A 72,089-nucleotide genomic window follows, 5' to 3' on the forward strand; every position below is an offset into this window, starting at 1 on the left:
TCCAGGGCTGCAAGTCAGCACATGGTCCCCATCAGAGCTCACTGGCATGAGGAGTCACAGCAGCCTTACCTGCATGGCCTGGCAGATGCCTCTGACTCCCAAGGGTTCCAGCAGAGTAAGGGCAAAAGGCAAAAAAGGCCACAGAGCTGGTGGATCTGAGGGTAATTGTTAATTAATGACCTGCACACAACTCTCAGTGCAGATAATACTAGTACCAAAATCCTGCAATGGGAAGGGTTCTATAAATCAATGTGCTTCTAATTGGAAGCTTCTCCTTTCTTAACCTGTGTAAAACTTTCAATCACAAAAAGCAACACACTTGTGTGAAAGATAATTGTGTTTTTATTTTTCTAAGCTCGCACTTGTGGAACATAATAAATGACCTGATATAATGACAACTTTGCAAAAGAAGAATCCCCCTCTCCCCAACATCTGGACAGCAATATATAAATATTTACAATGAAAAAAATTAGGAAAGTGAAGAGAATGAAGTCAACATTAGCCAAGTCAGTTTGTTTCTACATCTCTGATTTTGAATATTAAGTATTCAAGCTTAACCAACATTTTCCTTCAGTACTGAGGCTTTAACCTCATTTTTAGATCTTATGTGCAACAGATACATTCCTGACTCTGCTTTTATAGTTTGCTCCTGTACAGTAACCATAGAACTTCCCCACTAAATTTTTATTCCAGGTTTTTAACTTTGAAAACAACAAAAAAATTAAATATAACTTTATGTCTCCTGATACAAAGTTTCTCACACAGTCAAACACATCACAACACTGAAAATCAGCATAATGAAATGCTGTATAGCTTCTTAACAAGGACAAGAGGTCTGGGTCCAGATCTGTTGGCTTTAACAAAAGCTCTCTTCAAATAGAACAAGTACATATAGAAAAAATAACCTTCTTATTTTCTTATTAAAAAAAGGAAATGGTGCTTTCTATAAACAAAAGAACATGTGATTTCTTTGACACAGATATAAGTTACAGTGGAAAAAGCTCAGAAAGCTCCAAATGAAACTGGCGTTTATTTAAAAGGATGGTTTAACAAGTTGATTGGATGAGGTTCAATCAGCCCACACAGTCTGGTAATTCTAGAAACATCAGTGTAAAAAACCCTGCTTTTTTTGCTTTCTGCTATCCAGTGTCACACAACCACTGTGTGAGAACATGTTGCCTGCAGCAATGGAGACACCGATCCCACAGTCTGGCTGCACTATGTCACCACTGGTGGCCGTGGCCAGCAAGAGGTGCCACTGGCCGCCGTGCCCCTCGGCAGCTGTGTCACATGTGAGAGCTCCGCCTGCCCCGCGTGCCCAGCGACACTCGCAGCCGCGGCTCTCTAGCCTTGTAGTGCTCGTTGAAGTCCAGCCTGAAGCTCAGGAACCGAAGGCTCTCATCAGAACTGGTTGTCAACAGGACCAAGAACTGCTGGACGATTCCCTGAAGAGGAAAGAAAAACCCACGAGACAGTTAAAAAAACCATCCCTGGTGTGTTTTGAACAGGAATATCAGGTGGTGCACAGATCTGGTAAACAGGCAGACAGAATCTGGGAAAAGGCAAGCACAAGGGTTCATATTCAACAGTTATGGTGGATTAATTCTTTCTGCAAAAACCCAGAGCTTTATTTTTTGTTTTCAAATATCTGCTATGCATGCCAGAGTCTCCAGTGCAAACAGCTTGGTCTTTTACAGTGTGCTCCCCACTCCCTGTGCCCCGCTGGCACACTCCATCTGTCTGAAGGCTCCCAGGCTGCAGAGCAGCTGCCTTTGTGTGCCACTGCCTCAGGACAGCATTCAAGATCCAACCTGTGCCAACAGGAGACCTCACCTTGAGTCCGTGTTGCAGGCTCAATGCCATTCAGGCCAGCATTAGGTCACTGCTAGCTTCAAACATACCCATTTGATGTGGGTTGTACAGCAGCACGGGGCACCCCAGAACAGCAAAGCTTGTGCCCAGGAGAGCAGTCAGTGCTGCACACCCAACTAGACTGAGCATTTGGAGCTATTTGAGGGGGGATTTGCACTTGGCATGTGGGAGGTACACTTCTGCATCCCATCTTCCCATTCAGCTCTAGCCATGCCACTGCAGGAGCCCCGCAGGACAGAGGAAAGGAGAGGACTTTGGGAGGATGGGGAAGACCCATTTGAAGAGCTCATTCCTAATCTCCAGTAAATGGTAACATGAACATGCCCATAACTAGAGCACTCCATTTCTTCCAAAGGTGACCAAAGCTGGCCAGGGAAATCCTGTTTGGAAATCTATAATAGGGCTCAGAATGAACACAGTCCAAGCAGGCAAAACCTACACTGCCAACTTGTAGCAATCTTGCAGAGCACATAAACCACAATTTATTTACAACCTACGCTTAAAGACCTAGGCTCATTTTTCTGGGGAATGGTAGCTTTAGCATCAGATATAACAAATAAAGACAAAGCCAGAATAAATTACTTACAGAAGATAGCCTGAATATGCTCCCTCAAACATCTTATCCACTGCCCCCCCTCCCAGTGAGCTTAAAATTAAGTGTCAGGCCCTTAAAAAGAAACTTTCTGCAGTCTTTAATAGCAATGACTTACAGAGATGTGAGGAAAAAAACGAAATGCAGAAGGAATTCTTTCTTTTCCCCCCTCAGACTACAGCAAAAGATTACTTTCGCTACTGGAGGAAGAAGACAACTTACATGAAAAGACTCTTCTCCTTTGTCTGGGGAATGTAAATGATCACAAAACCTTTGACTACTAAGCAACAGTGAACACAGGCTTATAAGTAGAGAGGGAAAAAACAAAGACTTGGCTCCACAAACTGCACACACATGAATACAGAAGTTACATCTACTCAGTATTTGAAATTCATTTCTACACAAAGCTCAGCATATTTTAGAAAAATATAATTTAAGAGCCACCTGGTAAAAGTGAGTGAGTATTCGCAGCTGTGAGCACATTTTAGGTATTGAGTCTTGAAATTCTTTCTTCCTCTTGTTCTCTTCTTCCTCTTCTGATGCAGTTACACCCCACTTGCCCTACACAGAAACCAAACAAGTTAAGAGGTGAAGCATCACATGATTCAAGTTGCTAACTGGGCCACCTTCTGCCCAGCTACATCAGATTTATAAAAACCAACCATTGCCATAGAAAGACAAACACAGAGCCTCCAATATGGAAACTATCAGCCCCTCTTGGTGGTTGTGCAGCACATAAAGTAATAAATATTAGCAAGGCAAGTCTCACACCAACAGTGCATGTCAGTCTCGCAGCAAGGAGGCAGACATGGAGCTACGGCATTTTTTGCAAAAGGGTTCCATTTACTTAATCTAAAAGAGCCCTAAATTTCTCATCCTCCAAAGTCCACTAGATAAACCAACTCAGATTTTGGGGAAGACAGAAATCAAAAACACCACTTAGCCATTTTGCTTGAACTCACCAGCAACTTCTGATGACTTTTACATCTGTTCCAACTACATTTTTCATTTTTACTGTGGTGTGGAAAACTGTGTAACATTTTAGATACCTCTACAGGATATCTAAAATCCTCCATATACCAAAAACCTCAATCTGTTTTCACATTCTAGAAATATCCTTATTGTACCTCAAGCTCACGCTGTTTTTTCCTCTCTTCAAATTGCAACCTCAGCTGCAGCTCCTCCAGAGCAGCTCTGTACATTGCATCTTGGGCATTCTGGAGCTCAATGATCTGGTCAAAAACTGCTCGAAGCTGGTTGAGAAGTACCTGTGAGACAGGTAACAAAATAATTAAACAGCTGTACAGCACAAGAGTTTTAACTTACTACTCTTCTCCAGAAAAGGAGCAAAGAAAAAAGTAAAAGAAAAAATAAGTAAAAGAAAAAATTCTTTTTTACACAGCTGAAGAGACATTTCTGCAAAGCCCTAAGTCAGTTGTTCCATGATCACACAGCTTTCAGGATGAAAAAGAACTGGCCCACACTATAGCAAGTTTTATTATCAACACATGTCACTTGTTGATAATGGGCAGTAGGTACTGAACCTACCATTATAAAATCTTATATCAGAGGAATAAAACTTACTTTTCCCTTCCCTTTGCTCCTACAATGTTAAAGAAGGTCGTTCCTGACATATATGCCAAGATCATGAAGTTACAATTACATGCAAAGGAGTCGACTTACCCTGGAATCACTATCCAGCAGGCACCGAGCTATGATTGTGTCCAAAAAAACTTCATGAGCTGCAATGATGTGATCCAAGTCCTGTGCTTGTTGGACCTTGTTCCAGAGTTCATCCCATGAACATTCAAGCACCTGTAGCAATGATACAGGATTGGGCTGATTCAATTTGCTAGATGACAAGCTCTTTGAAATATAAGATATGCAACACATACAGAATATTGCAAGTGCTTCATTTTCTAAGTAACTAACTGGGTGGGGAAAGTATACCTCAAATGTAATGTAATACTGCATTTGATGAATGAAATGGACCATTTCTGATGCCAAAACGTGACACTGATGCAGCACGCCAGAAAGCTCTGCAAAAAAATCCAAAGAGATGGCATGTTAAAGACTGCAAGGACAAGCACAGCCAACAAATCAGCTTGGTAAACTCTTTTCACCATATTGAATACTTCATAATACAGCCACTAATCTTAGATGGCAGCAGCAGTAACCTTCTGAGGACAGGTGCCCTCTCCCACTCCACAAAAGTTCTTAATTATAAAACAATAAATTTGTAAGTATTACTATGCCATAAAGAAGTGTAACTTTCAATAGTTATTTTTTACTGAAAAGCATGTAGATAGATTAAAAAAAAAAAATTCAAGAGTGAGCCAGTACAGATGCTCACAAATATGGCTATATTCTCTAGCTGAGAAATAGGATCAAAAAGTCCTGGTCCATAAAACATACACCAGAGCCACTACATTTCACTATTCACTACATTTCCTATTTCTTCTCAAATATCTTTCTCTTCTTAGCCTCTTCTGTTCTTAGCTAAACAAAAGGAAGGGAATAAGTGAAGTGAACTAGTAAATAGGGAATAAGTGATGTGAACTAGTAAATTCAGACCTGTGCATGCATGAGACTTAATAGTGAACAGACAGCATAAAAAAGAGGGAGGCATGGGGTACAAATAAGAAGGCATCAAGGAAGATGAATACAAAGGGATGGAAGAGTTGCAGTCTCAAAACCAGGCCAGCATAAAGATACTTACATTAGTGCAACTTTTCAGGACAGGGATCAAGGATTAAGTAAAACAACAGATAGGAAACTTCTATTTACAATTATATTATTTCACCTTCATCCTTCCCACCATCATCTACCATTAAACAGCCAGTCAAGAGGAGCACCAAAGTGCAAAGTTAATCTCAACATCATTCATCAGGCACTATTTTCCCCTCTTAACACACAGTTTAAATTAAGATGCAGTCATCTGTATCCATTTTAGAAGCATGTCATCCATCTGGACACCTCTCACCTGGCATACTTTTCAAAAGCTTTGCATTGCACATGTGCCCTTTCCATATATCAGTAAGAATATACTCCATTCTCTTTGCTCTCCAAAGGAAATTAAATACTCTTAGATAGTGGCTCATGCACTCACGTGTAAATACCTACAAAACAAAAAAAATATCAGTACAAATTAAAAGACATACCATATGTCCTGAGGTACCAAGAACCTCTTCACAGTTCATTTTATCTGATCCATGCAGTTTATTGAAAAATACTGTAAAAAAAAAGTTTCTGGGAAATCCCAGAGCTTTTGGAAAGATCCTCCCTTGAGGACTGAACAGGGCACAGCTGGAAGTGTAAGAAGGGGTGAACAAAACAAAGCCTAAACCTATTTTGAAACTGCATAAGAAAATTCCTTCTGCTGGTCAGACTCACAGTTTGTCCTGCTTAAAAAAAAAAAAAAAGTTCTTTACACGTTCTTTATAGAGGCTAAATACATTCAGATAAACAATGCAACTATCAAATGCCATTTAGACAGCATAAATAAGTTCTCCAAAAATACATTCTTCAGTTCCTTTCAAATTTTCCCAAATTAATATCTACAGACTAGTAATTATCAAAGAATAGGAGCACTCAATTTATTAAGTACTTGCTAAAAACTGTGCTGGAACAAATGAATTACTGATTTTCAGTAATGATTATTTTAAATGCAGCTTTTCAGCACTCACACTAACTGGTACGAATTGAGATTTTTGCTTAACTGTTGATACAGTGGGTACATCCTAGATGCAAAAAAAAAAAAAAATCTGATTTCACCCTCCAGAACAAAAAAGGCTACTTCAATAAAAAAACCTTAGCAATTTAATTCAGCACCCAAAACACATTCAGAGCCAGCAGTGTATGACATTACCGTTGCTATTGGCCCATCAACATGATAGTCCAAGCTGAAGACATCCCATCCAGTGTCCCCAGGAGATACCTGTATTAAACAGACATGGTACTGTCAGTGTATAATCAGAGCATACTAAAGCTGAAGACGAGCACTACTTGCGTACTCTTCCATTCTGAAGGGCCTATGAGCAAACAAGCATCCACATCAACAAGAGATACAGTAGCTTCTTGTTGAAAGCAGCAGATTAGGCAAAAATTTATCAAGCCGTTTGATACAAGGGTGAGACTGATCTCACACAAACATTAATGTTTGGAATGTCAGTGTTTCTTCACTGAACCTAGTAAAGGAAAATAACAGTATGGACAAATTTCTTTGGCATCTGAAATAGATTTATTTCAGATATTACAGTTCATCACTGAAGTCTCACCTCAGGGACTGAAGCTTTCAAATTAATTCAAGTTTCTAACCACAGGCCTCTTCCATGAAATGTGCTTTCATTGCTTCTTATTTTTTAACTAGAGGTAAGAAGGAGGCACACACCCCAACCTGCCCCTTCCTGCCCCAATTCTTGTAAGAGCAACCACATTAAGAGCTGTTTGGAGAACCTCAAACCAGCATCAATTTCTCTTAGGCCCCAAATACTCAGCCTTGTATTGTCAATGGCTGTAAATCCACATCTTGAAAAACAAATGCAGAGAAGGCAAAAAGAAGATGACTTATTAAATGACCTTTATATTACTCAAAGTAAACTTCAGTGGAAAGGAAGGAGGGAAATGTATTCACATATGAAAATTTTGTTTCATACAGATGTCTGCATATATACACACAAACAAAGGCATCTTTCAGATCAGAGTCACCATGATGCAACAGACCTCCAGAAGTCGAACATCCAATCGCTTGAGAATCTCAGGATTATCAAACTGGGCATTCGTGGCCCTCACCGCCGTTTCCAGGATTCCAGTTAGATTATGCTGATATAAGGTTGTGGCTGGTCGTGCAAGCTCTGGCCTGGTGGTTATGAAACAGTCATAGCACATCACTGAAATACTCTGCAGCAGCAATTCAGTAGTAACTGCAGCACACAGCAAAACCCTTTCTAACTGACATTCAAAACTATTACTCTTTCAGACTTAATCATGAAGAAAATCGGTGAGCAAAATATTTGCACAGAGTATGAGCAGAATATGTCTATTCATATGCAGCTACACTCCTGAATATTAGCATAAGGAGCAACTTAATCCTCATTTAATGTCAGTAATTTGAAGTTATCAGGATTGCTAGTTTAGCTAGTCTGTAATTTTGAGTTGCATTCATATCTTAAATGAGGCAGATTACATCATTAGTACATCAAACCAATAATTTCACTTCAGATTGGAGAAACTTACTGATAGCCATCTCATGGGCTCAGAAGTGCTGGCAGGAACAAAGAAACCCACCCCCTCTATGTTACTTCAACTTTCCAAAGAGTTGCAACATGCAACTCTTGTAATACCTCTCTATCCCTCAGCATCAGTACTGGAAAGCTGCTCACTCCTGCCTCAAATCTAATTCTAACTCCACAAATCAACTTCACTCAGCTTCACATTAAAACGTGTGGTCATATACTGTTGATTTTGATTTACAAACAAGTTAATGAAAGCTTTATTACAAAGTCTGCCATCGAGATCAAAGAAAAGCTTTGCAAGCCAATGCTTCTGATTGAAGAAGTTTCATCAGTAGCACCAGCATGTAAAAGTGAACCTGCAAACACTCTTTAAAAACTGGATTCAGTAGCTGTGGGTGCACCTGAGTCCTTGAAACAGAAGCCGGTGAGGAACCAAATAGATTTTTAAAATTGCATTGAAGGATTTTGACACAATGTTTTAGACCAAACACCTCCAAAATTCAGAGGCCTAGTAATTCCAGCCAAGCAATCGGTAGCATCAAGAGCAGAATATTTCTGCTTAAACTTGCTGACAAGACCAAGAGAAGTGCCAACATCCTCGAGGCTGTCATAGGGCCAAAATAAAGAAATCTGTATTACTACAACTTTTCAAGACTTTGTCAAATAGTACTGTATATACTGCTTATCAAAAAGGAAGAACAAGTTTTAATCCTCAAGGATTTTAATTCTCAAAGAAATTAAAACCAAAATAGAATTTAAAAGTTATTACTCAAAGATTTAATTGAACAAGGTACTTAGAGGGTCGTCTTCAAAAAGCAAAACAGTTTCTGGGCTGATCATGTACAGAATCATCAGAAAATCAACATAATTACCCTTCCTATTGTCTTACTTGAGCAAGTCCATTAAATGCCTGATGAAGTCTCCTTGACCAAGTAACAAGTAGCGCCTCATGGCCTGCATGTGTTCCAGCAAATTGTATTTCTTATTGAGAACATCCAGCAGGTATTTGCTGGTTTCAAAATAAGCTGCATCAATTTTCTCTTGAAATGCATTTTCCAGATCTGTGAACAAATCAGCAGCTAAAAGAAAATAAAAATTAAAATTAAATTAGTAGTTTTCAAAAACTGAAGCAAACAAGCTTTGGACTTGAAATACAAAAACAGAAAAGCTGCCATTTCTTCTGATCCACTGTGCTATACATTTGCCATAGCCAAAGTGAAAGCAAGTCTAAAGCAGCCTACACTTCAACGATATTACTTTTAATCTGTGCCCAGATTGTACTTGCCAATAGAAGCTCATGCTATGTATATAAAAAGTTGGGGATTTTCAAGCTTGCTGAAATACTGTAGTTTACAAATCAAATAATTTATCGAGTTCTAAAAGGCCAGAATGAGGAAAAACCTTTGATGGGCAGAATCTATATCAGAAGGCACTTCTAAGGGTGCAGGGAAAAAATAAATCAAAGAATCAGACAGTTAAAACACTCAACAGAAGAGAGTTTCAATAGATAAGAGAATGAGAGAAAAGGGAATATACTAGAGTTACCTGGGTGACAGCCAGCAACCTGACATATTCTCTTCCAGAAAGCAGGAAGCAGTAGAAAGTAGCAGGAAGCTTATTTCCCTGTTTTCTACAACTACAAGCTCATCAAGAAATGGACTCCAGTAAAACTGTTATGAGATAGCAAGAACTGTGGCCTCTTCAGACAACATGGAGCAACACTCCAAATCCTGGATTGCCAACTACCATAGGATTCATACTTTCTTCAGCATTAAAGGATATCCTCCCACTTAAACTACTCAATTAATAAAATGCTTATGAATAGAAGAAATAACCAGTGGCTCTAATAAAGAAGTCACTCTTTAAGAAGGGAAGCCTAAATGTCTGGTTCACTGACATTCCTGGAAGTTTCCAAACTATCATTCAGTAACCACTGAAACTCTCGATAAGACACAAAAAGTGCAAGAGATGTCAAAGAGATGACACTTTTATAATACATTGCTGTGTTTAAAATCCCTAGACTAGAGAAATACTACTTAGTCAAGTAACACACATCAACCTTAGGGATGTGAGAATTAATACAGAATTAATTGCAGTAAGTGCAACTGTCTTTCCTCAAGATGCTGCGTGCCTTACAGGCAAAACAAGAGAGGGAACAAGCCAAGCCAGAAAGAGTCAGTAGCTGATCTCTTCAGCCCCTAGACACAGAGGCTGGGCCTAGCACTGGATCAAGGCACAAGCAAAGCCAGCGGCAACTCCCTGGCTTGTCTATGGCCAGCCCACCATGTCAGGCACGTTGGTCCAGTCTCCACTCAGGCAGGCGTATGTGTCTAAGCAGTAGCTCTGAGATACACAGACCAGTCTCAATTTCCTACTGTCTCAAGCAGAAGTAGCAAGCAGCCTTTCCCCTCTCCTTAGTACTGATCCTCTTGCCTTGAAAGAAATGACCTGGCCACAGTCCTTCACCTCAGACTGGAAAGTCAAGCTAACATCTGTAGCTGTAATGCACCACCTCTGCACACACACACAGCCCCCAGCACAGGCAAAATGCAGCATTCCTGTCTGACATGCAAAACTGCTAAAAAGGTTATTTACATCAACAAACACAAGGCCTAGGCACAAATTTTGAAAACTGTGCAAAATGATCTCAGAACACTGAAAAGCCAGAAATGGATAAAGAAAGATTAAAAGCAGACTAAAATCACTGACAGGCAGGTCCATGAGCTGCTACTGAATATAGTGTCACTCCTGATCCAGAAGTCCCCAAACTGCAGACAGCTACATGTCAGAGCTGAGGCCACTTAATTGGCCTTTTTTACTGTTCCTCTCTCCCAAATGCTGCAATTCCCTGCCAGGCAAGATGATCAACTTCTACAGTTACGTCAAACTTCTGGTTGTCATGTTCAGACAGTTTTCCACACCACAATTATTTCAGCATCAAAAGTAAACTAGGGAAAGATGATAGTTAAGGTTCCAAAGCAAATGAAAGAAATAAATAATACAGCCAAACCCATGAAATGTTCAGATTCAAAATGAGAAAAAGCATCTAGAACTCAGGCTGGCTTCCTAGCTTTCCATGACCTTAATAATAAGTAATTATCTAAAGGGACTTTCAGGATACTGTTAGATGTCACAAGCAAGCACAAAAGGAAGCATTTCCAACATCCCTGACATAGAATGTTCTTTCAGGATTAAATGGGTAAAACGTCCTAAACACAAATGCAGCTTCATGCAGAATTAAAGCAATGCAATACCATGAGGTATTTAGGCTGGCAACCGTAAGCTCAGCATGCCTTCAGCACACTGCAGATAGAGTAACATATTTCTAAAACTACACTTCTGTCTCCAACAGTTATTCTCAGCACTTAAGATAATGTAGGTCTGCTTTGAAGCTCTCATCCCCCACATAATAGGAAACATGTATTTGTGCTGATCTTCCATTCAATCAAGGAGAGAGAGAAACCAGTGCAAATTTAAAGAAATATTGGAAAAGCATGGTCATAAATCCTGTATAAAGTGGTGAAGGTAGTGCAGCCAAATAATGTTTTTTTTTCCTTTTTTCCAGGAGTAGCTGGCAAGATAATTGTTCAAATGCATTTACAGCCCTTATTCACTTAACCCTGACCCCTTTCTGCACTTTAGGCTTATCTTTCACTAAGCAAGCACTGAACATGGTACAAAAATCACATTATTAGAAGACATATTCTTCCAGACATGAATGGGATTTTAATCACTAGAACATTTTTCATGAAGGTACTCATGCCAGAAGTCCACACTATGAAGAGTTAATATTAAAACTAATCCCAGGTTATTTGGAAGTGAAAAAAAAACCAACAACAAATCTAAACCAAACAACCCCACATACACAAGCTTTAAAGTTATATATAAGTAATATTATGTTATAAAACGTTAAGAAGTATGTTCTTTGAAAACAGGAATTTGACAGAAAAATATTTAGATTAGCATCAGAAAATTTATCCCAGTGAGCTATATCTCAACAGTCAGACTTTGTATCTTTGGTATATTAACCAAGTTATCAAAAGAAGTTACAGTAGCAAAATACTACTTGCACCAGAACGCAGCAATTTGTTCTTTCTCTGAGATGTAGCAGCATCCTACATATTCTTTGCTTAGTATTTCAACATAAAGTCTCCTTGGTTTAGATGTTTACTATTTGCTAACTTTCATCATAACAATGTTGAATTCATTGCAACAAATATGCCACCAAAAAATAACCACAAATGGTACAGAAATTCTCATTCATTAAAACTGAGATTTATTCTAAATAAAACAAAATAATCTGAAGGAATTTAGCAGTTAAGTTTTGGTTCCATGTTCAGCAACTGGCAATCCCTTTTTAAGTAATCTTCAAAAAGAATTTTACAAACCTTCCACATACTTATTTTTGACATATTGATATAGCACATTTACAGAAAGGCTAGAAAGGCTTCTGTTCTGTTTTTACTGCTTATTCTATTATTTACAACTAACTGAGTATTTTTATTTTTCAACCACAAAATTAGCTCAGTGTTATGGAATTGTATGATGGAGTATATTTGATGAGAAGTCAAACATACTAAATTCTTATTGCAGCACTCAAGAATATCCCTGCTCCCACCCCAGCCGACGCAGCTAAAGGCAAACTCTTTTTTTGAATGGTTTCATTCACAAATTCAGTACATTAACAATCATCCAGCAAACCTATCAAAATAAGAAAATTATACACATGCATCAACATACATATTTTGTAAAAAACAAGTATCCATTAAATTATCTATACTTTAGGGCAGATAGGATTTTTGTACTCCTTTCCATCCTACCATCCAGCTTACAGTCTAAACCACATATAATAGGGGAGGTCAGTTCAAAGGGGAGATACTGAACAATATTAATACTGTACCATCTTTTGAAGACTCTGTAGATTTTGCGACAGCAATCATCTTTGTGGATGGAGTTTGATCATGACAAACTTGATGCAAGAAGTTTATGGATTTTCCTATTAAAAGAACCTGAACAAAACAGGATTTTTTAAAAAGTGATTTGCTTAGAAGAAAAAAAAAAAAAAAAAACCAAACAAAGAAGCCATCCTCAACCACGAGGACAACATGGCATCTTGTCATCTTTCTGTGCTCTTAGTTTCACAATCCCTACCACAGCAATCCAGAATAGCAATGGTAATATGAAAAAGTTTTAAATACAAACTTCTTTTCCCTCTGCTTGAGATCTCCTCAAAGTTTAACAGTTAGAGAATAGAAAGGAAAAACAGTCCTATAGCCTTCCTCACCAAACAATTCTAAAATTCCTGAGAAGATAATTTTTTGTTAAATTATGCCTCCATTTTCTCAATAGAAATCTAAGTAGCAGCACAGGGCAAAAAATCATCAGAAGATGAACTTCTGGATTCATACCTTTTTTGATTGCTCCATTGTAATAAAAGACGGGATCATTGATTTCCTCAAAGTGTATTTGTCATGCCACAACCGATCAGTTTTAACTGTAGGATCTGAAGCTACAAAAAACTGAAGATTTAAATAAATGTTTAAAGCAAAAGATTAATGTAAGATTCACCTATTATTCCTCCTATTTTAACAGATGCAAAGGAAAAAAAAAACACAAGAAAAGCAAAAACCCCAGAAAATTTTGCAATTGATACGGTGATCAAATATTAGTCTCTCAAATCCACACAAGAGAATCCCCTCATTTGTAAAAAACTAAAATTACTTTATTAGTTTTGTTGAAGTGAAGTTTAGATGGATTATGTCCTCATCTTGTCCAAAAATATACCCATTTTCTGGACACAAACTTTTTTCACTGCCTCCAAATACCATTTTCCCCAAGAATGGCCGACTGTCTTTATTCAAAACTATTTATCATATGAAAATTATAGTTTTCGGTACAACACATCCAACAATTATTTCCAATATTATCAACACTCTTCCAGTGCACATGCAGAGGTTAGAGCTAACAAACTACATAAAATCCCCAAAAGACAAAACCTCATATCTGGGGAGCAGCTGGGGGAAAAAAGAGTATTTTACACTCCTAAAAAAAAAAAATTCATATACATTTTACACAATTCTGACCTTAAAGATCAGCTGTCACTGTCACTCACTTAAATTTTGACCAAAATAAGGACTTTCCAAGAAAACAGATAGCATATTTGACTCTTGAGTAAAATTACTCAGATTTGTCTCAGAAGTGCTCAACTAAGATTGTACTGATAGGAGATAGGAAAGCATTGAGAGATTTAGAAAAGCATACAAAATATTTCCAAGAAGAAAAAGGACAATTACTGGAACTTGATGTTACAGAAGTCACAACAAATAACTTCGCAGAGTTTCTATTCTGGAACTATAAACCTCTTCTACCCAGTTCGACAGACTGAACTTATTTATTGAGGATAACAGTATGCAGACAGAAAAATATTCTGAGCTTCATTCCAAATACAAGGCTTGCATTCTGAACAGTTACAAAGAACTCTGCATATATTTCTGTTGTTACAGTAAGCAAGAAGAGATATAGAGGAGTTGTTTTGTCTTCAGAAACAAGGACCTACTGTCAGTACACCATTCTGACTCTACAGACCAGACCCAGCATATGATTAGTTGAAGACAATACATTGCAACGTGCAGATACCAAATTCATGAAGAATTCATGAAGAGAGTGGTATTTCAGGTTGTCATTGTATGTATTGCTTACTCATGTTACACATTTTCATCACACTCCACTTTTCAAATTCTCCTCTAAGCTTTCCACAGATTATCACACCACAATGCAAAAAGATGAAGTATTTACTGTAGCATATACATTACCTCATGGTATGTATCCTCCAGCTCTCCATCATAAATCCAGCGGTAAAGGAAGTTCAGTACAGGATGGGATACTAGGCCAAGAATGTGCTGAACCAGAGATCTCATGTAGGGATCTCCTGTTTTAGTATAGGCATGAACTGCTGAGGCTAGTTCACCACCTTTTCTCCCTGTGAGAAGAAAGGGAGAGGAACAGAAACATTTGAAGGAAAACTGTATGCACCCCATTTAAATTTAGCAGCCACTGATTTTAGCTACCCATGTGTCACATTGACCTTGCTAAACAGCAATTCTAAAATGTAGAAAAAGTACATTTTTTTATTGCTAACAGGGAATTCCTAGTTTTTATGAATTATGAATTATTAATCTCACTAAAGCATTAAGCAGAGCTCTCTGTCTACTTTATGGCAGCTTAGAGGAATGAAAAATTCAAGGCATCAGATCACACACAGAAGTTGCTGTTACACTTCCAGAGAAGCATTAAAAGGAGCCTTAGAATGTTTTCCTTCTCTCCTGTACGTCACACTCTCAGATATTCTGTGTGCATACATGAACATAAACACAGTTTTCATGTTTCTTGTTTATAGTTGCCCTCATAGCCCCATTAGGGAATATCTCCTATCGTCTTGCAATTGAAAAGTAAGAGGCTGTCAAAAAAAAAAAGTTAAAAAATAGATTGAATATTTGATTTTTCTGCTATGCTCCACAGCTTACCGCTTCCTTGCGGCAGAGGCCATGGAACTCAAAATTTTCATGAATGTCTGAAAAGTAAAGCCCATTAAAAAAAAATTTGCTACCAATTCCAATAATAAGGATAAAGCAAGTAATGTAGGCTTTTGGCTACAGATGCTTCTTCTAAAGAGAAAACCTAAAGGGCTACAATCTCATAAATCTAAAGTACCATCAGGGAGAAGCATCAGCTGCTGGTCAGCTTAGTCAGCCACTGGCCAAAGTTCTGGTAAATTCCAACATGACTCTCCCCAGCATCTTCTTGTGGATTGCCACCAAAATCACAATAGTTACAAATTTGCAAAGTTTTGTTGTTTCACATGAGTTTGACGACATGTTACTAATGACTCCTCTATGCCATCAAATATAGAGAAATTGTATAATACTCATACATAATGAAGAAACTAAGTCAACCATTTCATAACATATTAGTAGGGCTTTTTCAGTGTACCATTCTCTGAAATACTATTAAGTAACTGAAAATAGCATAAAAAGTGCGTGCTTAAAATTGAATTTTTGAGCACATTCTAGTTTTAAAAAGAAGTCTGAATGTGTCAACACAGCACTATAATTTGTTATGCTTTTTTTAAACTAAAAGAGGGAGAATCTGAACTACCTACTTGAAATTTCCAAAAAAAGTCCAAACAAGCACTAATATTATTGATACCCATCTCTAGCATGCACAATAACTCAAAGTTATACAACATCCCCAGAAATATTACATTAATGTTCAACAGACCTTGACAGTGATCAACAAGTGCTGCGAGGGTCTTTAACCTTATTTTGGGGTCGTATGTCCAAACTAGAAGACGACGAAGTGTTAAACTGCTCTCAAGTCCCAAATTGACACCCTGATCATCTTCCAGTTGTAACTGATGAAGTTAGAAACAGAAAGACATGTCAAAGAACTGAGGCAGAACTCAGGCTTCATAATTTGTTCTGAAGTCAGATTTTTACTAATACACTTGAAATACCTAGTGTTAGCTATTCTCTCATCAAATCACTGGGCCAAAAACTGAAAGTCAATTTTAATGGAAACAGACTTAAGCACAGGTGAAAGAACAGAGACAAGCATAAGCACAATGAGGTAGACAAAGCACAAATACCATGACAGCTAAAGACAGCAAGGTAATAGTCCTGAAAAGAGAGAAGAGCAAAGGAAGAGAGAAGAGATCCTGAAAGACAGCCTCAAGAAAAAGTAAAGAAAAACATCTAAAGGACAGGCAGGCTGTGGGAGGTAAACTTTTTATTACTGCACATGCAGCTCATTTTAGTTCAATATGTGACTAATTCTGTTCAATGCCTTCCTCCAGAAGCCATCAGAACTTAAGTTACCCTTATAGTGAGACTAAGGAATTGCTACATTGAAAGAAAAACATCAAACATTAAAAGCTACAATAAGAAAACTCTATCATAATGTGACTACCATGAATCTTCCAACACCATGGAAAATAAAAGCTAAGTATTTGCATCCAAGGTGCAAATGCAAGTCTTATACAAGTCAAATGTAATAAGCAGGACGAGAACACAACTTAAGAATACAGAAGCAAGTTCCTGGAGCAGTACAAGTAGGCAGTCTCAAAGAAAAGATTCTGTTTCTGGTATATTAGAACCAACCCACTCTGTGCTTTCCCATCTAGCACTTTTTTTTCAGCCAAATGCAACATACTAGTTAAATTTAAGACTAGTGTCATCCACAGTAAGTTCAGCCTCAGAGCCAGTTAAATTCATTTGCTTCCAAGTGCTCCTGGGTCCATGTCTGGGATTTTTCTTTGGTGTTTTTGGAAATCAGCAATGATAAGAGAGATACATGAGCCACCCTTTGACTTTAGGGAAGACATGGTACATCTTCATCATGGAACTGCATTTTTAAATGGGCTGACAATGTGAAAACAACCTGCAAGAAAAAGACCGGAGACACTTATAGAATAGTAGACAGTATGCTCAGGATTACTCATTCTAGGGCAGAAACATGCTCAGGAGAAGCTCTGAACACATAATAGAATGTTATAAAGAGAGTACAGAACCCTTTGACAAGATTCTTGCTGTTCTATGCCCCTACTGCTCTCTAGAACTGCAGTTAACAACTCCTAAGCTGGCAGCCTGTACAATCTGCTGAACCAAAGAATGTCACATACACTCAGTTTCAAGTAAATTTTCTACATGCTTTCAAGAAGCTCAAAGGTGCAGGTTTTTTGTCCATTCTGCAGTGTGACCTTCAAGCCCTTTTGCCTTTCAAGCCACAAAAGTCTTTGGGAAGGAAGGTTGCCAGAAGCTTCTGAAAATCCAAACATAACCTGACTCTGGGAACCCTTTCAGTTAGGTGCTGAGGGACCTAGATTCCCCAGAAAATTCAGTCTGCTGCTGCAGAAAAGCATTGCCAAAACTGCATTGACTGTTCCCTATGAAAATGCGTTTAATCAACATGCTCAATGCACTCGTGAACTCCAACAATGAAGATGAATCTGGCAAGGAGCATGAAGAGCAACAATAAGAACAGCAAGAAAAGTAAGACTGGGAAAAATGTGTGCCCAGCTACTGAATGATGCTACATGAGGGGTGACACAAAAAATGGAAAATGCTGAGATACTTAATGCCTTTTTTGCCTTGGTATTTCAGCAAGATTTGCTGCTGGGGATACCACACAGCAAGATAAGAAGAGAAATCTGGAAAAAGGAAGACTGAGTTCAGAATGATCAGGCTAGGGCACACCAAACAAATGGGATATGCTTAAGTCTATGGGACCTGATGGGATGCACCAACAAGTGTTGAGGGGAGTCAGCCAATGTCACTGCAATATCACTCTCCTTTATTTCTGTAACACAGCAATTAGAGGCGGTTTCTGACAACCCTGAGAAAGCAAATGTCATGCCTCTCTTCAGGAGAAGCCATAAAACTACACACCAGTGAGACTCACTTCATCCCTTGGGATAGCAAGTAACACTGGAAAACCATTTCCAAGCTTATGGAGGACAAAAAACTTTCTCAGGAAAAAAAGACCAGGGGAAGGAGAAGGAAATAGGAACATTTTTGGTGATGGAGTCTGTCTTCCCAAGCAAGTGTTAAGTGTCCTGAGGCCCTGTTTGCCAGGAGCAGCTGGACATCTGCCTGCTGAAGGAAAGAAGTGAAAGAATTCCCTAATTTGCTTTGCTTGCACGCACAGCTTTTGCTTCCCCTTCTAAACTCACTAACTTGATTGGCTTGTCTTTTTGTCTTCCTTCTATTTTCTCCCCGTTCCTCAAGGGACAGAGGGGAGCAAGAGGCTGGGTGGGTGCCTGGCTGCTGCCCAGGGTCAACCCACCACAAAGGCAAATGCAGTTTGAAAATAAATAACCCCAGAACTTTTGCTTTCTTCATAAAGGCTTTCACTCCCATCCTACACATCTCTTCTTCTGCAAGGTTTGGCAGGGCAGGAAAGGTAGACAAAACTGCACCTCAAAGTAGTCAAATATTTTCATGGTCAAGAAGTTTTAGAAGTTAAAAAAAAAAAAAAATCAAAGCATCAGCAAACCAAGAGAGAAAACACACTTTGGACAGAGCAAGAAGTAATTACAAAAGGAATAACTGGATAATAGCCAGGAAAAACAAGCAAAAAGTATATATAACAAGCATTCCAAAAGTCAAGAACATTCAAGAACTGTGAGTTAAAGGAACAGATGCTTTGAAAACATTAACAAAAGCCTATGACAAACTATAAAGATTTTATTGAAGTTAGAATTTTAAAAGGCAGTATAATTTAGCTTTCGGTCAGTTCTCAGAATAAATTTTTCACCATTACAAGTAATGAACCCCTTGAAAACCCCTTTTAAAAAAGGCAAGTAGAAGAATGTTTATTCTATTTTAGAGACAGCATCTAGATGCACATATCTACAAACATTTGTGGAAAAACAGCAAGATTATCAGCACTGACTTGGTCTATATGTTACAGGAAAATAGTAAAACATTGAAACATCTGCAGAACAGATGTCTTTACTCTCAGAAAACAAAGGGACAAGAAAAATGTACAAACGGGCCCACATGGAAAGAAGTTGGAACAGTTATTACTGGCTGCTAAATCATGTACTGCTGGAAATATAGACTGTTTTTTTCTCCACTCAAGGATGTGTGACATTGGTTGGGATTTGAATGATAAAGATATTATACAAGGTGAAACTGACAAAAAGTATGCAAAACAGGGACAGAGACTTAGAAATACACACTGTATTCTTTGCTTATGTAATACATCAAATAACAGTGAATTCTTAAGAGAAAAATATTCAAGGGCACATACATTTAAAGAGTAAGAAATGTACAGAGAATTGTGTTCACTGTCAACAGAAACTGCTGTACATCCTTTACATTCTACCAGAATAGGTAGGTATTATCCTTTTAGGAGATATTTAGATAACATAGAACAAAATAGTGATGTTAAATACATACCAATTCACTTACCTGAGAATGTAAAACTGACAGAAGTCGGTAGTATTCTTTAAGTTCCTGATGTAAGGCTGCACAAAAACTCTGTAAGAGAAAGAGAAGGGAAAAAAAAGAAAAGGAAAAGTAATCAGGAGAAATCTTTCTGATTTAATGCTATCACCACACTTCCAACCTAGTCAGAAATTTCCTGAAGTGAATCTTTCTATAAGTTTCAGTATAAGAGCCAATTCTTAGAGAAACAGTCAAAGTATAAGTGCTTCCATAGGAGCTGCATATACCTTTTCCATGAATTTATACACATTATCAAGTGACCTTGTTTCTTGCTACCTTAACTCTATCAACATATTAAACTATGACAAGTGTAACTCCTCAAGTAGATCATTTCAGTAATGGCAACACTAATTGGCACAGGGATGTACAAATTATAACATGATCCATTTGAAGATTTTTTTTTTTAATAATCATGTAAGATGCAGTATGCAGTGAAGTAACAGAGTTTAAATTTCAGGAAGGCCTCTAACAACAGAACACAAAAGTTAGGCAACTCTCATTATATCTACAGTATAGACTGTATGACATGAACAAGAAAACACAATGCTCAAAAAAATTCTCCCAGTAAGTGCTGCCAGATCAAGTACTCTAAAATTTTGACCTTTTCTCAATTCAGTTATATATGATTCTTCAATTGACATGGATTTGGGAATAAGTGAAAAAAACTTTAAAACCCCCCAAAACGTGCCCAAAGTTTTTTATTTGTTTGGTTTCTTGGAAGAATACTCTCAGGCACACACATTAATTCTTCAGAACTTTCTAACCAATTCTCAGCTAATGAATTTGATATCTATTTTGATGGATTTTTTTAAATGGGAAATCTCCCAGGATTTTCTCTTCAAGACCTTTTAAAATTACAGTCAAAAGACTTTGGAAAAGGGAAAACTTCATAGAAAGAACTCAAGAACTTAAAATATTTATTCACTAGAGTATGTAAAAGGCAGAAATAATTTCTAGAAGCACAAAGAGAAAATAAATCTTCTTTCCTGCTAAGCAGCTAAGAAGCCTAGAAAAAAGAGTCATTAATCTTGCCATTGTATCTTTTTTAAGGAAAGGAGGTTCCTTTCTTCAACTCAATATTGTAAATTGCAAAGAAATTTGACATTCATTTTATTCCAGAGGATACTGAAGGGCAAAAAGAAATCCCTTTATGTGTAACTCCACTTTTCATTTCTTCTCACTTGCTTCTCCAGGAAATTTTTGAACCTATTAAAGTGACACTTGCCAAGATAGAAGGCAGAACAGAGCCTCTAAGAAAACAATCAAAGGCATTGTTCTGCCCAAAAAGAAGAACAGTAATCACTGACTTTAATGATTTAGTAGCCAAAAGGATGTAGACTCCAACTGGTCACAAATTTTTCAGAGAAGCTTTACAAATTAAAATTTACATCCATTACCAATTCCTGTATCACAAACCACAGACATTTGCTTCCCAGAGTGTTACAGAAAAACTGGACATTACCCTAGAATTCTGATTTGGTCTGCTGCAAAAGAGAATTTAGGAAGGAAACAGAATGCTTGTTCAAGAGAAAAAAATTAAAATGCTCATTAACTCAAGTGGATCTAAATGGGCAAAATGCCAAAGTATAAGCTAAAATATAGTTAACTGCCAATTATTCTTTTTATTTTCTGAAGACAAAGTACAACTTAGATATTAACCAGCAAAAGGAGGAAAATATACAGAGTAATATATTGTTATATCTCTTCTTCTAATGTCAATACCTGACATTTTGTGTGGTAAAACCAGTCACCAGAGTCATAATAAAAGAGGTGACAGACACCTTATTCTACATCTGGTTTAAACAAGGGTTTACACAATCATCCTTTTAGAACATTAAGTGAAAGATGTTTTATATCAATATACACTGTTGTGCTAAATGTCTTAATGCAGTGTGCAGCACCTGAAATCCTCAGCTATAAAAGCTATGACGAGCATGAAGGCATACTCTTTGTGCCCAGATACTGACAGCAAGAGCAGAATGTAAGTTTTTATTTGTACACTTATGTCCTAGAAATATACACAAGTGCTTGCCTCAAGCAAAATTAGCAGCATTAGAGCTATGCAGATTCAGGTAACTTAACTGCACAGCCTTCTGCACAGCACCTGAAACCTGCATAGAGAAGCCAAGATACTGCACATTTAAATTCACTGAAGAATTAAAGTTCTTCCCTTTCTCTCCCTTTAAGCTTGAAGATTAAAGCCAGAGACAGTAAAAATAATCACAAGCAGAAAGCTGCTAAAGAATAAAACTTCACCCAGATATAAGGGGGAGAGTCCAAAGAAAATGCATACACAGTAGCACTGCCATATAAAACATGGAAATCATCATCGGATCAGTAGAAAAGTAATTATTTATATGTAACTAGAAGGGTTACTTAGAATAATAGACAGAATGGAACAGAATAAAACATTAGAAAAGTAGGAAGCACTACAGTGTCTCTACTGACCTCTTAAGAAAAATTAGATTGAAGGGAGAAGCACTTCAATTTCTTGGCAGATTAGGAAGGATGTTATGGCTAGAGGCAAGGACAACATTTCTGTCGACTCAGAAGGGATAATATCCAGTTTTACAGAGGGAGCAAGTGAGAGGAAACGGGAATGTCTTAGCAGTAAATGTGGTTTTGAGTATTACAGCAGCAGTGAAGTTACTGTAGACTATAAATCATGATGATGAAACCTATGAAAACAAAAATTAATATTCTTTTGATGCTGTATTCAAAAGAAAGGGCAGAAGATAATGGACTACTTGCATTTTATGTAAGCTAGTGCAGTACTAACACAGGAACATCAACAATAGCTAACAAAAATGTCTCCTGCACAGGTCATTAACAACTGAATTTGTGATTAATTACCTTAGGGATGACATCATCCCATTTAAGAAATGTTTTTGTTTATGAACATCCATGAATAATTTTTAAATATTGGATTTTTTTTTAATGGAGATTAAGAAAAGGAATTTATGAGCGTTTCCAGCTACAAATTACAGGGGCAAATCTCTAAGACCAGAAAGGGCAAATGCCTTTTCCTTGCCTTCTGACTATGACTCATATCAAATGCAGCATCCACAAAAGGAGTAAATCAAATGATGAATGATTTAAGCTCCGAAGTTTATGCATCTTTCTAGCATTGCATTTTCTCAGTAGTTTCTTAGCCAAACAGCAAATATTGTAGTTAGACTGTTTTATCTAGGTGACTCACCTGTCCCACCAGTCCAAATGCACGATCCAAACTCCTCTGGTCTGTATATTTTCTTATTTTGTTATGTAGCCATCCCAACTCTGCAAGTCTACTTGTAGTATCTCGGAGAGATTTGGACAAGCTCACCTATAAAGTTAACAGAAACAAGTCTGCAATTAAGTCAAATCTGCCACACCAATACTGGTTTCATCACAAAGGTCCCTCTTTCTCATACAGAAACAATTCATTTAAATTCTACAGTACAGATACTGCAAAAGAGCAGGTAACCACGTAATTAGCATATTTATACACACATGCCTTGAAAATGCAGCAGCAACAAACTACTGGCAACTTTGAGACCTTCTCTTTTGGAAATCTTAATGTAACAGTATTCATACACTCTTTTTACAATAGGCAATTATGGCAATAACAAAATGGTCTTCAGAAAAAAGGAAGAAATCTGCATTTTCATGTTGCAATATCGGACTCTATCCTATCCTGACAATCAGCAAGACTGAAAATATGAGACTGTAGCAGAGGTGTCAATGACTGAAACTAATGAAAAAGCTTTGACAAAATAATTAGTAATTGCTACATGTTAAAGAAACCTTCAAAAGAAAATAAATGACCCAATGCCTGACTAGGCATCGGGAACACAAACTTGTGGAACCCAATTTCTAATATTAAGTCCAGATTTTATAAGTTATTTAATCATATGTCCTTCTGAACTCTTTTAGCCTGTTTCTGGTTTTCTTCTAGTATCTCACTCACCTTGCAAGCCTGCCTTAGTCCCAATACCCTATTTAGCTACCACTACTATTTTCATCTGAATCAGCACATTTGTTCCTCTAAATTACCAACAGATAAGACACTTCCTACTGGAGATTTTCTTCTTCCACATTTCACCATATTAGTCAAGAACACTATAATCAAGAATTCAAAATTTCATTGAGTAAAAAACTCCAAACAATCTGATAACACAGACCTCAAGACAGAGACTGACTTCTGCCCACAGCAACTGGGCCTATCCCACCTCTACAGACAATTTTAACTTTGACAGCCAGCTGGAACAGTTGAAACCAAAGCAAGGAATTGTTCCAAGAAGTTAAGCTGCCAAAGAACTAGAAATCAATCCCTTTCATTAAACCTTTTAGTTAACAGTACAGGCATTCTCCAAGATAACAATTAGTGTCAGAGTGTGTTATCCACACCAGTGTGGGCTTGAAACAGGCTGCAGCATTTGGTTGTAAGACCACAGTTCAGTCCCTAGCCCTCTTGTTTCCCCACAGAGGTACAGCTTTAACTTCTTCAACAACTTCTGTAGGGTAAATTCCAGCCCAAACAAGCATAATTGGACACAGAAACCTTGCCCACAGCTAAAACCAAAGAGATGACATAAGAACTACTTAAAATTCTGCAAGTAGAGAGTACTCGGCAAACACTGAGCACAACACACATCCACTGGTATTAAATGAGGAACAAGTGAAATTGGCTTGGTGTTATTACATTTGTATGTCTTAGATCAAGTCAGAAGCTGCTATCTTATACAGTGCTGAATGTCACAACCAGACCTAATATTAACACTAAGATTAGGAAACATTTCAGCAAGAATAGCACCTTAGAAAGTGTGTTTCTTTCTGGAAAAAAAAACCCCAACAACCCAGACTGTGTACATTGAGACTATCATCTGAGGGAGAACTACACTCTTTGACTACTATTTTGCCTAATGTGCAGTCAATACAGATAGAGGAGGTATGATCTTGGTCCTCCTTGCTTGTCAAAAGTTCCAGCTGCAGCTCTGGTGGGTCAGATAATCTCAACTTCACCGGGTCTGGTAGCTCAGACCAAGTACAAGTAAGGAAGAATGGAAGATGACTGACTTTACAAAAATAACTGAAGACAGTTCTCAGGCAACGATTATTCAGCTGGCCTGTGGTCAGTAATTAAATTCCCTGAATTACAAGTTCCAAGTAAAACAGCTTCTGACCTCAAACCAGCCTATTGGATATGAAAGCTACACAGAAAACCAATGAAACCCCCTGCCAATTTTGTAATCACTGACTAAGTTTTCTTCACATTCCTCTCAAAAAATATATTATGCTACCCTTCTTTTTCCATATATAAACTCATATCTGAATATAATTTATTCAGTGAAGGTACTGAGGAATTACAAACTTTGCATCATCTACAGGTGGATATTTATTAAGAATCTGTTAATTAATAAGATTTAACAGGACTTAAGTTTTTCCATTTATCCCTCCATTAGGCAGCTGTAAATGTCATTATAAAGTAATGGTGAACAACGTTTCACTTTTTGCTACTATCATGAAGGAAAAAAGGAAATTAGCTCAGGTATCAACATTAAGAAGTGTCCACCATGCTCTTGGCACATGAAATGGCCCAAAAGTAATTTCCCCACCATTTAAAGACTATGTAATATTGTCATAGTAGAAAGTTTTTCATCTAAGTAGAAGTTGCAAGTGTTGTCTTTCCATCTGAACAAGAATATGAAAACCAATTAGCAGACACTGAACTCTGAAGCTGTACTGTCTAAATACTGAATCTGAAGATGCTAAAGCAACTAGCACCATATTTTGATCTTTGGTCAGCTGACCCAATCACACTCTTGGGGTTTTTCTGAATTGCAGATAGGCATTAACATCTCACCACCTTGAAGCAAAGTCTCTCAGGCATCTCTTCTATTTTTTGTCCCCTATTAGATGTCTTCATTCCAATTCACATCTAACCTTTCTTCAGTTCTACTACCAGTCCTTTCTTTTCTAGGTCATCTGCATCTGATCACTTATAACTGCAATCAGGCCCATAACATCAAGTGGCTAGCATCCATTCCATATCTCAAGCTGTTAAATTTAATTTAATAATAATGCAATAAAATGCCTGCATCTGCTTTATGCTAATTCTTATACACTGGAGAGGAGAAATGTTGACAGAAGTCCTCAAAGCCATAACTTACAAGTCCCTCTACTTGATTAAGAGCTGGGAGGCTATTCACATCTTGTGAAATGCTACATTTTCTTTCTGGCATCTAATCTACCCAATTGATTTTCAACTACTGCTGTTGAAAAAACTCTGTTTCATTAAAAAGAACCCCCAAAAACAACACAAACAAAACCAGCACAAAACAAAACAGCTGGTAGAGGGAATATAGACATGTAATAATGTATTAACATGTAATAATATTTTAACATTTTTACATGTTTCTCACAGCTATTTTTCTTCTATATACTTCTCTGCTCACATATGAAATACAAGTCACCATACAGTACCTTTCCCTCCACTTTATAGCAATTTTCAGAATTGCACATTTTGATGTTTTTGCCATCTATTCCCTGGAAGACATATAAAACATCTCTTACAAGATTTGCTTCCGTTATTTCAACAGAACCTAGAAAAGAAAAAAACCAAAAACAGAACAAGTATTTAGATTTGTTGAGACAATAAGTTTTGATTACAACTTTGAAGAGCTATTTAGATGCATAGCCAAAAAAACCCAAAACTATAAAAACTATGCTGTGATTGTAACTGGTAAAGAAATATTTTAGGTCCTCTTAGTCTGACAGGAAAGCCCAAGATTGCCTTTACCTGCCTTTAATGCTACCTGTGGTTCTCTCAGAGCAGTCAGCTTGTATGGCACAGGGCATGTCCTCTTTTAAATGACACATTGGCCCGTTCCTAAACTTGTTATCTCTTCTGATACACCAGTGCAAGTTCTGAGGCAAGCACCACAGTAATTTTATCTTTCTTTAAACCAACAGTTGAAGTTGTTAAATAGACTTACAGAGTAACCTCTTCTACATTCACCTAGAAAAAGAACAGTTAATCCAGAAGGAAGAACTGCTTGTTTCATAATGGCTTTCAATTACATATGCCAATGCTCAGTGAGAAAACTGATCAAATCAGACTGCATAACAGCCATGGAGCTAGAAAATATTTAAGTGTAAAGTTTGCTTCTGGTTCTTATATCTAGTCAGAGGTTAGATTGTGTTAGAAAGGTAAGGTATTTATAAATTTAAAGGAAACATAAGATCAAAAAAGGCATTGTGTAGGCCATTGAAACTATCCCCACCTTTTCTGGGCAAACTGTCACCACTTGCTTTTGTAAATTCATTTAGGATTTCACGAATTAAACAATTTTAACAACAACTAACCAGAAACTGAGATGCTACAACATGCTTCTCCCAATTTAGACAGTACTCTTACTCTTGTCAGTTTGCCTCCCCAACAATCCACTTTCCCAGAAAAAAACCAAGAAAAATTAAATTCTACTCTTATATCAGTATAAGTAGTCTTCACTTAAGATACCATTTAAAATTCAGTCTCCCCCCATAACAATAAGATGTGCATGACTGTAGGTTGTCCTTCTTAGGAACATGTAGTGAAACAGTGAAAGATTCAAGTGCACATTTCTTTAAGTGATAAATAATATGACAAGTATTAACACCAGCCACACAATGTGCCTTTTTATACTGTGTGTGGATGTAACAGTAAGAAAACTTCAAAATAAGAGCAAGCAACTTTAGGAGAAAAAAATTAATTACAGGAATTTAATATTCATAGAAATGTATCATCTTGACAATAGACTGCTATATTCTGAATGCAGTCCTACTTCTATTTCTACACCAGCAAGTGACTACATTTAAGACAACTGTCAGTCCTTATACCCATCCCACACAGGAACCAAAGACACAGCTGCTGGCTGACTCAACAGAAGAAGTATTGCTTTTTATAGCAATCAGTATAATAAATTAAGAGGCAGTCCTAGATTTTATGTTTTTCTATTTCTTTTTCCTATGCTTTTTCCCACTCCTTTTTCTACTTTTTCTTTTTTTCTATTTTTGTATATATTAAATCTATCACATATATAAAACACATATTTACATTACATAGATATATACACACACATCTTGCATATAACAATCTTGTTAATTAGGTTCTAAATGCCAAATATTGCCCTCAGATACACCAGAACAACTTTGATCTATACGCCACAGCTTTGTCCACTGCTACTCAAATATGCAGAGGCTGGCAAACAGGCTATATTTTAGTTCCTTAATATCCACACTTACTTGTATGGAAGTTAAAAATAAACAAAAACAAAACACCACAAACAAAAGTCTGCATCTCATCTTCCTTTGTCAGAGAATAACGGTGCCATGGGATGACAACATCTGCCATGAGCTCACTTATTCAGAACTTACTTCCTTTTACAGTAAGAGTTGCCACAGAGATCACCTGTTAAAGAATTACTCCTTAGTTGCACTTGTGTAAATTCAGACTAGATCTAGACATCAGCTTCAAGTTTACAGGCACTTAATCATGGACATAAATCAGCAATATTAGGAATTCGGGAAGAAATTCTTTACTGTGAGGGCTGATGAGGCACCGGAACAGGTTGTCCAGAGAAGCTGTAGTATTTGTATTTGTAAATACACATCCCTGGAAGTGTTCAAGGATAGGCTGGATGGCTCTCTGAGAAACCTGGTCTAATGGAAGGTTTTCCTGCCCATAGCAGGAGAGTTGGAACAAGATGATCTTTAAGGTTCCCTCGAACTCAAACCATTCTGTGATTTCATGAGTTTATATTTATATTTTTTTAATTTTATTGACAATATTTTATGTCACTTGTTCTAAATACAACCACTGTAAACAGTATGCTAATCTAGAAAAGAAACAGGTTTAAGAGCTCTATATTCTAGTTCACATTTCCAAGTTCTGAAAGACACAGAACCACAAACAGATGAGTATTTCAACAAGTTATGTTTACTGAGCTCTCTTTCTGACTCTAAAAACAGTATCATCTTCTGATCATCAAAAGAATGATCATTGCTCACAGGTCACAATCACTTAGCTATGACAAACACTGGAATGAACTCAAGTCTTTTAAGGGGACCAGATCACAATCCAACTAACCAGTGCAAAACAAATTTAACAACCAGCCAAAGAGACTGTGGCCAAATACACTAGTCTTGCATATTTGCTTCTATCCTTCTATTAAGCACATTCTAGAAAAAGACTCTTCAAAAAACCAACATGCTATGATTCCAAAATAATTTAAAAGATAATGGAGGATGTAACAACCATAAAAAACATTATCGTCAACAAATACATCTTTGCTCACCACTTGTATCCCCTTCTCGCCTAGACCTTGGCACACCACGAGAGACAGCATTTGAAAAGCCTTTTGAGGTAGTGCTTTGTAAGGAAGGCTGGCTTGCAGTTAAAGTCCATGCAAGACGTGAACCTAGCTGCTGACGGAGGCAATCTCCAACACCCGGAGCTTGATAGGATTGTCTAAAAGGATAAAAGGAAGAAACACCTTTAAAAACTTTCATTCTATACCCATTACATGGTGTGGAGTAATGCAAATTTTGAAAGATGCCCCAAGTTTTTTGTAGATGTTTTGTAGGAGGGAGGGGGGGGTAGTGGTTTAATAAAGGAACCTTAAAAAAGGGTAGAGTACACAAAAGCAATTTATTTTTTTCTGCAAGCCTACACTTGCAAAAAAGCCCCCAACCTGTAGAAAAGGGAAGCGTAAGTTTGACATACATGATTTCCTAGCAAAGATTAACTTTGATGAAATGTGTAAGTATACTGAAATAGGTTAAAAGTGAAGGTACTATAAAAATCATAAACATAATCATTATAGAAAAACCTAAACATTTAAGTTTTGTTATTAGCTGAAGTGTAACTACACATGTCAAAGAACTACAGGAAAATAGCAAAATAGAAGAAAGTTCACTTTCCAGCTACTCTACTCTTTCAGATAGTTTGTATCAAGTGCCTGAAGATGTAACCAAGGAGGTACTATCCAGGCAAGTTCCCATTTCACTTCCTTTCAAGCTTGTCAACTCTTTTCACAAAGAAAGTCTTAGCCATGAGAAAAATGTCACATTGGCCAAGCTCCAGTTATCCGGGACCTCCCTGGTTAGCCAGGAGTGATTAAACGATGCACAGCATCTTGGAGAGCTCTTCCAACAGCTCCCTCATCACTCTAGGACAAATCCCATCCAGTCCCACACACTTGTGAACATCCAAGTGGGTCAGCAGGTCAGTAACTTCTCCCTCCTAGACTACAGTGGGTCCATTTTGCTCCCTTTCCACATCTACCAGCTCAGGAGGCCACCTATCCTGAGAACAATTGGTCTCACTGCTGAAGACTGAGCTCTGCTGTGTTTAGCATTAATAAGGCCTGAGAACACAACACTGAATTTTGGCTGTTCAGAAGAATGTAAGTCTAGAAAAAAGAAAAACAGGTACAAAGAGATGTTCAGGAGGAATTAAGCTCACAAAAAGCTTTAATTTGGGTAGTTCAGCTCACAGACTACAGGACTAAAGAGCACAGTGAAATTGCAATAAATGGAACAGTATGAGCAGGTCAGCACAAGGGATATGCAAGAAAGAGGGTAGGTTCTGCTGATATTTTTAAGCAAGCAGATCTAAGAAATAACCTCACTGACATATCTTTCCATATTGTATCAGGATTATACAATGATTGAGGCTAGAAGTGACCTCTGGAGATCACCTCCTACAAGCCTTCTGATCAAAGCAGATCAAGTAGACAAGGTTAGCTGGTACATTGCTCAAGTCATATTTTTAATATTTTCAAGGATGGAGACTACACAACCTCTCTGGGCAACCCCTTTCAGTGTTTCACAATATGCCCCCACCCTCAAACACACATCCCCATCTTAATGCTAAAAGGTTTTTTTTTTCCCCTTTTGATTAACTGTGATTCACAACTCACATATTTTGCCAATTACCACTAGTTCTTTCCCTGACCCAAAACAGTCTAGCTCAGTCTTCTTGTGCCCCTTGTCATACCATTACATAGGCAAGATCCCAAGACTTTTCTTCTCCAGGCTGAACAACTCCAGGTCTCACTCAGCTTCGAAGCCCTCACATGTCAGATGCTTCAACCCCTCAATGGTTTTGGGCTTCCTTCTCCAGACTCCTCCTTCCAGCCTGCCTAGATCTTTTCTTTGTACTATAACTGGACCCAGTGTTTCAGATATGTCCTCATCAGTACTGAGCAGTGAAAAGTTTTATTTGCGTCACCCTCCTGGTGATGTCCTTCATAACACAACCCAGGAGGCTCTTAGCCTTCTTCACCACACATTCCACACTCATGTTCAACTTGGTGTCTACCAGGAATCGCAGGACATTTTCTGCAAAGCTGCTTTGCAACCAGTCAGCATGCAGTATGTACTGGTGCATGGATTTATTCCTTCCCTGGCACAGAACTTTGAACTTCAGCAGGCTCCTGTAAGCCTGTTTCTGGAGCCCACTGAGCCCCCTCTGAGAAGCAGGTTAATGACCTCCTTTAACAACCACTCCTACCAGCTTTGTACCATGTGCAAAGTTGCCAAAGATTCACTCTGCCATCAGGTGGGATGAAGGATGCATCTTCTGGTTAAACCATTAGGGACCGGGTTCCAACTGCACTTTGTGCAACTCATTATAATCCTTTTGAGTCTAGCAGGTTCAGTTCACCTCACCTAGCCCATATTTTATTAAGTCTGTTAATAAGGCTGTCACAGGTAGATTTAAAAGTCTTAGATTGAAATAAGCAACAATTACTGCTTTCCCCTTGTTCATCAAGTCAGTCGTCTCATCATAGAAGGCTGTAAGATTGGTCAAGCATGCCTTTCTGAACTCTAGTGCTGACTACTCCTAGTTCCCCCTTCTTGTCCATCACATGTCTGGGCATGCTTTCCAGAGAAGCAAAGACTTTCCCCAAGCGTCTCAGTGTCCTGAGCTGACTTTACCAGCACAAAGGCAAAGCAAGCACCAAGTACCTCAACTTTTTCTGTATCTGTCACCTAAGTCCAGGCCCTTTGAACAAGGGGCCATGTTTTCTCTAGCCTTCCTTCACTGCTTATGTAGTTGCAGAAATATCTGCTGTTTCCCTTCATGGACCTTGACAGATGAAGGAAGCTCTAGGTCAGTTTAGGATTTCATTGCAGTCATTCTGCACCTGGCTGCTCCTTTGCACCTGGCCCTGCTTTCATCTTTTGTACACTTTTTTATATCTGAGTTTTGTCAGAAACAACTTGTTTCTCCATGCAGGCCTCCTGCCACTTTTAACTCCTCCTTGCCCATTTATTTCTTAAGCTTGCAGGAGGTGATCCTTGAATATCAACCAGCATTCTAGTCCAGCATTGAACCAGATGATCATTGTAGCTCTCTTCAAACAGAATTATCCTACTCTGTTCTTTCCTTAATCCCTCTTTCCTCCAGGGCAGCCTCTCAGGAGATCTTTCCAAGAACATCCCAGAAGAGCCCCAAGTCTCCTACCCTAAAGTCTAGGGATGAAATACTGCTTTTTACCATGCTTCCACTTCCAAAATCCTGAACTTATCACTACTGCAGCACTTGTATTTGTAAAGCCTATTAATAACAATAAAATCAGGTTCTGTCAGCACTAATTCCGTAATATGAATATAATAACTCATGTCAAATACACTCTACTAAAAAAATATGTCTTCAACTCAAAAAAAAAAAAAGCTTTGGTCCTTTCTGAAAATGCAGCTTGTGATTTCGTGTTTGTTTCACAACTCTTGGGGGTGGGAAGGAAAATCAGGAGACAAGAAAATAGTGATTATAAATGGACACATTTGGACAGCCATTTATGGCTTCATATGGTCATATGCCAGCACCTGATATTCTGAACTGTTCAGCTCACAAACTCTGTTTCTCTGCACCTAAAGTGGAATTCCCAATGGCATACAAAAGCAGAGGGTGGAGGAAAGAAAACAGGCAAGTCTTCTCCAAACCCATCTGTAAGGTGAAATTTACCCTGGAATGAGTGACTGTGGAGTTGGAGTTGGCCCATTTAGGGCATATAGGCTGATGCTGCTGATCCCACTGCTCCCCATGCTGCAGGAACTCTGGGCAGACTGAGCACTGCGGTCTTGGTAATTCAATGGAAGGGTCTGAGGCCTGGCATAGTAATAAGGGGTTGAGTGAGCATCCCGTGGCAATGCTTGAGCAAAAAGCGTGGCATAACTTGACACCTGAAAAGAAAAGGATTTGAAAAGGGAGAAATAATTTAAAAAAAAAGTGTAAATTGCTTTAAGCCACAACTTCAGTTAATAGGAGTGTAATATCAAGAACACAAGAAATATCTGAAGACCATGTTCATGCAAAGAAAAATTTGCTGATGCAATTATCATGACAAAAAAGTGCCTTACAGTGAGCAGCAGTATTTTAGCAATACAATTTCTTTTTGCCTGCAAATCATCATTAGCAATAGCTGCAAAAAGCACTTCGGTGTCAGCAGTGCTGCAACTGCAATTTGCTTTCCCTACTCCATTTAAAATTCACTGTCACATGAGAAGACATCACACCACCAAGCAGACTCACAACTTCAGTTGCACGTGTTTGGACAGCTCATATTTTTACATTTATGTAATGTAAGAAAACTACACCAAATATTACAGATACTTAACAAGTGTTTTCTTCCTTTCAGCCTCACACACAGATATCATCAAAATAACCTTGAGGTATTGGTTAAGTCTGGATAAGGATTCTTGAAGACATCTAAAATAAGCGACACACATTTACTATTTCTCAGAAGCAACAAAAGCCTCCTCACCTACCTTGTTAGACTGTTTACGTGGATCTTCACTAAGGCTAAGCAGGAGGTAGAGTATTGACCATTTGTTTTTCAAAATGCCCTTCAAAGAAAGATGAAGACAAACATAAATAAGTTCAACTCTTGATAAGAACAAAATTCTTCTTAATTATCCAACTTCCTAATACATATGCATATAAATAAACTTTCAAGATCAATAAGACTAACTCAGAGCCACATTCTTGAATAAACTGGGAATGTACAGTGCAGCCTCTGTATTGCTGATTTTATGACTTTTTTCCACTGTGTTCAAATCATGAATTCTCACCTGCTCTGAGATCAGCAAGCAGGCTCAATTTGAAATTCATAGCTACTAAGAATGAGGTTTATACAGAGTTGACTGTTACAAGCATTCCCACACACTATCACCACTTAAAACATCTCAGATGCAGCCATTAATTTAACCTAAATGTGAAAAAGAAACACTCTTTTTGAAGTTTTAAGCAAGGAACAGTCTTTTCTCCTTTTTCCCCTCCACTCTCCTTTACAGGGAGTGAGAGTTTTGATTTCTATTACTTTAAAAGCCATTTAACAGAGCTACCAAAATTTTAATAACTGAAGATAGAGACACTGTTAATATGAAACTCGAGGAATACACAATATAGTCTTTAGCAAACAGACACACGCAGACTTTTAGAATAAGATGTCTGCAGTTTTAGATCTCAGCAGAAAGCTGCCCAACATCAGCTAAAGCCCAAGCTACAGAGTACTTTTAAAATGAAAGCAAGTACTAAAATGCTTTCTTTTAAATATGTAGATTCCTAGATATGTTACCCCATAGTTTTGTGACACTAACACTCGCACCTGAATTTACCAGGGGCTTAGAACCTTACAATGGATTTTAAGCTGAGTCAAAGAAACTTATACAAATTCCCAGACAATACTGATCAGCCTATGATCTGCAATACTGAGCAATGTTGAATATAAAGCAAACTTGAGTCCTATCAAGATTCAACACAGACTCCATCCCTGATGAAGCAACATAATTTACCAAAGCTCTACATTTTTATATAGAAGGAGACATTCTATATTATGTAGAGCACAATTCTATTATCTTCTGCTTTGATCCCAAGAACAAGCAAGAGGTACTGAATCTGCTGCAAGTAACTAAGACAGTAACTGATAAACAAATGGTGAGAAGGAGCAGCAACTGCTTCTTCTACTGGCCAGGACAGAATAAATTCAAGTGCTCCAAGAAGCATGGTTTGCTCAACTGGCAGGCTGCCACAAAAATAAGCACTGACCTCCTTTCCTGTTTGGAGTAATAGATGAAACAAAGTTAAAACAGATTCACACAGCATTTTTTCCCCTCCCAACTGCTTTCAAAAGAAACCTTGGAAGAGCCTCATTGATTCAGAAAACATATATGCTTTTAAGCCCTTCCCTATGCTCATAGGAGAAATAAATGATTGTACACCATTAATAATAAACCTAACAGCAGATTGACTAATATTTGGTTGTGTAAATTTTAAAGAAGTCATTATACTATTTCACATACACAAGATGCTAGCAGAGGAAAAACAAAGGTTAGAAGAACCTTAAATGCTTGAGGAGGCAGTAAAATACCAGGAGATAGCTTGCATTACATTCAGAAGAATAAGCAAACATATAACACACGCAAGGCATTTTGTTCCAAAGATTAGTCATCATGCTCTGCATCACTTTGCTTGCCAAATGGCAATGCAGTACATAAGCTACAGACACATGTTACCACAAAGTCGGTATTAAGAGCTGTCTGCAAATCAGCGCTCTGCTGTACAAACCAGTGCAATTAATACACAAACCCACAGGATACCAAGGACAGCTTACCCAGTAACAAGCACCAAACACTAACAAAGTAAAGGGTAAATCAAGAATGGAAGAGGGGAGGAGGAAAACCAAGTTCTAACTAGTCATACTCCTCACAGAATACCTTTTTTGTAATCTTAATGTTAGCATTATAATGTTATACTCAAGTTTTCCATACACTAACATCTTTTGTCAGAATATTGGCATGCAGTGTTCTTTGATTAACACTGGTGTTAGAGCCATCCAAGTCAGCAAACCCTTAACCCTCATCGTTAAAAGTCCTGGAGCACTTAAAAATTCAGATGCATGAGAATATTAGATTAGAAAAATCAATACACTGCAAGGCATTTCTGTAAAATAAATGAGAAAATTCATCCGTTTTACATATAAAGTGATCCCTTTATTTTTATAGAGTTCCCTTCTTCATATGAAGTACCTCTTCATAGAACTTGAATTAAATACTAAAAATATAGCTAGGGTTGAGAGGCATCTCTAGAAGCTGTCTGGTCCAAACCCCCTGTTTAAAGCCAGGTCATCTGCAGCAGGTTGCCCATGACTGTGTCCAGTCAGGTTTTGACTTGTCTCTAAGGGTGAAGACTCCACAACTTTCCTAGGCAAGCTGTTTGAATATTTAACCATCCTCCCAGAAAAAACATTGTTCGTGACCTGAGCACTCTCCAAAACAACTCTAACATCAGAAGGATGCTTGTGAGTGCTTTCATTTTCTTTACTCCTTACACATTTATTAAACTACCTGTGAACCGAGTTTTCTGTAGAGTTCTGAAAACAAAGCAGCATCTGCTTCCCTTCTTTGTCGCACAACTATTAAAAAAAAAAAAAAGTAGATTAAAAATTTGAAAGAAGTGTAATAGTCATGTCTTAATATATACTTGTGGCAAATTATAAAATCTAACCAAGAAAGCTTCATGATGCTGGACTGTCTCATTGTATTTACTTAAACACTGTTTTCATCTTATCTGCATTCCAGCCCTGAGAATTCTTGCAATGCAAGTGATTCAATGTAAGTACCTGCTTTTCTTAATTCAATCAAAATATACATTTTTTGTTCTGGTAAAGTCTAGTCTTGCCATTCAGTAGATTTAGGGACCTAAGGAACTGAAGACACAACTGAAAGCAGATAATAATTAAAGAATATTATAAAAACTACATGTAATTGCTGCAAGACTAGAGTGCAATTGTTTCTATTTTAGGCAATAAAATCAAGGAAAAAAGTAGTAATGCCATTTGCTGCAAGTCAGGCAGAATTCCAGGGTCACACAACTTTCATGTATTACAAAAATAATAGTCTCAAATCAATGCCAGTTACAGAAGTACCTTCTCAGAGAAGACACATCTTCCAACTAAGATTTCTTAAAAAGCTATGTTGCATCAGAAAGAGCCATGTTAAAAGAAAACCAAGGCAATAAAGACATCTGAAGATGTCTGTAAGTATTAGATGTCATTAAGTATTAGAAATGTTAATTAACATCAAATGTCACTGGTAAGTACACTTTGCCAAGTAAGTCATTACTTGTGCAGTATCTCCAAAATAAATGTAAAGTTGGAAGGACATATATCCAGCTGAAGTTGGGGAGGAAGATGAGGGAGACAGTGCTGTGCTGTCTACAAAGTAGCCAAAGCATGGCAGAAAGCATGTATTGTAGATTTCAGTGTTTTGGAGCTGTAGCTAGAGGAATTCTAATGGGCTTATTTGTCTATCAGCAAGTCACGGAAGTTCTGCATTAGCAAAAAATACACATGGACCTTAAACCAGTTATAACCACTGATGTCAGTTATCCTAATTCAATCTCTGAATATTCAAAGCTCAAATATGAAGCTTTAATATCATTAGCACAATTCAAATAATTGTTTCTGGACATGCTACTGTGCAGCAGAATTTACTGAAAGCAATATCTGGCTTTTCAAGAAGAATTCATCACATCCCCTTTGGATACACACAGTGCAACACTTGACTCAGAGCAGCAGAGAGCACAATGGAATGGAAATGCAACATCCCTTACAAAGTCATGGTCTGTGATTTTGTTTTTAAGAAGGTGGTCACAGAAAACTTGTAAAGAAACTGAAGGCAAGTCAGGTAAGTCACAAACCATTCCATCAATTCCCAGGATACTCATTTGGCAAGTTTCACACAGGTGCTCATGAAGTTAATTGTGCCAATGTGCAATATTCCTGAAGTGCGCATCTCAAAAATATCAGTCTTTTACTCTTCTAAGAATAACTATGAATTCATAATTGTCAAGTACTATTAAGGTGAATGGAGTGCAGTATTCATTGCTCTTTGCCTTCATAGCGGTTAAGATACAAAGCTGCAAAGAAAGTTTAAGCTGAGTATTCAGAAAAGTCTGAGCTGTGAACACAAATAGCCACTCAGGAATATTTACTAGGAAATTAATGGCATTTACATCATGAGATTTTCAGTAAGAAAGCATTAATAATAGATTAGATAACTATCTGAGAGGCAGAGTTGTCCCCTTTTCAGAGAAATAACCTGATTAACTTCAAAAAGAATTTTGTGTTTCTAAGAAAGGAACAAGATGCACTTACGTTCTTTCTTGATTTTCTCCGCTACAAGAAATTCATCACGCTCAACAGTGGGAGCAAAATTGCTTCCAATAACTCTCACTGCATACTGAAACTGTTGGGCTGCATCAGCTGAAAGAAAAAGACAATTCTCTCAGTTAAGTAGAATGTTACAGTTCTATTAAAACTAATTTTAAAAAAAGACATGAGATTACATTGCTATGTCTGAAAGCAGCAAAAATGTACCTGACTTAGATCTGATAATGTGCTGCAATTCTTAGGCGCACTTCTAACCAGAGGGCAGTAAAGTCCAGTTTAGCATAGCATTAATGTGATATTTCAAACACACTCACCTGTATACACTCCACAAATAACTGCATCAAAATTTGTGAATAAGCCCTTCCTATTCTGAGCTGAAAGAGACACTTAGGTCTACCAGTTACTAGAGAGCATTTGCACACTTAACTGCCCCTGCCCCTCCCCTCTGCATGGCCAGAAATGCTGTGGGACTTGCCACACAGTCACACAGTTCAGCTCACACACCACAACAATACACTCATGTTCACCACCTACTCGTGGATCTTCACTCAGATATCCACAACAGTGGTTTTACCGGTTTGCATCTCGGTTTTAGATTTGGTTTTGTTTAAAACAGTTTGAATGGTTTCACCCTTTGGTTCAAAGCCAGCTCAGAGATATCAGCATCACATCCCAATGAATAATGTGTACACTAACACAGAGGTCACAAATCAGTGACCTCCTTCCACTGCTTCTTCCTAATGCAATAATTCTGTTTTTCATCTTGTTGTCGAACAGCTCCACTGTTGTCGAAAGAACCACTATAAGAAGAGACATTTTAAGTGTTTATCATCTCTTAAATTAACTAATATTTGCAATTGGAAAAAAAAATCGCCTTGGAGACACTAGGAGTCAAATACTGATTAAATGCATTAAAATCTTCAAAAATTTATGGAAAGAAGTTTGAAATTCGAAAATCACAATGTGCTAGATTGTGTTTGAATGCTCTACATTCTTCTTGAATGTCCATTTTACACTGTCTTGTACTATTAATGTCATCCACTGGTCCAACTCCACCAGAATACAACTGTAGAACAGCAAGCATTAACCAATTCACATAAAGAAATACCTAACACTATCAGAAAAACAGTCTGCTCAGACAAAATCATTAATATTTAACAGTATTTGACAATACTGGCCTACAGAAGGAGCAAGAGTATTGTTCTATTGTCAGAGAAGAAAATGCCACTATTACTGTAAGGTCACAAATCGCTATGACAAATGCCTCCTCTACTGTTAGACTAAGCAACCTTTCAATTGCAATAAGGTTTTAAAATACAAATATAAAAATTTAATAGTCCAGCTACCTATGAACTAGGTGTGAAGAGCTCAGTACGAGGAAGCATTTCTGTGTAATTCTTAAGTTTAATGCGTGTCATAAGAGAACTCAAGATTTCAAAAAGTATTCTGCTTGGTCAATTAAAGTCAAATAGTGGCACGAAGTTATCCCAAACAGCACATGTTCCATTAATTCCTCAACTGCGTACTTGGCAGCAGATAGGAAAGGCACAAGCTTTTCCTGTAAGAGGGAAGTTTTAAGGAAAATCTATTCCGTCCTATAACAACCTTCTATTTCAACACCAACCATAGTAAGATTAAAGCACTGTTAAAGCACTGAAACTTAGTATAGCCTTTTCCATATTGCCCTAACAAGGCATCTGAGAAAGACCTCTAGTTGAAAAACTACAATTCCATCCAACAAATCCTGCTTTTTAAACCTGTTGCACTACTGAAAACATGGAAAAAGTTACCTGTTCTTTATACATTGCTTATTTGCATCAGCAATTCAACAACTCTGTAGCAAGACTGATTTTCTATTTTATTTAATTCAGATTTTCACTATTTACTCATATCAAGTTCAGCTTCTCTTTTACAAACAAAATTCCCTGCTGTGGCTGTTTCTTCAGCAGATTATTTCTCATGAATTCGTAAAATAACTTCAGTACCTAAAGTGATTAAACATAACTAAATACAGATATGTGTCAGTACAATAAAAATTCACACAGCTTTTAACTAACATCTAATTGCTTCCCTCCTCAAAGAATCATCATTATGACAGCAGACATACTTAAAATATACAGCCATCTATCTATTTGAACATCCTTCATCAGAAAATGATTACAGCATGACTCTGTTACATAAAAGCAAGCTCAATATATTTGATGCAGCTGTCTGAAGCCAAAGGGGGAAAACAACAGTGCTCCAAGCAGAGAATGCAGAGACAACCACTTCTCCTCAGACTATATCCCTCAAATAATACGCACACAATTGATGACACTGATAAGCAGCCACACAGAAGAACAGAGAACTGGCACTTGTGAATCACAGGAAAAAAAATGAAAATTTAAAAACTGTCTCCTTTGAACAAAGTAACCCATAAATCCTTCAAAGATCTATACTCCACACAGCCATTCAAACTTTCCTACACACAATATAGTATTAGAATTTAACTACTTCAAAAGCCAGATAACAGCACTTTAAAGCTGAAGAAAATACAAGCACATGAAAAAAATACATAGAAGCAATGCATAGAAATACTCTGGTTGTAAAGAAAGCAAGGAGAAATAGGACTATAGATAAAATTTAAAGGAAAAGTTAATGAGACAATGATAATTAGCCAATTATTACTTGCAAGAAGGCAGTATTTCAGAGGATGTGATGAAATTCAGCAAGACTTTTGCTATAAAGAAGCTTCTGGCATTACCTATAATTTTAGGGAAGTGAACTGAAATTCACTTTATACTCTAACGTATTTCTTTAAATAAGATTGCTTATTGGTCAATTAAGTTTCCAAAAGCGGGCAGCGGGAAGTCCTGAAAAACCTAAGTAGTAATTGAAACTGTTTTTCCAAACCACTGTGAGAAAATGGTTTCCTGAAAATAAGACATTTAGTTATTTAAGTATGTCTATAAACAATTTCTAAACTATAGGACCATACTAAAGAAAGTTTAGCTAAACCAGTTTCTTTCTTTCTCGAAAGACTTCAAAGATTAGCAAACTCTCCAGTCAGCTGTCCATCATCCCAGACAACCATTTTCCTTAAATACAAATACAAAATTATTGTAAAACAATTACATTCTAAACTGCATTCAGTGCTGTAGGAATGGTGCTGACCAGGGAAAAATTATTGCTGCAAACTACTTCAGATACAGATGCCACCAAAAACACATATTGAAGGAAAAAAGCCCCAAACAACAAACCTCTTTCCTATAACAAGGCGTTTGCAAAATGCCTCATGTGCTGTTGTTGCAAAATTAAACTGGGAAGGAAAGCTGTAAAACTTTCCACCTTCTCACACATACGATGAGTACATATGATGTTAGCCAAGACAGTAATGCTGCTGTATCTCTTCTGTTTTACTCCTATCAGATGTTCTACGTTACTATGAAGTATTACCTGAGGAAAAAAGCAATTGCATCAACATGGCATATAATGATAAACTAGAAGACTAATCTCAAATGGCATTAGCACTACTATTTTGTTTTTGAGGAGAATCGACATGCATTATGAACAAAACTGCTTGTTCCTATAGAAAACACTGGGTTTGAAATGTGCAGTGCTAGGCCCAGCCTGGTTATGACATGCAAGGTGCTACACTGGATTGAGGCAATCCCAGACACAACTGCAGACTGGCAGAACCCATTGAGAGCAGCCCTGCAGAGAAGGACTTGGGAGCTCTCATGGATGAAAAGCTGGACGTGAGGCAGCAATGTGTACTTGCAGCCCAGAAGGCCTGATATGCATCTTGGGTTGCACCAAAAGAAAGGTGGCCAGGAGGTCAAGGGAGGTGATTCTCTCCTTTACTGTGGCCTCATAAGATCCCACCTGCAGTGCTGCATCCAGCTCTGGGGTGCCCAGCACAAAAACACTTGGACCTGTTAAGAGCAGGTCCACAGGAGGCCACAAAGATGGTCAAGGAGCTGGAGCACTTTCTCCTGTGAAGCCAGGCTGAGAGAGCTGGGGTTGTTCAGCCTGGGGAAGAAAAGCTCTGTGCAGAGACCTTATTGTGGCCTTCCAGTATTTAAAGGTGGTTACAAAAAAGAGGGAGAGCAACTTCTTACATAGGCAGATAGTAATAGAACAAGGAAAAGAAATTATTAAAAAAAAAAAGAAAAAAAGGAGACATTTGGACACCATGCTAGGTAGAAATTCTTTACAGTGAGTATGGTGAAACACTACAGCAGATTGCCAAGAGAAGTTGTGGGTGTCCTGTCATGGAAGTGCTCAAGGCCATGTTGGATGGGTTTTGAGCAACCTGGTATAGTGGAAGGTGTCCCATCCCATGGCAGCAGGGTTGGAATTAGATGACCTTTAGGGTACCTTCCAAGTGAAGCCCTTCTGTGAAGTATTTGTGAAAAAAAAAATTTACATCAGTCTTCTGATTTAGACAACTATCTTAAACTTCTCTTCTGCTGATGAAAGTTTATAGTTGAAGCATTTAAAATTTATTGTTAATTAACTGTTTTTCTAGTATCCAGACTCCTTTCCCACAAAGGAAAATAAATCAACATAAGCACAAAAAAAAGCTCAAGCCACACACACTCCCATATCTTTCCTTACTTAGAAGTTGTCCACAAACTTTGATGCACAGCACAGAAAACATAACTATTTTTTAATTCTATTAATATGGCTGGCTCTTGTTGCATTGCTAGTAAACAGATTTACTAGAGTACTCTCTACAACAACTCTGTCAATCTTTTCAGAACTTTCCTTCACTGTGAATTTTTGCCTCTTCTGTCAACTCCCATCTGCTCTGTTATTAGTATAGGTAAAACTCCCTCCATATTACCTTCTGAATGAACTCTACGCTTTTCCCCCCGACATGAAATTTTAACATCTAGTCCAATAATCCAGAGTTTAAAACACCAAAATGAAACAGCAATAACAAAACTGCTACTGACACTCTGGAGATTGAGGCCACAGTATGGACTTCAGGTAGCAAACTGCTCCCCAAAGACTGAAATACTACTTTACTTTCTAGAACATGCACACCTCCTATAGTACTTTGGCACACAAAAATCTTCTTATCTTTCAAACTCAGATTTAGCTTGAATATTTACAGCAATACCATTTGTTTCCATTGGAGGCACTAAGAGTTCTTAAGAGTTTTAAGATTACCAGGAGGTTTGTGAAAGACAGCTAAGAACAAGAAGTTCTTTGTCAGAAGGACTAAAATCACTGTCTGAAGAGAGGCATGCAACCCTGTATAAATGCTGGAGCATACAACCACAGGGGAGGAAAAGAAAATTATAGAAGGTAAGCAAGCTCCCTGCAAGGTCAGGTGTAAGTATAAAAGTGAGTGGATAGCCTGGAAAAACACAGAAGATAATATAAAGCCAGTGCAGTAATTCTTAGACACTATGAGAACATGTGGAAGAGAGAGGTCAGCCGCAGGGGCAGAGACCCCAAACTAATCACAGTGGCTGACTGCAGACACACAGCACCACGCAAAGCTTTACACCCCTCTACGAGGACGGGCTAGAGCACAGCAACAGAAAGCTTTCCAACACTAGTTTTAGGGAAAGAAAAGTTTAGGTAGATAGTTAAAAAAAAAAAAACCAAACAACTAAACACTTCTTCCACATAACTCAGAAGACTTTGTAATGAACTTCTCAGAGGCAGAGCAGTTTGCAAAAAAGTGAATCCCAGTAACTAGGCCTATGCAGCTGACTGGTTCTGGAAACAAAGCAAGCCCTCTACTTAGGGGATGATCCCAAAAGGGGGAAGAAAGAGAAGATGGCTCTGGAAGCAGCTGACTGGTTCTGGAAACAAAGCAAGCCCTCTACTTAGGGGAAGATCCCAAAAGGGGGAAGAAAGAGAAGATGGCTCCACCACTGAGAGCCTGAAGTTACAGTCCATCAAACCACAAATTCACTTCAACATAAATCTTTAACTAGCAGAAAAGGTGGAAGCCTTCTAAGGCCATCACAGGCAAAAGCAAAAAATTCCTTGATGAGGGTTTATGGAAGACTTCAGGCAGGGGATTGCACAAGGTAGGCTTGGAAGGAGAGTAATCCCACCTTAGCCTTAAGCGAACAATTATCACACAGATGTTATATAAACAGAACCCTTCATCTCGTCCCCCAGCTGTAGCTCCCTCACAAACATATCAACACAAGTGCTGAGAAGGAATAAAGGGAGAACAAAAATTCTCAAGTAGAAACTCAGGGAATGCACAGGCAGGAACAATCATTAAATCATCGAACTTCAATTTCTTTATTATTTACCAATTCAATTTCATCAGTACCTTGTACTTCACATTCACAGCAGGTTAACTACACAAATGGTCTAAGATGGATGTTTTCAGCTTCTTGTTTTGAATTGTTAATAGAGATTTCTCTACTAAATTTAAAGATCTCTTAAGTGTCTAAGGTTTTTGCCCCTGAACTCTGTAGGAGTACTTGAACATCATTAATTACTTTCCAAAGACTATACTGATAACACTTGTAAAGTTTGCTTCAAAAAAGAGGATGCGTATATACAAAGCAGCCTAACTTGACCATACACAAGGAGCAAAGAAGCTGCACACAGACCACTAACCACACACTAATACCTTACTTCAAACTCATCCTGTGCTGAAAGGAACAAGAATAACAAGCCTGAAAAACAGTGAGATGCTAAACAGCTTGTCCAGTGGGTTCCTTACCGCCTTCAGATACATGCATCTTCCTCAACACAGAGGATGCTAGTGCTAACAAAATTACTTCATTGTCTTTTATGTATTCCTTGGACATAGATATCAGGGAGTGGGGGAAAAAACACCACACACACCTTTCATGACTGAGACTGTCACAGAATTTTTGATTTATCAGTATGCATTTGAAGTCCATAGCTGAGCTAACATACGTACTACAGTTGACTGCTTCAAGGGAAATCCTATCTCAGAAGGGTGAGGTTTTAGTGCTAGCATCCCTCCTAACACAGGAATAAAGAACAGGGTAAGAACAGGCTTCCCATCTGTCACATGCATTAAAACATGGGTGATAAATGTGGCAGACAACCCACTTTTTTTCAGCCGTCACTTCAAAGAAGCGATAATCCTAAAGTGCGCAGACGAGCAGACTACAGGTTGCACACATAAACTTACTGTGATTTTGGTCAAAATTTCCACTTTCATTAGTCAAACATAGAAAGGATTATAGTTACATTATCAGAATCCCAACACACATAAATAGGTTCAACATTTAAAAAAAATAAAAGTACCCAGTTCTCTTGCATGTTTTTGCACATACTGCATGCAAATAAAATTATTATTCCAGTCAGGAGATACAGAGAGGTATCAACACTATGACTTCAAAAAAAAGCTAAATCCTAAGTTGCTAGAAGTGAGCCATCTCACCTCAGTACTCATACTTCAGCTGATACTCAGAGGTTTCCATTTCTGTTCTCATGCTCTGTTTAACTTTAAAGCATCACAGACCTAGATAACACTAAGAAATAAGCTTAGATTGAGTTTAGATTAGACTCCAAATCTAAGAAAAAAGTCATGAAGAAAACCAGACTAGACATTATAGAAATAATGGCCTTGAAAAGACATCCACTAAAGCAATATAATCTATTTTCCAATTTTTTTAAAATTTGTTTTTGGAAATAGAACTAGTAACTAGCACAATAATTTGAGATTTCTGATAGCAAATGTTTGAAATACTCTTAAACAAGGACATATATGAATTGTATCAGAAAAAAAGTTTCCAAAGAATGTTAAAGGCAAGAAAGAGCTTTAAAAAAAGAGCTAGAAGAGCACCTAAGAATTGTAGTCTGATGTGAAGTATCCTTTAAAATATAGTTAAAACACTTGCTAAAAGAAAGATGTGGTTACAGAAGAACGCAAGAGGCATTAAACCGTTAAGAAACTACTGCTGATTTGGTGGAAATAGGAGAAGAGTAGAAATTTGCCACATCCTCATAAAATCTTACAACAGGAATTCCTGCCTGATACAGAAATATTATAGATTCTGGGGAAAAAATATACTGTCTTGCAGAACACTTAAAAATGCAATGGAGAAGGAAAAGATTTTGAAAAAAAACCACAGCAATCAACAGCTGTTGATCACAGAATTATTCAGGTTGAAAAAGAACCTTAATATCTTAGAGTTACACAGTGTTTTCTGTGTAACTCAACAGTTCAGTGAAGACAAAGTTTCCAATTTCCTACCAACTTTACCAAGGTTCTCAGATGAATCACAGAATCACAAGATGATTTGGGCTGGATTGGACCTTCAAAGACCATCTAGTCCACTTCCCCTGACATGGGCAGGGACATCTTTCACTTGATCAGGTTGCTCAAAGCCCCATTCAATCTGGCCTTGAACATTTCCAGGGATGGGATTCACAACTCTGGGCAACCTGTTCCAGTGCCTCACAACCCCGATTGTAAAAACTTTCTTCTCTGTGTCCAATCTAAACATACCCTATAACTGTTTAAAGCCATTACCCCATGTTCTGTCACTTTAGGCCTTGGTAAAACACATCTCTCTTATAAGCCCTCTCTAAGCACTGTAAGGCCACAATGAGATCTCAGAGCAGAGCCTTTTCCAGGCTCAACAACCCCAACTCTCTCAGATCTGCTTTGCAGGAGAGGTGCTTCATTCCTCTCACCATTTCCACGGCCCTCCTCTGGACCTGCTCTAATACATCGACATCCTTTCAGAACTGGGGGCCCCAGAGCTGAATACAGTACTGCAGATGGGGTCTCACAAAAGCAGAGCAGTGAGGGGAGAATCACTGCTCTCTACCTGCTGTCCATGCTTCTTTTTAAGGAGCTCAGAATATGTTGACCTTCCAGGATGCACATTACTGCCTCATGTCCAATTTTTCATCCACTCCCCCCATCCTTCCCTGCAGGACTGCCCTCAATCCACTCATTCCCCATTCTCTTGGGGATTGCCTCAACCCAAGGGCAGAACCTTGAGGTTCACACAGGTGTGCTCCTCAAGCCTGTCAAGGTCTCTCTGCATGGCACTCCCTTCCCTCAGCACATCACCTGCACTGCTCAGCTTGGTGTCATGTGCAAACCTTCCAAAGGCACTCTCAAGCCCACTGTCTATGTTATTAATAAAGATACTGATCATCAGCAATCCCAATACAGACCTCTGAGGGACACCACTTCTACTGATCTTCATTCTGACATTGACACAGTGACTACAACTCTTTGGATGTGGCCATGCTGCCAGTTTCAGTTCCTCATTCACCAAACAGTTCATCCATTATACCCATAGCTCTCCAACTGAGAGACAAAGATGGGGTGTGAGACCATGACATGCTGTCTGCAACAGATGGGAACAAAGTCTGAGAAACAGACAACATATGTATCTGCACCTTGTTACACACTTTCTAGATTCCTAAAATAGCAATAATCCACATGTAGGCCATGTTCAAGTATTTTTTTTTTTTTACAACAGGTAATACTCAAAAGTCTTAGTTACTGTCCTGGAAATATCTAAAGGGACTTGTCAGAAGAACGGGGCATAGAGAGAGAAAAGAATAAGGGACTTGACAGACACTACTAATAAGGGAGAAAATCATCTCTCATACAAGAAAAAAGATGCAATAAAAGCTTCTGCATGAGTTTCTCTAGTGAGCCATGCTGATAAACAGAGCAACTTAAAAAGGAGACTCAGCAGATGCACGCCTTCCTTTCCACCCCTCCGACTGCTTACTAAAAACAGTCTGCGCCTCAACTGCAAGGGAGAAACTTCCGCAGAGATTCATTCTCCTGCTGGAGACTCACAGCAGCATCAAGACACCGAGGACCTGTAGCGGACCTGGCGCACGTCAATGGCTCCACTCGAGCAGGCACCGGCGGGAGGCGGAGGTTCCTCAACCCGTACACGGAGCCCCCTTTCGCCCAAACACCCCGGCACCGGTGCCCCGCTCCCCGAGGAGGAGCGCGCCTTCACGAACCGGCCAAACGCTCCGGAGGAGCCGGAGGAGGAGGGCACGGAGCCGTCTCCAGCCGCCTCCCGCTGCAGGGCTCCGGCTCGCAGGGCCGCTGCCGTGCCCGGCCCCTCAGCATTGCTCTGGCCGTCACCCCAGGGCCGGGAGGCCGCCGACGCTCCCTGCCGAGGGGCCCGGCACCTGTCCAACCCTGCCGGGGCAGCCCCAGCGGGCTACGAGCGCTGCCGCCGGGGGAATGGCGGGGGGACGCCGTTACCTTCGCTCTTGCCCAGGATGCGGCAGCAGAGGCTCTGCAGCAGAACGTTGGGGGATTTTTGGTCCGGAGTCGCCATCGCCACGCGGGACGCAGGAGGTGGCGCGGGGGCCGGGAGCGGGCGGCAGAGCCGGAGCACGGCGGGGTGGCGGAGGGAAGGAGGGGGCCAGGACGCGCCGCCCGGTCGGCAGCGCAGGGACCCGGCGGCACCTCCCGCTCCCGCCTAGGGCGCCATTTTCACGGGACCCGCCGAAAGCCGCAGCCGCGGCCGCACGCCCACAATGCCCCGCGCGGCGGTTCCGGGGCAGGCGCCGCCCCGCGAGCCCCGGGCTGCGAGCGGGGCCTGCGAGCGGGGGCTGCCCCGGCTGCGAGCGGGGGCTGCCCCGGCTGCGAGCGGGGGCTGCGAGCGGGGGCTGCGAGCGGGGGCTGCCCCGGCTGCGAGCGGGGCCTGCGAGCGGGGGCTGCCCCGGCTGCGAGCGGGGCCTGCGAGCAGGGGCTGCGAGCGGGGGCTGCGAGCGGGGGCTGCGCCGGGCTGCGAGCGGGGGCTGCCCCGGCCGCGCTCCGGAGCGCCTCACACCCGCCCCAGAGTCCCTGAAGTGACGCTCCGGCACAGCACACGTTCGCTGCAGCACAGATCCTCTGACGAGTGCAGGGGCTGGAGGCCTTCTCCGGCCATCGCGGGCAGGAGCGAAAAAGTCCTTGATGGTGGGCTAACAGAGGGCTTCAGACGTGGGGTTGCAGAATGTAGGCACGGATGCAGAGTAGCCTCTTGCCAAAATAGGTTCTTTAATCCGCAGGCCAATACACACAGAGTCGAGGTATTTGATTTATTTACAGTTCTGCACTGAAAGGGGTGCTGGGTGGCAGATTCACAAAGCCCAACTATCAAAACTTTTTTTTACTGTCATCCCAACTATCAAAACTTTTTACTATTTATACATTTTAGTAAACAGAGAAATTAGTGTTTATTGGCCACAAGTTACATAGTTCTCTTCTTAATTAGTATTCTTCTATTAATGGTTCCATTGCTTTTCATCCTTATTAGTCCACATTTTCAGACTTCTTTTGAGAATCGGTGGCTGTGAGTCAGGGGGCACAATCTCACCCTGCCAGAATTACCTTTTAACCAGTCGGAGCTGATTTCAGCACAGTTGCTGAGTTGGCTTTATTATTTACTTCTTGATCTTGGAAGTTCTGCTAGATGTCCTTGTGACATCTAAATTATGCATTCTTTGTGTCCGCCATCAGTGGTATATCCTTCTTCCCAAGTTTGGTTAACCTCCCCCAGGTCTGAGGTCATTGAAGCATATCGAGCCCTAAACCTTAACAAGCAATTCTTCTAATTTGTCTTTCTAACACCTGGACATCACTTACAGCTTCTTAGTTGTTCTCTGTTTCACAGATTAAATCTCCTTTTCTTGTTGTTGTTTAGGCTTGAAAGTATACAAAGATCAAACATCAGAGAACACACTTTCTTCAGAAATATTTACATATTCCACATTTTGTAACATTCCCACAATAGCAAGGTGAACTAAGCTTATAGCTATACAGTAAGAAAATAGTTTATATTTCTTCTTTCTCAATGGTAAGTGCTACATACAGACATCCTCACAAACGTAAAATACAAGTGCTGAAAAGGAACACAGCTAGGGAGAAGAAACTGAGGGAATGTACAGGCAGGAACAACCATTAGATTGTTGAAACTCAATTCTTTTTTGTTATTTACCCATTAAGTTTTGCCCAATTACATCACTACCTTATATTTTACATTCAAAGCAGGCTAACTACACAAATGGTTTAAGATGAAGATGTTCACCTTGTTAGGAATTTTTACTAGAGATTTTCTGACTAAATTTGAAGATCTCACAGGTATCTAAGGGTTTTGCCCCCAAACTCCATAGAAGTAATTGAACATGGTGAATGAATTACTTATGGGCAGGTCAGGTTCACTTACTCCCCCCAGAGAAGAAAAAGCCCTGGAGTAGCTGCATTTCTGTGGTTTGCTGCCTTGGGGATCAAGGCTCATTTGTGGCTTTTCCACACAAAGTAATTACAAATCTGGGTGGGTCTGGAAAAATGTGTGAGGATCCTGGACCCACGTGTCCATGTCCTGCTGTGCTGTGCAGCTGGGTGTCCTCAGTCCCTGCGGGTGGCCTGGGCTCTGGCTGCTGGGCAGCGTGGGGACCAGGGACAGCACTCTCATGGATGGTCTGCACTGCTCCCTGTGACCTGCTCCTCAGGCTTGTCACCCCTAGCACTGATGTTACCAGGTGTCTGAGCTCTGTCTCTTCAGTAAATTCATGCTGTGTCCAGCCCAAAATACATACTTAGGAAGTAGTTATTACTCTTGTGCTGCTGGAGTCCTGTGTAACCTGTGATTGGAAATGCTGCAGCAGCAGCAGCTGGATGGGCTTGGTGCACTGCTGGCTGTGAACAAATTGTTCCTGCTGTGCAACACGTGGCTTTCTGACAGCCCCTGTTGGCTTCATTGTCTCCACAGCCACAATTTTGTGTGTATGCTTTCTACAGGCACGTACACATGGCCTTTCATTATGTGAACATTACAAATGTAAACATCAGCTCATTGCTAGCATTACTGCTAGAAACGAATCACAGTGGCAAGCCAAGAACTGAAACATATTGAGGATGTGTGGCAATTCGTTGCTTGGAATATTCTAGTAGAAACCTTCATAGTGTAATCACTCACACTATAACTCTTCAGTTCTTAGTGATACATTCTTCAGATTTTTTTGAGAAGTAAAATATGACCCAAAATGAATAAAGTTACCAGAACTTTACCCCATGTAAATATGGATTGTAAGCTTAATTGTCAATAATTCTGAAGTAAAGAAGTAAAGACTTCAAAAATGGTGCGAGTTTTTTTTTGGTTTTTTTTTTTTTGGTACTGAAGAGCAGAATACTCTCTGTTCCATTTTTCTGCCCAAAGCACACGCAGTTGTGCTAGAAAGGGCTGGTGACTCACCACTGCTGCTAATCACTTCAGATTTAGATTCCACCGTGGAAGGTGTTAATCTAGCAAGCAGCAAATATGGTTCTCACATGAGGCAAAAAAATAACTTTGGCAATTATATCTGGAAGTGGTATTCTTTTATAAAACCTTAACATTCCAAGGGAATCCAGTCACTCACAAATATCCTGTTACTGCTTTTAAGTGGATATTACTGTCTGGTCACACTAGTTCATTTTAACTAAGGCAATTGTGTCACTGGCCTGAAATCAGAACACATTACAGAGCAGCACAATGAGAACATGCCATTGAAATGGGTGTGCTCATTGCCTCCTGCAAGCAGCAGTACAAACACAAACCCAAGCTTTTCAACTTCAGCACAACCACATGCTATGTTATGTCACACTATGAAGTAGTGTGATAGCCAACCATTCTGTAACATTACTGAGAATGTATTCTCTCATTTCTAGTATCTTTTTCCTAAGGCAATGAGGCTTAATGCAGTTATTCTGTATGTCAGTGCCTCCTCTTAACTGCTGGATCTCATCACCAATTTTAAACAAATTCAGCAGAGGGATAGAGTTCTTAAGGATACTAGTAAAATGTAATGGAATTCAGCAGCTGAGAGTACTAAGGCCTAAGTCAGTCCCCCTTTGAAAAGAAAGGTAAGGAGAACTTACTTCTCCCTTCTGTATTTGCAGCTGATTGGTGTGTACACACCCTGGACAGGTAGTCACACATCCTAGCTCCAAGCCAACTACAGTACCAGCTCTGCTTGCCCAGCCTGGTGGATGGATGATTTAAGAACTGAAGGTGGAAGAGACAGGGGACTCTGGACATAATGTGGAAAATGGTCAGAAAGAGACAAGAGAGATGGAAAATAGAGGGAAACTAAGCTTCATTAGTGTCACTCCTCACCAACCTCCTTGCTTTTTTGTAATAGAAAGAATGAATCCTAAAATCCTGTTTAGAAATGCTAATTCTGATAAAGCAGGTTGCTAGCACATGCAATTCGTTGTGGTTTTACCACCTCCAGTACAGCTATGATTGCTTAAATCAGCTTAAAAAATCTCATTACCACTGAGAAATAAGAAATATAAACTATTTTCTTACTGTATAGCTATAAGCTTAGTTCACCTTGCTGCTTGGTCTCTCAGCATTGGACAATAAAAAAAAAAGTTACTTCTGCTCAGATTTTTCACAGTATAGAGCGTTCATCAGTTAGCAGAGTTAAATGTGTGTTTTAAAAATTATCACAGTATCTTACAGGGAAATCAGCTCATCCTTAGAAGGTTAAAGGGACTTGTGTTTCAGATCTGCTACTTAAAGATCGTATTTCTGATAGCAAATAGCTTTATAAGGAAAGAACATGCCATGAGATCCAGCAGGAGGTGGAAGCTGAAGCTTGCCAAAGTAAGGCTAGAAACAAATGACAGTTTTAATTCAATAAGGATATTCACTCACTAGAGATAGATGTTTAAAAGCATGGCTTTATTAATATCTGAAACATTTTAAATCACCCTTCTGGTACAGGCTTAGTCAGATATGAACTGACATGGGAGCTACTGAGTTACATTTCCATTCTGCACAAGATCAGCCTGCAGGGTATCATTGTCCATTTCAACCTTAAATCGTCTAAATTGAATCAGTACTACTAAGCAAAGAAAACATCCTTACGAAAAAACTAAGGGTTAATTGTGCTGGTTTTGTGAACTCTTCTTTGGTTATGCCTACAGGGCACAATACCTTAGACAGCTCTCGCTGTTCATGGGGCACACCAAGAGCAGTAGGGAATCATGCTTAACACCTCCAGCTTTTCACTGTGCTGGACAGACTCTTTTATGTGTCATGTAGCCAATGTTAAGAATTACAGTGGCTGGAAACAGGGATGGATACTGCCTGTGCCTTAGTTAGCATATGGCAGCCCTGGAAATACAGCAGCTGGGCCTTTTCTGGCTCCAGCACCATGTGGTTTCTGCCCCTAAGCATGTATTTTCCACATAGGCAATCTCATAACGGCCTAGAGCCCTGCTATGCTGAGTCTGCAGCATTAAAAGGGTATTAAACTGATCTAATTTTTGAAAGGCCATATGTTTTAGGATGATGTTCTGTGACTAAGTTTCAGGTAGATGTCCCTGTGCACAAGTGGGGCTCAGATGAAGAGAGTGTTTAATCCAGTTTAACCCTCCTGCTCATGTTAGTTCTGCATTGCAGCCTATTTGTTGTGACTTTCATTATATTACTACCACTTCTCCATTTTCAAACTCTTCACTTCAGCTGTTCCCCTCTTGACTAAGGAGCCTGAAGTACGTTCCATAATGCCATATACTTACAGAAAGTCTACTGAATTGGTGTTAGTCTATCAAAAAAGAAACTTGTGTTCCCCTATACTTAAAGAGAGGCCAAAAACTATGATTTAAGCTATGTAAAAGCAAAACAAAAGACTTGGTTTTTTTTTAAGTTTGGGATTTTTATTCAATGCTTACAACAAAATAGCAGTTTTAGATCACAGAATCATAGAATGGGTCAGGGTGGAAGTGACCACAGCAGATCATCTGGTCCAATCTCCCTGCTCAAGCAGGGTCATCCCAGAGCACTTGGCACGGGACTGTATGCAGATAGTTCTTCAATATCTCCAGTGAGGGAGACTCCACACCCTCTCTAAGCCACCTGTTCCAGAGCATGGTCACCCACACAGTAAGGAAGTTCTTCCTCATGTTCAAGTGGAGCTTCCTGTGCCTCAGCTTTTGCCCATCGCCTCTTGTCCCATTGCTCAGCACCCTGAGCAGAGCCTGGCTCCATCCTCTGACACCCTCCTTCAGATACTGACAGACAGACATTGACACAGTCCCCTGTCAGTTGTCTCTTCTCAAGGCTGAACAGCCCCAACTCCCACAACTTTTCCTCATAAGAGAAATACTCCAGTCTCTAGCCATCTCTGTAGCCCTCTGCTGGACCTGCTCTGGGAGCTCCGTGTCTCTCTAGTTCTGAGGAGCCCAGAACTGGACACAGCACTCCAGATGTGCCTCACCAGGGCTGAGTAGAGGGGCAGGATCTAGATAAATAACATTAAGTATCTAGATTAATAATACTAGCAATCCTATAAACAGGAAGTAGTACTGATGTTTTGCATCTCAGGACAGTTGTCTTTCTTCTGCTGGTGCCTTCGCTATCTGAGAAGTTTCATTTTTTTTCAGTACTCTTTAGTCATAAACAGAATTCCTTTCCAGTGGGAAGATACACAGACAGATGCACACTGAAGCCCACTCCATATTAAATGCTGTTGATCCCATAAGGGTGGACACCATTATACATCTTTCTAAAGAACAGCGTAGCTGCAGACAGCAAACAGACTCCAGCAAGCTCAGTAAAACTACCTGACTTTTTTTTAGTCCTGTGCTGTCATATCACAGTCATGTTACATATATGGAGTTTCAGTAAAAAAATCACATCAAATCGTCTTCTGCCAGCGAGTGATTCCATAAAAATATTTTGCAAGAACACCTCTATTTTGTCAAAAATCCCTAAAATACTGTCAAAATATTTTTTTGAAAGTTAAAGCAACTTTATGACAATTATTTAATTTTAAAAATTGGAGCAATAATTTTGGAAGGGAGCCTGGAATGAAGCCCTGTAATAAAACTGAGTTAATATTTCTAACTATCTATGTTTCATTTTGAACAGATCATCAGCTTTTCAATATGAATTTTGACCATATCTGGCTTCAGTATTTTACAGCAAAGATTTTTGATCTTTATCAGCCCTAGAAAAAGGGGTGTGTGGGGAAACTATCAAAATAAGACATGGAATAAAAAATGGCATGTAGCAGACCAGTAAAAAAATATGTGCTAATGTATTTGTAAGGAAATTATTTCTATAAATGTAATAATATTACTAGGCAAATACACCTCATTAAATACAGCATAAGTCAATAATAAAATTCTACAAAGCATTGCGATACTATGCAAGCAGGAATGAGAAAATAATTGGAATTTTCTGATTTTTTTTTTTGGTGGCTATTTTATCTTATTTCACTTTAAAGCAATGAAGTCAACTTTGGGGGTTTTACGGTAATATTTTATTTTAAGAACCTTACTTTGTTTACTCATTTCCCTGGGCACATATTTCTCATTCCAGTAGCAACTCTTCATGTCACTGTGAGCTGAAAGTCTCAAGGTCAAGGTTGGGATCTTTCCTTACCTCACAAGCGCGGCGTCTCTCCGTGTTTTCCTGGTCCTCGGGCAGTTCCGGCACCTAGAGCAGTACTGCCTCCCTCCAGGACCCAGGATCGCCGCACGTTTCCGGACTCGGCTCCGTGCCGCTCTCTGGGTGGGGTTGGCCGCGGATTCTCACCACTACAAGCAAGAGACACCAGTAAAGAGTGAAGGAACGTCCAGATTCTCCACGCGTGGAAGGCTGAAAGTCCTTTATTTCTGCGGGGAGCTGTGCCAAGGCGCCGCAACCCGCTCCCAGCTTGCGCGTGAGGAAACACGGCCTCGGGCACTCCGAGGCGCGGGATTACATCGGGGAGAGAGTGAGGAGAACAGGTACCCTCCCGCCCAATGGGGGCAATGACGTGGACCACAGCACCCAATGGGGACACCACCGGGGTGGACCCCGGTCTCTGGGACAGACAGGGGATGGGAATTCAGAGTGACTCTAACAGCCAGGGACCCGGAGTGAACAGCCGACAGACACAGGGGGTGCGTGGGGGTACACAGAACACGGCTAGCTAACAGATCAGAACCCCTAATCTGAACCCCAAACTGCGATGCAACACACAAGGAAGAAGGGAACATAACCAGTTGGCAAAGGAGGAACCAGTTGGGGGAAGCAACCACGTGCTTTGGTTTTAAATGTCAAAAATATTCATGAATTGATAAGCAAATGTCATTTTGTGATTGTACATGAGCTAGCTGTATTTAGGCAGTTTTCTGACAGTGTACTCTTCAAGAGGTCAGTCCGAAGTTTTCACTCTATAATGCTTTTTAGAGTGTTTATTGATTTTTCTGCTGTCCTCTCAGTGTTTGGAGAGTTTATCCTGATGCTCATTTTTTCCTTTCCAATGAGCTAGTCAAGAAAATGATGTAGTAGCTGTGTCCCTAGCTGTATTGAATATATAGGGTAAACAGTTTTAAAAATAGACGGAAACATTTTAATTTTCTTTCCTGTAGTACAGCAATTAGTCACTTCAAAGCAATGTGTACCGTACTTCCAGACAGAAATGACTGTCAAGGAAACAATATCCCCCGCAGAATACATCTTGAACTTCATCTTCCTACAAATATTGGGAGAAAATTTGCTACTCACTTTAGTGAACTCTTTGTATTTATGAAGCTGATTATCCATCTTCTAGAGTCCACTTCATACCAGCCTGAGCTTTTTCCATTACAGTTCTTGAAGATTACTGACTTCATTCACACAATTGGGAGGAGTCTGTGTATGACTATATATCTTTTTAAGGAAAAACAAACAAACTTCAATCCAGAGAAAGAATAGCCTTCTTAAGAAAATAAGAACAATTCCTAGTGTTCCTGCCTGCCACATTCTAGCCTGATGGTTATCATCCCATGTGTCTACGTTAATGGATATGGCATTTTTCTCTGTTTTCCATATTAAACAATTGAATCATTTTTCTATTCCTGGTTAAAAAACTACCTTATTTGATTTATAAAGGCATGTAGGAATACATGCCCCTATTGCTGTTACAGCTTTGGTGGGTTTTAGACTTGTAAATGTCTGTGAACCCAAGCCTACATTACATGCTCCCAGATGCTCAGATTAGAGGAAGCTGTAGCATTTCCAAATGCAGTTTATTACTACCAGTGTTGAACTGCTAGCAGCTGAGGGACAAAAGGAGCAGCACTGGAGCGGCAAAGATTTGCCAGTTCTTAGGTGTGTGCTTTAGCAGGAGGACCACATTTGGTTCCTACATGCAGGAGCGTTTCATTGTCCTGAGGTAGGGTAGTTTTTCTGTAGGTAACTTCTTATGTGTTATACTGTTCAAAGATTTTTTAAATATAAAATCTAGTGGGGTAGAAACTAATCTCAACACTTCCTCCCTCCTGAAGATCTGTAGCAGTTAAAAGCATATTCTAGGAGAATCAGGCTCCCAGAGACAGAAATAAATACACACGAGCGATACAATCAGGTAGTAACTGGAGCCTTTGAGAATGAGGTTTGTTGACTCTATTTCTTGGGTTTCCTCTGTGTGATTAGATCAGCTTTAAACTGAGAGCCTGTGTAGCCAGATCCTGTGTTTCCATTTATAATGTCAGATAACACCTTCCATCTCAGGATGTCTCTCCCTGCACATATATTTTTAGTATTCTCTGAGGCAGAAATGGGTTGTAATCCCCATATTATACAGAGTTAAATATGGAAATGTAGACAGGCAGAGGTGAAGCATTTTGCCCAAGGTTATAAGGAAAAAATCTGCCCAGTTCAGGAATATAATGCAGATATTCTCTTTATCTTATACTTTAACTATGGAACTATTGTTCCTTCCTACTTAGAATGCTCTCAGTGTTTTTGAATGCTGCAATTATCCTTTGACTGCTTTCTATTTAAAGACAGGGATATACACTCAGCACTTCTCTCAAAGGCACAACAGCAGCATATATTTGTTAATAGATTGTTCAAGTTTCTCCAACCTCCTGAAGAAAGAAGTCATTATTATCTTTGTAGGGCCAATATGGACTTAAAAGTCAGAAAACCCTCTTATCCTCAATATAAGAAAAAAAAGTGAACACTATATTCCAGATAATTCAGAAAGAATACTTTTTCTTATGAAAATTGGAATTCACTGGATTATGATTACAGTTATCACTATTGCTTTATGAGGGAGAGAGTATAATAACAGTGGCATAATCTTTGTGTAAAAGTCTTCTAATAATCTTGTTTAGTAATATCTTTTTTCCAAAATGAGCTGCTGGCAATCTGAAGAAATTAAATTTTCCTTCTGTTGTTTCTGATTTCTTAGAGAACTGCATGGTGAGCATTATTGTCCTGCTTTATGGGGACACTGTGAGACAACTAAATACGTGATCAAATAAGCAAACAAAGCAGAGTCCAGTCCAGGAAATTGTGCAGGTTCATTTCATTTCCCAGTCACTTCCTCTGCTGGATAGAAACACAACACAAACCAGACAGAGCTGTTTATCAAACCATTAAGATGGAAAACATCACACTGAGTCATTCCAACACAGTCTGCTTTGCTGAATAGAGAAAGAATTTCAGCAACAAACCTTATAGAAGCTAATACTTGAAAAATCAGAGTTAGATGGAAATCATAAGTTTTCCTTAATTGTCTAATATAATGTGAGGCATCTAAATTCAGTTATGGGAACCTTAGTATTATTGCCTAGTTACATTTGCCTAATTATATTTGCCTAAGGGAAAAGTAGTCATGTTTATTGTGAGAGGGCTTTACAATTTTTACGGTTTACTTGGGGCTGCAGCACTGCTCACAGGTGGGCCCAACATGTTGCCTACCTCTACATGGAAAGAGGGGCATAAGGAGGAGGCTACTGGATGCCCAAGGCTTGTTAAAGTATGAGGTTGGGAAAGTTGGAGGCTTATGCTTGTCAGAAGTGACTCTGGGTGTTGTACGTCAATGTAGTTCTAATTCCAGATGACAGACTCCATATATCTTTATGTAAAAGTAATATAATAAGGGAACTATCTATGTTAATAAGTACTGGCTCAGATAATACATTGTGTGCATCTAGTAATCATAAATTTTCTGTGTCATTTTAAACCCCTATTCCATTTTAAGGATAAATTACTTATTGTTTGGAAATGGGCAAATTTGTCTAGAGAAACTTAACATGTTTAAAACTACAAACTTTCAGCTGAAACGACGGAAAGAGCAAATAATCAGCAAACTCTGGATTTCTGATAAAACCAAGTTGGTCTTCTACAATGTAATTTAATTTTAAAAATAAGGTCATTTGTCTGCACGATAAGAACAAGTTATAGACTGTTGGGAGAGATCTCCCTCGGTGAGTTCTCCAGGTTATATTTCTGTCTGTGTTAGCTTCAGAAGACGCTACTGAACAACTGCAACCTGAGAACACAAGAGTACCACAGCAGAAATGGGACAAGTAAAACAAATGCTGAGACGTGACATTTAGTAAAACAAGCACCAGAGCCTGAATCTAATATTCTGCTACTTATGAAGAGCAGAACAACACTAAAACAAGTCAGAGCTCAAGTTTGATCTCACAGAATCCTTTTCTTTGCTTGACATGGCATCTTATCAGTAAGTGCTATAAACCTGCTTCTGCTTCTAGTCAGCACGGAACAGTAAAATTGGTAGTGTCGCTATTAGTTTTGTAATAAGGAGAATGGTATACGAGCATGAAAGTAGGTTTATTTGGACTATGCAGCTGAAGTTATCAGTCCGGAGGCCGTTCTTTTGTGTCTTCAGAAGACTTACACGCAAAAGATCAGAGTGCTTTGTAAAACAGAGGGTTTCCAATCCATCGCCGGCCCGGAGCCGGCGGCAGGTGTCACTGCAGAAGGCACAGAAAACGCAGTCGCTGCTCCGAAGCCGCGCTCGCTCGGCGGCCTGTGAGTGCCCTGCCGGCTCCGCTGCGCAGCCTGGCCGCGGGCTCGGTGCCTCTGCCCTGCGGCCGCCCTCATCAGCTGCCTTATCAGCTGATAACTGCACATCGGCAGAAACGAAGAGAAGAGCACGTACCCCCTCGTTAATAAAGGGCCCGTATGGTATCCTTGTCTGAATGTAGACTGCAGCTCTCGCTTGGGAGAAGAGGGCTGTTCAGTTCTGCCTTGCTGTTCCAGCATGTATTAATTGTTCAACACATATTCCTGTTTTCTGCCTGCTGTCTGAGACTGGTGGTGTTTGTGCACACTCTAGAGACAGCCCAGACTTGCCTAGAAACCAAACTAACTTCCCTATGCACACCCCAGGGCATGGGCTCTTCCCAAAGCTTTTCCACTTCTGCTCCGGCAAAAACCACAGCAGCAGTTCAGTTCTGCAGGTTCACACTTCATCATTTCAGCTGTTAAAAAAACAAACAAACAAACAAACGTGTGGTGCAGCACACAGATGCCTTTCTTTCCTTTCTACAATTCTTCATCTATGGGAGGAATACATGTCATCTCCTCATGGCTGAGTCCTGTTCTTTTCTCACAGCCAGCGAAGCTAGCCAGACAGAGCAGACTGAGGTCCAGGGAAAGTTCAGTGAAACTGCTCCGAAGGTTGGAAAGGAGTGAATTGGAAGAGAGAAAGATCTTCCACCTGTACAGCTTGCTCAGGGTTCTGCATTACCCAGTCCCACCAGCCAAATCGCTGCTTTTAAGGCAAAAGACAGGTTTTGTGGTGATCACTAAGCAATACAACACCACCTGGGGATAAGGGATATATGAACATAATAAAGCAGGTCATTATACAAAGTGTGCTACTCTCAGTGTCTCTGTAAATGAGCACAGAGATCACATGAGGTACAGTCTCTAAGATTCAAACCAGTGAGGATCTAGTTTTTGTATTGTTAGTGCCCTCCACACTATTATCTCCCAGAGAAACAAGAGGTGATGGTACCCCTCTTCACATTTTCTCATCCAAAACTTCCCCAGCCTTCTGAGCAAAATCTCTGACTTACAAAATAGCATATTGAATGCTTCATAAATTCCTATGAGAATAGCAAGCTTTCTTGCACCAGAGGAGTGGGGTTTGAGCTGTTCTGTCTCTGTGACTCTCACTCTTGGGGCACTAGCTTCCCACATTTCTGAGGGTTTGCCTTGACAGACTGATGTTGGACCACACATGTGCTCTGCATGCCCTTGTGTTCTTCTCCCTGAAGGCATTAAATATGGAGCAGCCCCATCTGCCGTTCTGTTCTTTTGCCATGCATACTCCAGAATAACAGGACTCTGTAGCAGTGGGGGAGGAGAACAGGCTGTGAAAAGAGAACACAAAAATAAATTTTGTAGAATTAAAATTCACTCAGAATCCAACTAATTATCAGGGGTGTTTCGGCAGGTATATGAGATTTCAACTGGGGATATCAGTGCTGGTCAGGAGAGACAATAACATTCAGAATTTAAGTAGCAAGAGGATATTCAGCTTCAGACACTGAAAACAGGATTGCAGAAGTCGGATCTAACTATAGAAAACACAGAACTGTACACCTGCATCTCTTTTCTTAGATTCCTGATAAAATGACTTGCTGCTTAGACTGGGTTGATCCCTTGAGTCCATCAGCATATCATGTCCTAGTCCTTCGTGGAGCTGCAAAGGAGCTACAGATAATTGATTTTAGGTTTTTTCTGCTAGATGAACAAATTCCACAAGTGCATGAGAAAACATGATACTGTCAAGCATGCCAGAGGAACCAAGTCAAATCAAAAAGGCAAAATGTCACCCTTGGGAGAACAAGAGGAGGTATGCAGGACACCTGCTTTCACTGCTGTGGTGCACGAGAGCCTGAGGTTGAGGCGATGACCTTCGGGACACCCTGCAAGATTCAACTGCTTACCCAGCTCTTCTCTGCAGGTGTGAGGAAGGGTCGTATGAGTTATTGCACCTGTTTTGTTGAAGCTGGTGATTTTTTGGTATGTGTAGTTCACTCTTTGCTTTCAGATTACAAGTTTCATCATGTCATTTATAGCAATTTTTTTCCCCTAAGGATAAAAACCAGAAGTATGTTTTATAACTTTTGGACCATTATTCAAAAATTTCTTTCTGTCTCATGTCTTTTTGTACATACTTCTTAGAAACATGAATAAACTTTTAGAAAAATCTTGATAATGTATTGGCATGTAATTTGTAAAATCATAATAAAATTAATATATTTATATTTTTATTAATAATAGAAGTGATTTTAAATAAAAAACAGATAATTCAGTTGTCTTCTATGACTTACACTAATCCATAAGTATTCAAAAATGGGCATAAATTGCAGAAAAATCACAAAGCATAATAAAAATAAAGACATTATTACAAGTAGTCTAACATAAAAATGCATTATTTGCTATACACTATATTTTTCCTGTTTTTAAAACATATCATCCAGTCAAGAAGTAAAGTGCATAGTTTAGACTATTAGTTACATACACCAGAGAATAAATATCAAGATAGAGAGTAAAAGAATATTCATATACTGAATGCTGTTTGGTAGAGAAAACAAAAAACAAATACTAAACAATGTCTTTGATATTACAGCAAGCTGATAGGAGCTTCCAGAGCTCATTACAAGAATGCACTAAACAACAGTTAGCTTCATTTACTCAACAAAACAGAAAACTGACATTAATTTTGGATAGATATTTTTCACCTATTCACTTTCATTATTCACTCAACCAGATCATGCATTTTTGAATGCACAAGCAGATTTAACTTGAACATTTCAAACAATTTAATGTAGGTGTCACTTAAAGAGTCCTTAAAACATCTTACGTCAGTGTAACTGAGATCAATTTTAGGTAGAGCTGTCAGCTAAATAAAGGAAACAAAATTATTGACAGAGTTTACTTTGTAGTTCAAGTTCATTTTCTGTTTTGTTGTCATCTGTGCATGATTGCTGCTTGTCTTTTCTAGAATAGTACTGTTCTGTTCCAACATCTTTTGTGCCCTAAGATGCCAGCATAGAGCTTCAGTATTTGTTCCAGTAAACAGATTCCTCCAGCTCAATAACACTTCTCTTGGTTTGTTTGATGAGGCCGAGGTCAGGAAACAAAAGGATTTTGTTCTCCGGATACTGGATATTGCTAGAGTTGCTTTCAGCAGTCTATCGTGTTCTCCTATTTCAAACTTAGATGAAATAAAAACACTCCCACTGTTGCTCACAGTCACGTTCTCCTCACTTGTATTCTACAGCACTATTCCACATAAAATATGTTCTTCCTCAATATCACTTTCCAGAAGTTCAGTTTGAGTTTAATAATATTTGAAATAGGATCTATCTGGCATGTACCAGAGGGGGGAACAAAGGCTGTGCACGACTCCAGACCTCGTTTGGTTTTCAGTTGCTTCCTCCCTTTTGTCTAGTGACACACATTTCACAAAGGAATTCAGACACCTCAGACACCTTCTCCACCTGCAGCCCATGAAATTTTAAAGGCACTTTTAGGCTCTTTACTTCCCCTTATCATAGAAATACAAGCCCTCAGGAAAAAAAGAGGAACAGACATACAGGGGGAGAATCTATTTAGTTATCTTACTATAATCTGCCCACATCCAGTGGTATCTGAACTCAGAGCTCCACAGTATGGGCACATGCTTCTGATACAGCCCAGACCACACCATGGAGAGGCCCCAGTATGTACTTGTTATCTAATTCTTTGTGATGCCTGGTTTGCCAAGTTCTTTTTTTAAAAGTATATATCCAGAAGCAATTATTTTAATACCCTGAGTCTTTACCAAAAGACTGCCTGTTGGTATAGATAGAACCACACTTTCATCACAGTGATGCACAAAATTAAGCCTATAATAATTTTAAACAATATTTTAATGATATTTTCTAGACTTAAAAAACATAGCTTAACAATAACTGAAAAAACCACGGAAACACAGTCAAAGGCAACACCACCAATCAAAGCATTTGTACTTTCATTTTTTAAACATTTGACAATAAAGAACCATCACAATTTAATATGTAGTTTCTCTTCACAAATACCATCTTCTTTTCCCATTACAGTTCCACAATGGATTACCTGCCTGCTGCAAGTAATCATTTATTATATTCTTATATCAGCTGATTGCAAGCAAACCTTTCCTTAAAATTCTTGACAGGAATTCTGTCCAAAGAAGCCTCTGTAGCAATGATGTCAGGTGTAGCTCTGTACTGAGACAACTGTGCAGAGAATGCATTGCATGCACTGAGAGACAGCTGCGTGCACACCAGTAGAGTTCTCACAGGGGTGTGGCTGCTCTGTCTCTGGACAGGACAGGAGTTATCCCAGGGAGCTTCAGCAGCAGCACTCCCCCTTTCCACAGGCTGAGCGCTGCTCACGTCCCGAACTGTCGACAGAGCTGAGGACTCTGGACCGCAGACTTCCTTTATATTCAACAAGCCTGCTATATATTTGGACAATCTGCTGTGTGTATGTTTCCACTGCAATGTTCTGTTGTTCATGATGTGATCATGACAAAACGAATTTAAATGGATAGTTACAATAATCCATCACCATTTATTTTCAGAAATTTTAGCAAATGCATGTTTTTTGCATAGGCTGTTCATAACAAAACAGATTGGTAATCTTCTATTCCCCTGCAGGCAAAGACTTTCTGGCTGAAAAACATCTCTGGCTTCCAATTGGCGAAGCAGGCAGAAAAGAGAAGAACATTTTAATTCCCTTTTGTAAAATACTGTGTCCTTGTCTTAGTCTTGAGATCTGCAAGGTGCTTGGGGAATATGTCCTTTTAAACATTCATCAACTTCTCTATCACAAGATTTATGGTCTCTCTCCTTAATCTCTACAATTGAGGTATGTTAATCTTTTACATACATCAGTATATAAAAGTGTGGATTGATTAATAATTTAATTTTTCAGAAATCAAAAACCACAACAGCCTCTTGTCTTTCCCAGACATTTCTTTTGACATGCATGCTAACCCATAACATAAATGTGTCAGCATTCCACATCACTAGAAATGTACCTCTTCTCATGTGAATTTTCAGACTGTTGTGCTGAGTAACATAGGTGAAATGTTATTTTAAGGTCTGAAATTTTCATGTTCTGAACAGCCATTGTGTGCATGCAGGAGAAAAAGCAAAAAAAGTTACCAGTAAAAATACATCTCAGGTAAAATTTCAGGAAGGAATTATTTCTTCAGATTCTCCCTGTAAAAATAGGAATACATTTTTCTGGATATGTATTAGTCTATTATTTTAACTATTTGTATATACTTCCTATGTTTCACTAATAGGAAAAACTAGACAAGAATATGGACAAAGAATTAAAAGGCCTTTAATTAGAGGTCATGGACAGACCAGTTTTGATGACTCAGACACAAGATGAGCAAGTTTATTTACTGCTTGGAAGAGCTTCTCATCTGATTCACATAGTCAAGAGCCATCTTTATATAAAGTCCTTGGCCATTTTCCTGGGAATGTACAACTGCTGCCACAAAGACTCTAGCTACATACCACAGAAGTTGATTTTAACATTTTATGGCACTGGGACTCTACCTCATGTTGTTTCACAGTCTACATTTAATCCTGAATCAACTCCATGTGCTTCAGCATAGTTTTTATTCCTTTTGCAGAGGATGGATATGGGACATTTTGTTTGATTAAAATTCTGCTGTGACCTAGTCCTCCTGAAAGGAATACCTCTTAAGATAGACAAGTGTCCTGGAGTCTCCCCCTGCATTCCTGTCCTTACAGATGTTTGTCTTCTGCAGCTTGGCCCTTGGTGCTCACTGACAGTTCTGATTAGGGGCTGGTAGAACAATACCAGACTTGCTCCAAGGACAGCAAAAATGCTTGCAAAACTGATTGTTAATTATATGCTTGCATTTGCTGGGAATTCTTTAGAAAATAACCTTGGAGCAAGACATCCAGCATAATGAAAACAACAACACACAATGTCAAGCACATATAAATGTATTTCTGGGATTCCCACAAACTGCTTAGCTGGTAAACTACAGTCATGCTTTTGTCTTTTCAGAGCTAAGACAAGACTGGGTGAAGTACCATTAGGTTTTAACTGAAAATTAAAAATATTTCAGTAAATCAAGGCATTGCTATGGATAGACTTTAACTGTCATGAAATATTGTACAGGTATTTTTTTCCACCATCATGATGGAGGCTGATGGTACTAATGGGGTAGGCTATGAGAAGAAAAGATTTAAAAGTCCTGTAGCCCATGCCAATAAATCTACCTCTGACAGATATGAACAGACAATCTCTAACTTAAAGAATTAATAAAGCATGCTGTAAAAATGCATGTGTATTTACAACATGCCTGTTTGCATCTGCAAACTGACTAAAGTCAAATAATGATTCAAACTGCCAACAGAAGAACCTTTGCTTAAGTCTCATTTTGAAATACATCTGAAAACAGTCAGTACCAGTTAGGATTTCTCAACTGCCAGGGGTGACAGATATCTACTATTGATGGAAAAGATGAGCTGTGGCAGAACCATCTCTTAATATGGAAACACTGATCCCCATTCCATTCATTTAGAATGAGAATTGCTCATACAAAATTAAAATATCCCACTCCAGCTTCTACAAGTCCGAACCCAATAGAAAGATATTGCATTACATTAATTTTGAACACCTTCTCATGACTATTATGATAGGATTTTGAAAGAACATATATCTATCTTATGTATTTTGGAAGACAACATATTAAATCCTCTTCTGAACTACGGATTCCTTCCTGTCTTGGCCACATGAACACACACACCCACACTACTCTAGGGCAGTTACATTACTTAGAAATACTTGCCTTAGTCTAAAAATACTCACAACAAGCCTATCAGTGAGAATAACTGTATTTTATTACTAGAACCTGGAGGAAAATATAATGCATCTTACACAGTTCATCTAATCTACCAGTGATTTTAGTTTTCTGTCTTAAAACATAAGCTAACAATAATTGTTAAATTTGAAATATTTTAGTATTGTACTTCATCAGGGTTAACTCAGCTTAACACCAGTGCAATTCCACTTTCTGAATGACCTTATTTAACGTCACTGTAAATGTGGTGTAGAAAGTTGTCAACTCAGCACAGATTACTTGTAAGACAAGGTGGAAATTCCTCAAAGGACCAGGTTCGTTGTTCTTTTCCACTAAAGGAAAAATTCTGTCATGGGAGTCAGTACCTGCAGGAGTTTCCCCAGGTTAAATACTTTATGCCTCTTTCTGAAGGAATAGCAGAACTGCAGATTCTAGCTCTTCAGCTTCCACAGGAGTCTGTGAAACCCCAGCAATATTTTTTAACAGCTGGATGTCTTCTTGTTGCTCACCTACTCCTACCTAGAAACATAGTTAAAAGTACCAGCTGTCCACTATAGATATCTGCATAACTGCATACCTTTAAAAACTTCTCAGTGTGGAAAATATTTCAAAGGAAAAAAATACATCATGTGGCAATTTTACAGACCACTGTCCACTCTGAACCAGGAACAAGGTAAAACACATTGTATTTTTCCTTTAAAACCATATTCTAATGATAAAAGTTTAGCCAAATACTGATTAATTCAAGGAGATAATTTGGACTTTGAAAAACTACATTTAATCACTTATGCAAATCTTGTCCAGTTGGCCCATCATAGTGTCTTGAGGTTCAGTTCTTTATCTAGGATCTAACTGTCAATATATGAGTAGCAAAGCATCCATGCTTCAAATAAAGAAAATCCACATATTCATTTTATAGGATTGTTTGATAATCTTACAATTCCATATCAGCAAATTGAATGCACAACACTGAATTTATTGAACTGAAATAAAGGTGACCATAAGTGTTATTATGGTAACTCTTGCACTTAGAAGTTCTAACAAAGAGGAGAAAACGCCTTCTGGCCCTGTTGCCATTGAAAGTCAACATTTCTTGCACAGGGTTTCTGATCCTGAAAAGTGCTATTTGAGTGCTCAAATTATGTTAATCAGATTCATTCATGTACTAAACAGAGAAAAATATTTAAGAGGGCAAAAGAGAACAATATCATGTGAATATAAAATAATTAACAAGATTAGTGGTGGCTGTCATTAGTAGCAGGTGTTAAATGGTTTCAAGCAGAGCTATGTCTTGAACATTTAATTTAATTCCTCCTCTACATTATATCTTTGATTTCCTATTCACCTTCACTCAAAGGCATTGCAAAAGTCAGTACAGACGCTTCTGTGACATGAGGTGTATAGAACAGGTATGCTGTTATAACTCTAGCACGATCTGTGTTCAACTTCAAATCAAGCTTGCAATCACTTGTACTCAAAGGACATGTAGATATGGTGCTTAGGTACATGGTTTAGCACTCGGCAGTGCTGAGTTAATGGTTGAAATCAATGAACTTTTTAAAGTGTCTTTTCCAGCCTAAAAGATTCTATGATTCTGTGGCTTGATTACAGCTAGCAGCATTCCGCAGTAGCACAGTCTTACCTCTAAGAGGTGCAAGGATTTACAGAAATTTTCTTGGACTGTGTTACTGTTTAAGATGAGAGAGATTGGAGGAGTTTTTCAGTGCAAGGAAATGAAAGTTGCCCTGTGATGTCATGAAGGTGCACTAACTCACAGCATAGGTAGAATGCCTTAAAACAGGGAGTAACTTGAAGGGGTGTAAGCCAACTTTATGTATGTGACATACAAATACCTAGATCATAAACCTGTATGATTGTATGCAGCTCATCACACAACACATATCTTTATGATACACAGGTAAACAAAATTTATATTAGGAAAAAAGCTACAGTGGTAAATACCAGCTAAAACAATGGGTGATACACTGACATTTAGCATAATTTAAAATGCAAGATTAAAAAAATCTCCTTAAAAGGCAGTTAAAGCAGAGCAAATATTTGAAATTCTGTTCTATGCAGTAGTCTCCTTTAAAGGCTTAAATGGATATTCATATGAATTAGTACTAAAAATGAGTACTTAGTTAAAATGCACAGTCAAATTGTCCGTTGTCATTGCATCATTATATAAAATGAATTAGCAGGCTCCAAAAGTTTCACCATTTTGGCATAGCTTTCATAATTCCTAGATATTTTTAACTGACACAGATGTCTATGAAATATTATTTATACTAGGCAGTGGTTTATGAGCTGTAGTGGACAGAATAAAAATTTTGAATAATTTTATTAAAGTAAATTTTTATATTAAAGTATTATTTTTGTATTAAAGTATTATTTTTGTTGCCTGTGCCATTGTGTTGTCTTTTCAATAAGTATGACAAGTTCTAAAAATATATCCTAAAAAAGAAAAATTTTCTTGTGGATGAGGAATTCAATCTTTTTATCTTACTAAAAACAATATTCCAAATAACCATGTTTATTTGTCCTTAAAAACCCCACCATTCTCTCAAATGTCAGCATATATTTGATAGTACAGGACTGATCTGACTTTATTGAATAATTGTATTTGATATTAGATACAAAACTATTTGACATTATATAACAATAGATGTGATTATTTCTACTCTATTGCATATAACATTATATATTTTCAAATATTAGGAAAATAACCTTATCCATCTGAACCGTGGTTGGTTTCAGCCTTTATAATAGCCCAGATTACACACTCCTATAGGAAGAATATAAATATTCTCTATTTTAAAAAATTACAGTTAATATAGAAGATAAAATCAAGATGCCTTAGTCTAAGACTCTTTGGCAATTCCCTGTTATGCATATTACAGAGCTTCTACCACATGAAACTGATTTTAAATACAGTCTTCAGTGATCTAAATATCTATTGACTTCTTAAGTAAGTAGAAAAATCAGTGCCGGCAGCGTGAAGTTACTTTGGAAATGGCTTTAACCTACACTTACCCTGGAGGTTTATACCCCTTTGGGATTCAGCTTCTTCTGAAGTAATGCCAGGAATGCAAATATCATAGACTTGGTGTTCTAATATCAGCCAGGCAAACAACCCAGGGAATAACAGATTTTCCATATTCCATAAATACATCTTTTTCATAACTGAAGTCAGGGGAACTCCATGTTCCTAGTGTTAAATGAAGACAGTTTCTTCTCCTGTACCAAAATCTGTTAGACTTGATTGTGAGAGCAGGGATGTATTTATGTAAAGGTGCAGGAGGAAAAAATAAAAGAATATTATGAGGGGTTTAAAGTAACATTTTTCACTCTCAATAATTATGGCATCAATAACATTAATATCAACTTCGATATCATTAAATGCATTGTGATCAAAGAATGTTGGCCTAAAAAGCTCTGACCAAGGTTACATTTGTTGCGCAGAGGATGCTGAGACAGAGTCACCTGCACAAAGTGGTGTTGTCAGGGGCAATTACTCACAGCCAGTGGCTTACAGTACTTCTCACGTTGTGTTACTTTTTGGGAAGAGGAGAGAGGAGGAAAAAGAGGGAAAAAAAAAAAAAAAAGGCAGCTGAGAAGCGGAGGGATGGCAGATCATCCGCTGAGCACCGTCCCCGGGCAGCTGGTGCGGCCGCCGTCCCGCTTTCCCCGCGGGGACGCCCCGGGTGCCCTCGGGAGCTGCCCCAGGCCCCGTGACATTTGGTGTTTCTGTGGACAATGTCAGCGCTGATCAGGGCTTGCAGGAGTGCTCTGCGCTGACTGCTCTGGGCACTCTATCGTGGGTCTCCTCGGGTCAGCAGACACCGCAGCGGAGGGGAGAGGCAGGAGAGGGAAGGGTCAGTCGGGCCACTGCTGGTCACTCCTCAGGAGAACCACCACCAGCACAGCCCTGTGCCTGCTGGGCTGAGGGGGTGAAAAACAGCGCGGCAGCAACCATGTGGGGCCAGCAAGGGAAAAGGACTGAGGCTGTGGGACAGCCTGGGACAGGAGCACCCAGCTGCGAGGAAAGGCAGCGTCCAGAAGGGCCAACAGAAGACCCTTAGCAATAGAGAGGGGAAGGTACCCAAGGTGGTGTGCAACACTGGGGAACACAGATTCTGTAAAATAACAGTCTATCTACACATTGCTGCACATTCTAAAGCTTGTTTTGCATCCGACTTACATGATATAACGTATAGAAACTAAACTTCATAAAACCTCTGTGTCATCCTTGACTGCGCTGAATGCACACATTCCATCACAGTCATCTTTCCATACCCCTCCCAACCTAAGTCAGAGGCATACCCTCTTTCTGTCTACCTGTGCTAAAATCAGCGTACAATATGTTGCCTGTTTTTCCTGCACTGAGCAAATTTAGCACCTTTCCTCAGAGGCACAAAGTACACGTAACACCACTCTGTCTCTTCTTTTGTGACACATCAGTGTTCCTTAATGAAATGGAAGAATTCAAAATTATTTCTGGTTCAATGAAAACAGATGTAAAGCGTTAACAGCCAGTTCTATATCTCCAGTTCTATATCTCATAGAAGTGTTTTAAATTAATGTACTTCAGAAAAATAAAAAATAATCATGAGACACTTCAAGATGGATTATTTAAGTGTAAAACATTGGCCTAAGATTTGGCATGCCACAATTTGTTTATATTCTGCCTCAAAGACTTCCTCTATAACCTGTAATAATTCACGTGGAGACAAAATCCCAAAGGAGCTCAGTGCCTGACTCCCATGGGATCTGGTCTGAATCATACTGTTTATATCTGTATTATCCCATAGGACAGAGGGTGGGATAACAGCAAGAATATTTCCTGACAGACTTTTGTTCCCTATCTGCCTCACTCAGTAGCTGGTCCGTGACCACCTTGATCAAAGGATGAGGCTGCATGGGCTCCAGAGACCTACAGACCCCAGCTGTCCGTGCTGCATGGGATATAGGGCCACTGCCACTTCCACACAGTCTCACTCTCCTTGGCTGACATTCTCCATCAGCCACAGGGCACACCCTGTGAGAAGGGCTGTTGCTGAATATTGTCATGGACTCAGCCAGGATGCAGAGGTATCAGCATATCCAGCTGCACTTGGAGTTATGTAGCACTTGGGGTTCCCCCAGTAGGCTAGTGTCTACAGTGGAAATGTCTGAATATAGACATGTGTCTACAGGGAAACACATCTGGTCATCTGAAAGCTTCCCTGAGCTCCCTGCCTGCACTGGTTAGGTCTTCATTGATTACAGCAGGGTTCACTTTGTTCAGGTGAAAATTCTTACAGTGCAGACATTTAAACATAAGTCAAATCAGCTCCTAGATTTCATGCCATGGTGTACACTTGCATTTGGAAAATCTGAACTAAAATCAAGACATAAAACAACACACAAAATGCACCACAGATGTGTGTTCTCAGTTCCCTTTGGCAAGAGAGGAGAAAGTACTTCTTCTGCCTCACAGTGTTGTTTTATGACAAGAAAGACAAAATATATTACAGGCAATAGTACAAAAAAAAGTGAACTATTAAGCTTCCTGTTTATAGATAGAAGGGACAAATATTTTAGGAAAGCATTG

The 72,089-nt window shown here is 39.1% G+C and overlaps 1 protein-coding gene and 1 long non-coding RNA gene across 3 annotated transcripts; one reads left to right on the forward strand and one right to left on the reverse strand.

The window, feature by feature from the left end:
- Positions 1-923: 923 nt before the first annotated feature.
- TUBGCP3 (tubulin gamma complex component 3) lies at positions 924-48,336 on the reverse strand. 2 transcript variants are annotated; one of them, XM_068180177.1, is made up of 22 exons: positions 48,096-48,336; positions 37,889-37,996; positions 36,078-36,145; positions 33,501-33,578; positions 32,698-32,915; positions 29,021-29,193; positions 26,169-26,287; positions 22,903-23,028; positions 19,668-19,736; positions 15,976-16,108; positions 14,511-14,677; positions 13,107-13,217; positions 12,602-12,707; positions 8,588-8,777; positions 7,187-7,322; positions 6,333-6,401; positions 5,448-5,583; positions 4,415-4,503; positions 4,148-4,279; positions 3,592-3,732; positions 2,909-3,025; positions 924-1,445 (listed from the first exon to the last, which is right to left on the reverse strand). In XM_068180177.1, exons 1-22 carry the CDS (start codon positions 48,169-48,171, stop codon positions 1,287-1,289), a joined length of 2,721 nt encoding a protein of 906 aa, XP_068036278.1. In that variant the 5' UTR covers positions 48,172-48,336; the 3' UTR covers positions 924-1,286. The 2 variants fall into 2 exon arrangements, with proteins under 2 accessions (XP_068036278.1, XP_068036277.1); XM_068180176.1 differs by having other exon boundaries at positions 12,599-12,707.
- Positions 48,337-59,729: 11,393 nt separating this feature from the next.
- On the forward strand, positions 59,730-68,409 carry LOC137468438 (uncharacterized). The gene is made up of 2 exons (XR_010995942.1): positions 59,730-61,579; positions 64,302-68,409. It is a non-coding gene; the product is annotated as an uncharacterized lncRNA (long non-coding RNA).
- Positions 68,410-72,089: the final 3,680 nt, after the last annotated feature.

This window comes from Anomalospiza imberbis, chromosome 2 (assembly GCF_031753505.1).
Source record: "Anomalospiza imberbis isolate Cuckoo-Finch-1a 21T00152 chromosome 2, ASM3175350v1, whole genome shotgun sequence".
In the NCBI taxonomy this organism is placed as follows: Eukaryota; Metazoa; Chordata; class Aves; order Passeriformes; family Viduidae; genus Anomalospiza; species Anomalospiza imberbis.

Bases quoted from the DNA above. Each gene is read 5' to 3' on its own strand.
- TUBGCP3 (XM_068180176.1), bottom strand. From the start codon at position 48,171: ATGGCGACTCCGGACCAAAAATCCCCCAACGTTCTGCTGCAGAGCCTC. The intron at 23,029-26,168 runs GTACTGTATGGT...TTAACTTTATAG, and splicing joins GCTATAAAGTGGAGGGAAAG to GTGAGCTTGTCCAAATCTCT. The intron at 19,737-22,902 runs GTGAGTCACCTA...TTTCTCTTACAG, and splicing joins CATTTGGACTGGTGGGACAG to AGTTTTTGTGCAGCCTTACA.